At 35.1% G+C, this 68,064-nt stretch overlaps 4 protein-coding genes and 3 long non-coding RNA genes across 8 annotated transcripts; 4 read left to right on the top strand and 3 right to left on the bottom strand.

The window, feature by feature from the left end:
• The first annotated feature begins 10,495 nt into the window (after nucleotides 1–10,495).
• LOC141591381 (uncharacterized) lies at nucleotides 10,496–13,352 on the top strand. The gene is made up of 5 exons (XR_012520829.1): nucleotides 10,496–10,999; nucleotides 11,093–11,247; nucleotides 12,329–12,377; nucleotides 12,541–12,624; nucleotides 13,262–13,352. It is a non-coding gene; the product is annotated as an uncharacterized LOC141591381 (long non-coding RNA).
• Nucleotides 13,353–20,688: 7,336 nt separating this feature from the next.
• On the top strand, nucleotides 20,689–21,107 carry LOC141591379 (uncharacterized). Its single transcript, XR_012520828.1, has 3 exons — nucleotides 20,689–20,736; nucleotides 20,870–20,932; nucleotides 21,057–21,107. It is a non-coding gene; the product is annotated as an uncharacterized LOC141591379 (long non-coding RNA).
• A 1,987-nt stretch (nucleotides 21,108–23,094) lies between these two features.
• On the top strand, nucleotides 23,095–29,060 carry LOC141593099 (uncharacterized). Of its 2 annotated transcripts, XM_074414051.1 has the most exons (16): nucleotides 23,095–23,382; nucleotides 23,636–23,748; nucleotides 24,726–24,816; nucleotides 24,979–25,105; nucleotides 25,200–25,371; nucleotides 25,788–25,932; nucleotides 26,011–26,101; nucleotides 26,611–26,669; nucleotides 26,785–26,862; nucleotides 27,120–27,203; nucleotides 27,276–27,466; nucleotides 27,832–27,960; nucleotides 28,159–28,231; nucleotides 28,383–28,468; nucleotides 28,561–28,645; nucleotides 28,760–29,060. In XM_074414051.1, the coding sequence occupies exons 1-15, from the start codon at nucleotides 23,287–23,289 to the stop codon at nucleotides 28,634–28,636; spliced, it is 1,611 nt and encodes a 536-aa protein (XP_074270152.1). In that variant the 5' UTR covers nucleotides 23,095–23,286; the 3' UTR covers nucleotides 28,637–28,645; nucleotides 28,760–29,060. The 2 variants fall into 2 exon arrangements, 1 of the variants encoding a protein (XP_074270152.1); XR_012521284.1 differs by lacking the exon at nucleotides 28,760–29,060 and having other exon boundaries at nucleotides 28,159–28,293.
• A 3,766-nt stretch (nucleotides 29,061–32,826) lies between these two features.
• Nucleotides 32,827–35,019, bottom strand: LOC141591378 (uncharacterized). Its single transcript, XR_012520827.1, has 3 exons — nucleotides 34,886–35,019; nucleotides 34,702–34,774; nucleotides 32,827–32,911 (listed from the first exon to the last, which is right to left on the bottom strand). It is a non-coding gene; the product is annotated as an uncharacterized LOC141591378 (long non-coding RNA).
• Nucleotides 35,020–36,646: 1,627 nt separating this feature from the next.
• Nucleotides 36,647–36,958, bottom strand: LOC141590801 (vacuolar iron transporter 1-like). Its single transcript, XM_074411359.1, has one exon. It carries the CDS (start codon nucleotides 36,956–36,958, stop codon nucleotides 36,647–36,649), a length of 312 nt encoding a protein of 103 aa, XP_074267460.1.
• A 1,440-nt stretch (nucleotides 36,959–38,398) lies between these two features.
• LOC141593098 (vacuolar iron transporter 1-like) lies at nucleotides 38,399–40,538 on the bottom strand. Its single transcript, XM_074414050.1, has 3 exons — nucleotides 40,153–40,538; nucleotides 39,758–39,843; nucleotides 38,399–38,668 (listed from the first exon to the last, which is right to left on the bottom strand). Exons 1-3 carry the CDS (start codon nucleotides 40,398–40,400, stop codon nucleotides 38,460–38,462), a joined length of 543 nt encoding a protein of 180 aa, XP_074270151.1. The 5' UTR covers nucleotides 40,401–40,538; the 3' UTR covers nucleotides 38,399–38,459.
• A 5,678-nt stretch (nucleotides 40,539–46,216) lies between these two features.
• LOC141593097 (lysine-specific demethylase JMJ26-like) lies at nucleotides 46,217–54,508 on the top strand. Its single transcript, XM_074414049.1, has 12 exons — nucleotides 46,217–46,329; nucleotides 46,838–47,334; nucleotides 47,792–47,907; nucleotides 48,031–48,130; nucleotides 48,227–48,359; nucleotides 48,452–48,515; nucleotides 48,628–49,258; nucleotides 52,525–52,854; nucleotides 53,071–53,355; nucleotides 53,602–53,760; nucleotides 54,095–54,214; nucleotides 54,314–54,508. The coding sequence occupies exons 2-12, from the start codon at nucleotides 46,843–46,845 to the stop codon at nucleotides 54,392–54,394; spliced, it is 2,511 nt and encodes an 836-aa protein (XP_074270150.1). The 5' UTR covers nucleotides 46,217–46,329; nucleotides 46,838–46,842; the 3' UTR covers nucleotides 54,395–54,508.
• Nucleotides 54,509–68,064: the final 13,556 nt, after the last annotated feature.

Raw genomic sequence — 68,064 nt, 5'->3', positions numbered from 1 at the left:
TCAAGATAAATTATGTTAGGAATCGCCGCATTTCATTTTTATGAAGAATGACAAATGATATTAAAAATATACTTTTCTAAAATGGGAATTTAGAGAAGGATGTGTTTGGAACACAAAACCTTAGATAAATATCTAAGAATCCTAACATCTTATGCGTAGCTTTCTTAAGTGATCCTAGAATGGTCTTAAACAAGCATTAAAGGATTATACTTTTCGTTCATGTGATAATAGTGAATTGTTTCATTCATATAATTGAAGAATCATGATTATACATGAAGTTAAGTGGGAGCCAGAATCATTTTCCCATGTCTTATATGATTGATAACATATTACTTATTGAGAATAATGTACCAATGCTTTCTTCTGTGAAAGAGTAATTAGAGACTTGGAAAGGGATGCAAAATATTCTAGATTTTTGAATCTATGAGAGAGAATATTGGCATAGAGTTGAGAGTCTTATGAGGATAAGATCTTTCATATATGTTGTACATCAACAAGGTTGAATAGGCTATTCATGTTGATGGAAGTGAAATTACTATGATGGAGTCATAGTCATTCACTGAACCTATTAAGTTGTTGATCACATGAAATCGATTACTAATGTTTCCGCCATTAGAACGATCATGTATGCCAACAGATGTACATGCTATGATGTGACATATGCCTAGAGCATGATAAGTCAATAACAAGATAATTCCCATGATATGGCTTGTGAAAGCCTTAAAGAACATCCTTAAGATTCTTGAGAAGAATTAAGGATTTGTTCATATGTTTGGATGATAAACTAAGTTACGTGTTGAAGGGTTGCACAAACTTTATTTTCCAAACTGAAAGGGATTTGTTGAAATCCTAGGATTTCTTATTGAATTAGGAGTAAGAGACTAGAAAAGTGTTTTAGTTTCGCGCATTGCAAATACTACAAAATGAATCTAAGTAAATTGTGATAAAATAGTCAACGTAAGGATTAAGGGTGAATCCCTCTACAAATTACATTATCACAAGTTATGCGATAACAGTGGGAGCATCTTTCAAATTAAAGAGTCCAAGTCTATTAAGAAGACTAGACAAATATTTAGAGATAAATTCAAGTTATTAGAAATAACATTGAATTGAAGGAAATAACAATTGACAAAGTTGGAATATATGGATATAGGGTATATCCACTTGCCAAGCTTATATTGCATTTTAACTAGTGTTAATAATACACTAAATAGTATAAGATATTAAGTAGTAATAGTGTATTGAGTATTCATATGTGATAATCGCATTTATCGTTTGAGTTTCTTTAAACTCACCCGTTACCTTATCGTATCTGAATGGGTTGTAGAGACAACTTGAACCCCATTAAAGTGAACTGAATTGACATAGTATTCGCCCCTAGTTAATTATATGAGGTGACGTCTCGAAGTGACTAGAGTGTGATGCGATTGATGACAAGTTCAAGTGACATAGAGTCATACGGGATGACTAGTCGATCACATAGGCAGACTGTATGGGACACTATGTCGGGCAGTGACCGCTTATAGAGTTCTGGTAATTCATAAAGCCTGGTCGTGGCAAGAGCCGCTATAGTATTCTTATGAGTCAATTCTTTTGACTAGAGACTATTCGCCCAAGTTGGCACAAATTTCTGATTAGCTTTGATTTATACTTTACGACTGTCGTAAATGAGGTTAAATGGGTACATTTTGGGTTATGATGAACTGTAGCTAAACAAAGGGAATAGTGCGATAGGAATTGTCCACCCCTTGTCAGGGTTGTTTGAAATCTCAAGGCCACTCGAGGAGTAGTTAACTGGAAATGCGTGGCCACGCTCGGAAGGTATCTATGATAGATAATTCCGGTCAGACAGTTACTCTCCAGATCGAGGAAACCACTCAAGATATGATCAAGTGTAAGTACGACCTGCAAGACACATTGTATTGAGTGGAAGATTGTAATAGGACAAGAGAATTGGTGACGCACACTTGTCTCGGACAAGTGGGAGATTGTTGGAATATGTGTCCTCAACAATAGTGCGATCACATGATTTAATATCATAATTAAATCTCATAATAAGAATACGTAAGGGATGATTCATTTTTATAGTCAACTGATCAACATTAATCGGTAACGATTGGCTTGCTAGAGTTTAACGTTACTGTCTTGGGACGGTGGTGGTCAGTTGGTCCCTTAAGGTCACACCTAAAGGATAATGCCCTTATCAGTAAAGTTAATTAATTGTATGTCGATACAAGTTGATTAATTCCTTAAATATGAACAATTTATATTTATGAGAGAAAATATGTATCTCATTGTAATGTGATTAAATAAGATCCTATTTAGTGGATTAATATGTTAATTCACTAAATTATGTTGAGGTTTTATAAATGTTTCGAGGTAGAAGTAATTAGTTATTTACATTTACAAGAGGTTGTAAATTTAACTAACTAGCTATTATGGGACCCATTATATGTTGATATAATGGTAAAATATTACTCAAAAGGTTGAGTGAATATATGATTATTAATTTGTCACATAATTGTTGTATGATCAAATTAATATTTAATTATGTATGATAATTAAACATAAGACTTATAAGCATTTGTGGGACAAATATTATAAGACAAAAATGGACCATAAGAGCTCATGTGTGTTGTCCAAATGGGTGTGGATGCTTGAATTTTTGGTTTTGTCATTTAGTTGTTGGAAAGATACTCCAACAACTTATGACATAGTTTAAAGCTAGTCTACACCTACACACTAAAAAGCATCTTGCATGAGACAAAACTGAAAAGACCAAAAATGCTCCATATAGAGCATTTTGGACGGGTGGAATAGGAAGAGAGGGAAGTTGTTCTTCTCATTTTTCCTACACTACTTTTCTCTAAAAAGATTCACATGCAAAACCTCTTACATGATTATTTTTCCTTCACCAAAACTTGAGAAGTTTAATCTAAATTGTTCAAATGAGATTACTAATATTATTAGTAATCAATTTTAAGGTAGGCTATTAAACAAATATCTAGCACATATTATTTAGTAGTGATAAGGGTTAAATATTGGGTGCAATCAAGAGGAGAATCTCTACTTTGGGATTTTGGAGGATCATCCAACATATTAAGCTCAAGAACAAGTGAAGGAAGGTGACCTTACTTGTGCCCATATTTTCGGACCTATATACAATGTAAGGGACATTGTTTTTCCTCAGAAATATCTTATTTTGTTATGCATGCACTAGATCTAATGAACATAAATTAAAAAGTTAATTAGTTCACTATTAGAAGAGTCTAATAATAGGTACATAAACTTAACAGAAATTAGCTTAAAATATTATTAAAAGCATTTTTTTTTCTTTTTATGGTACTGTTAATTGCTTATTGTTTTTCATTATATGATGAATAGGAGAACAGTGAAAGTTTTTTAAAGAGGGATCTAGTTTAACGTTTGATTTTGTTATATATTTCTTTTAAAATGTGGCGTTGGATTAGACCAGTTGTATAATGCTAATATACAACCCGTTGTAGGATAATTTTTGTGCACATGATGGGGTGAGGAAGTTATTGAATTTCTTTTTTCCTTATTATGTCTTCCACTAATTTAATGGAAAACGGTATCTCATGAGACATACTGTTACTAAATAAGGAACTTAATAGTTATAATGTATTTATTCATCTAATATTTTTTATTAAATTATATAATTTTCACTAAACACTAAACTATAATATTTTAATTAAAATATAAATAATACAAAAGAGAAAATTGTTGATTACAGCCTTATAAAAATCACTTTTTGAAAATTACAGTCTTATATATTTTTTTTTGAAAATTACATCCATAATATTACTTCTAATCATAAATTACAACCAAAACATTAACTCCGGCGGGAAATTGATGCCATTTTGAATTTTTTTGACTTAAGTTCATTTTTTAAGACCAAAATACCCTTACCCTCAACCTTTCTAAACCCTTATGTTCATGAGTTCATCCCCAAAATCAGATTTCATAAATCATCTTCTCTATAATTCTTCATTTCTTCAACAATATCACATAATCTAATTCACCCTTTTTATTCAAATTCTACCCTACTTAATTTAATTTAATTGAATTCTAATTCTATTATTTCAATTTTCTCTTAAAATTAATTAGTGTTCTTTATCATCAATTTTCCCAAATTGAAAATAATTAGGGTTCATCATCAATTTTCTCCAAACTAATTTTAGACATAAACCCTAAAATTCGATTCAATCAATTAAAAAACAACAAATTGCGGCGCATTGTTGCGGAGCTCCACTTAAAGGCCTGAAAAAATGCAATAAAACAACAATAAGAGAGTGAAATAGAAAAGGGTGAAAAGCGAGGAGGGGTTCTGGGAAAACCAGCAGCGAAGGAGGACTTGGACATTAACGCCTTTCTCCTTTTCATGGCGATTCGACATTGTAAGTTAGTATTAGTGAAGCGAAGAGAAAAAATGAAGAATTGAGAATGGAAAATGGAAAGAGACTAGAAGAATGTTTGTTGTGAGAGAGGTAAATGATAGGATAAGTGTAAAGATCTGGGTAAGTAGGCAAACAAATAAGCAAAGGGTATATCAGTCGCTTTTTGATAAAATTTACCAGAAACGTCATCGTGGTGCAATTTTCAAAGAAAAGTGATATTATGGATGTAATTTTCAAAAAAAATTATATAAAGCTGTAATTTTCAAAAAATGATTTTTATAAGGCTGTAATCAACAATTTTCTCTATACAAAATTATAAAATATTAAATCTTTTATTGATACTATTATTTGAGAATGACTTGACTCATACAATGTATAAACAAAATTATAAATCGTTTTGATTACTTTCATGATAAAAAAAATTGAAAGAATTTATAAATTGAAATCATTTGTTTTGCGGTACAAAAAAAAAATATATTTCAGCACATTACTCAATTCTCTTAGATTAATTTTCAATTTTAATTTTTTTTTTTCTCAAAACAAAATACGATAACGAGAAAAATGAACAACTACGTTAATGAGATACCGGTTTATTTTACAATTCAATTTTACTCAATTTTTCTTGAATAATTTTGCAATTCAATTTTTTTTTCTCTTTTCAAAATATAATGACGTAAAATATGAAAAATTAATGAGGTGTTAATTTAGCATGATTAAGTAATACAAAAATAAAAACTCTATAAATACCGCGAATTCATTGCGCATTTGCGCGTGATCTAAACCAGTAATAATTATCAATATATTAATATTATAAAAACTATTAAATTTTAAGATGGGTATAACTTAAATGAGCTGAAATGTGGATTAAATGAAACTGAGATAAGCTGAACTAAATTGAATTTAATGAAGCCGAACTTAACTGAACTAAACTTAATGAAGTTAAATTAACTGAACTGAACTGAACTAAGCTAAACTTAACCCAGGAAGAACATAGCCCAAGAGAGAATAAATAGGTAGAGTTTAGTTTTGATAATTGATTTTAAACATATCATTCGAAGTCTATTTTGGTCCACTAAAATTATGTTTTGTTAGGTCATTACTCATTTTTGGGTTGCTGATTTCAGACGGGTCATATCGGGTCAGGTTAGTTATATGTCAATAAAGCTTGGGTCATCTTCAGGTCGAGTCAATTCGAATTTCAGGTCACATTCCGTCATTCCGGTGTTGTAGTTAAGGTCAAGTTTTTAGTTTAGGGTCAAATTGATTTTGCCAGATTTAGATAAGGGTAGACATGTCGAACGTGCGAGTTACAGTTCGGAATTCGGGAAAAATACGGGTAAGTCTATACGATTTTTGGGCCAGGTTTGGATAATAAAAAAACGAGTCGATCAACGAATTTTTCGCGGTATTTTTAAAAAGTTTATTATAGCATAATTTATATTACTTCCAATTTTTTTTATCGATAATCATTACGATATAAAATTATATATATATATATATATATATATATATATATATATATATATAGTATAAACTTATTTAAATTCCGTACTGATATGAAGTTTAACCTAATACTAATATTTATTTTATGGTATAAATTATTGAATAAAAAAAATGAATGAAGAAAAAATTGTGAAATACGAAAAGCAATCTTATCTTTATTAATTCAGAAGACAATGCTGAATGAAGAATGCGCCACGTCATTTGCACAACCTTTTTTTTTCTTTTTTTGGAAATTCAGGTTATGGTGGATCCCGTTGGTGTGCAAATAATTTATTTCTTCAAATCGTCTGTCAATACAACCATGCGACAATTCCAGTCTTAAAAAAAATTATGAAATAATTACATACACTCGGAATAAATGAAATTAATTGCATATAATCGGAATGAATTATAAATCGGAATAAATAAAATAAATTACATATAATCGGAATGAATTACATAATTAGTAATAAAATTACATAATTACGAGAATAAATTACATTTAATTACGAGAATAAATTACATTTAATTACGGGATTGAATTACATATAATGGGAATATATTACAGAAATTATTGAAATTAATTATTACAAACAATGCGAATTAATTAAATAACTTAAATAATTTTTAAAACTAGATAGTATGATGTTGTTGAGCGCTTAGTGAGAGATCTATGTACCAAATATGGTGAAACTCTTAATGATGTTAATCCGTCTGTAAGTGGTTTTAACACATCCTATTTACCGGAGAATGTTCATTTCCAGTTAGATCACTGATCTACATTGAACATGTACATCTCTAATATAGAGCTATAGATAATTACAATAGAAATGTAAAAATAAAATATTCATCAAAAAACATTCATACCGTCCTAAATACAAACCCGTGCAATTTTGCACGGGTTTAAAACTAGTAATAATAATAATAACTTAAATTGTGATAATAATAATAGTAATAATAATAATAACTTAATTTTATAACTTAAATTAAAACCATACTTAATTTAAGTATATAATTAATTTTCAACAAATCTAAATAACCGGATCTAACCTAGTAATAATAATAATAAAATATGAAATTGTGATAAAGTTAGTGTTGGTTGACATATAAAATGTCTACGGAACGGAAACCCAATGTTGGTATATAATACACACACTAGGTTTGTGACCCGTGAAATTCACGGGTTTATCTGTTATAGTTTTGTTATTTTTATCGTATTGTTTCTATTTGTCTGAGCAATTAGTTGATCCATCTCAAAAATATATTCTTGAAATACATAAAAGTTAGTTGGTTAATGCCTTTTTTTTTGACAACTTTGGTTTATTTTCAAAACCATATATTGTACTTTAATTGTTATTTTGATCAATATACTAATAACATGTGATTTTACAAAAATTACCTTCAATGAGCCCAGTCAGTCATGACATCCATGTTAAAAAAATTTAAATGCTTAAGGTTGTCTTTTAATTAGATTGTATAGATTTTGTACTAAATTTTCTATGTGAAAGCTTGAACATCTCTTTGTGATCTAGGCAAATAAAGTTAGTAAGTGCAAAAGAAAAGGCAAATTAATGCAAAATTTTGAATTATTTATTCTTCTTTTTTAGAATAAAAAATCTCACAATGTAAGGAGCTTAAAATATATAGAATTATAGGGCTTTTTATCTTCTCGATATTTTAATTCTCATAAACCATATTTTTTTTATAGTAGCATAGTTATGAAGTTTAATAAATGCTAATTTTAGTATATCATCCATATCAATTTGCCAAATATCCTCAGGTTTTAATTTTTGCATAAATGATAAAATGAGTTAAATAGTAGCCTACTACAAATCCCATTACAATCTCATCATGTGTTATAAGACATATGCATTAGATAATATGAAATGTACGCATAAATATTAGATAATAATTTACATTTAACCATTATCCATGTCAATATGATTTTTTTGTCCAGCTTGTTAATAAGATTGAGATCCTCGCAACTCCAATTTCATTATATGAGAGCTATTTTTCAAAGGAAAAATGATGAATAAAAAAAAATAAAACATACCCAAATAAAACATACATTTTCAAGATTTGATAGTATATCATTATAGAGAGATTAGTAATCAATTAAAGTTAGGTGGGATTAATAATTTTTAGACAATGGATGAAGTATGAAACTTCAAAACTCAAAATTATTTAAATCAATCCCAACATTTTACTTGATTGGTTTTTAATTTGTACTTCATAATGACTTACTGATACTTTCTAATTACGAAAATGGGAACATCATGAGTCCATTATTGAGTCGAGATTAATTGTTGTTCACGAATTTAACAATTTCTACAAGTTTAATCACAATTTTCACGAAAGGAACACTGGTAAAATGATTGAAATCACAGGATTTCAAGTTAAAAGCCTCAACAAATCTTAGTAAGAAAGGTGCGAGGAACAAACCCTAACAGATCAATGTAAAAATGAAGATTAACACAATCAAAAAGGCAAAAACATGAAAATTAAGATATAAAAGAAATTAATTTTAGTATACAACCTTCTCCAACAAAAAGATCATTTTTAGTGTTCCTTTTCAAATATTGAGCCTGCATCGTCCTCTTGGCCGGCAAACTAATCAAATTGATAATAATTAGTAAACTATCGTATAAAAGCATGGTCAAATTAATGAACTCTAAAACCAAATACATATAAAAACAATTTTCAATAAGTAATCAAAAAATATATAAAATATGCTCCATATATGATATCAATATCGTACGAATTTACAAATAACATTACATAAAATTTTAAAAAAATACTCATATAACAACACATAAGCTAAGTTACACTCTTATTGATGGTAAGGAAACATCGACATAAGCTATTATCGTGAAATATTTTCTTGACAAACTCAAAAAGGGGATTTGGAGAGCAAATGTTTACTACGGGAAATATATATGGGGTTTAAATAATATGAGAAATGAAGTGAAGAGGAAAAGTTGGAAAATAAAAGAAGAGTTTAATTACAGACATTAAAGAGGATAATGAAGTGAACAATAATGGCTTTGAGTAATTATTTTGTGGCAATTCAAGCGTCTCCTTTTATTTTATTTTTTTATTCACAATGGCTTTTTACTATGCACCAATTCAGTATCCAATATTCTTGTATAATATTGACGTGGTTTTTTTTTTTTTTTTTTTTTTTGACAATGTGGCATTTAGTAGCTCTATGTGGCATTTAGCCATGCTTATGTGGCTTTTAATTGGGGATTTTGTTTACCTTTTTAATAATATTTATAGATTTGACGCTCCTTCAAACAAAAAAAACAAGGAATAACAAAAAGCAAAATAAACCAAAAAAACTCCAACGGCTATATTCTTCTCTTCATCTTCTTCTTTCCTCGGTTCTTACCAATTAAGAAGAATGGTTTCTGAAACAAAAGTACTATCAGAAACTGATGTTAAAGGGTATGTTCGCCTCAGCCCCAAAATATGGAAAAACATAATCGTTCCCAATGTTGATGAAAACCTTCTGAAATTGAAACGAGTTGATCTGAACGTTCACAATTTGGATACTGGATCGGTAAAAGCATGCTACATACTGATCTCACCTGATAGACAATGGGAAAAAAAGAATCTTAAACTGCAATGACTTTACGCGTTACCGTAAAGATGATACAATCACCTTCACTTGGAAGGATGAAGCACTATGTTTTCAGTCTTGGTCGGTTGACGAGATGATGTGCAGTGATGGTCTCCTACTACTCTCTGAAGGAGCCTATGTAATTTTCTATTATTTTTTTAATTTTTTGTTTTCCTTTTATTTAGGGTTTGTAATTGGGTTTTGTTAATTGTTGATTTCTACTGTGTTGATAGATTTGAAAGGGAAGAGGAACAGGAAGAGACAAGAAGAGCTGCCAACTTGGGGAGCTGCCAACTTGGGGAAGTAAGAAGACAAGGACTTGATGATATCCAAGATTGATGAAGAAAGATTGATGATGAAAGATTGATGATTGTGCATAAGATAGTTGATAATACTCTAGTAGTAGTAGTTGTTGATTTCGAATCGAAATGGATTCTTTTAAGTGCGTATAAGATAGAGGAGTAGTAGTAGTAGTAGTAGTAGTAGTAGTGGTTGTTAATTTGGAATTTTAGTTGGTTAATTTGGTAATTCAACAGTATGTTGAATCTTGTGTCCAAGTATGTGTCTTCTTATGTAAGTACTGCAGGCCATGTACGGCTTTGTGAATTGTGGTCGATATCTGCTATACGGATCTTTCCTCTTCCTCTTCGACAAAGCAATTCACTTATCAAATTGACAATAATGGCGATCACAAATTGAATCAGTCTGATATGAAGAGTACTTAGTAAGTTGCCCTGTTCATTCTTGTGATTTTCTTCTTATATATATGTTAACTATCATTGATTGTGAGTTATATTAAATAATTTAGGGTTTAAATTGATTGCATGCAATAATTTGGGGCTTTTTTTAGGTTTAAATTGATTGCATGCAATAATTTCGAAATTTTTTAATTTCTGGGCTATTTTGGTTCTTTGCATCTTTGGTATGTGTTAAGACAGATAGAATGGTGAATCATATTCATCTTAAACGTCAATATGATATCAGTCATAAACTCACATGAGCCGTGTTTTTTTGTTTGATTGTCTTTATCTTTACTTTTTAAATTATTCGTTATACATGTTGTAGACGTTAGTGCTAATTCGTTATCGGTTGTCGCGAATAAAGTGAGACGGATTCTGGGTGGATTTTTTGCCGCTTTTCTTCCTCTTTTATTTTTATTTTTATTTTTATCAGATCTTTAGTGTTAAGATTGTTATCAATGGTCTTAAACATAAACTAGACAGAACCTGGAAATCTTAATGTTCTGTTTTTTCATGTTTGTACACTGGTAGAAATGGAGACTGTCAGCTTTTGCAGTTCATCTAAGGGGAATCGGAAGAGGGATATGGAGAGGCTAACAGAAGCCTTTGCTTACTCTTTGTTTTTGCTTACTCCCAGGCAGGCTTGAATGTCGAGATGGCTGGTGTGATTCTTTATGAATTACAAGAGAGTACTTCAGTAGTGTCTAAAGAACCAAATGATGGACTGCATGAAGTTGGTATGTTATTGTCGGACCTGTCGTTTGAAGGCGATAATTCTGTTTTCCTTGGTTTTGTTAATGTTGCATATATTTATTCACGAACATTTTCAGGGGTTGCGATGAATCTTTACGAACTGCGTCAAGTAGATTATTAGGGAGTGTCAATGTGAAAGACAATGATATGCATGAGGACATTGGAGCATTCCTATTTCAAATGCTTGGGGATGGGTTTCAACTTGACATGGAAATTATCAATGAAGTTCTCGGTGAGTTGCCTTCACTATGGAGCCACATTGTTATTCGCATGTTACTGTTGTTGAACTTTGATTACAGTGTATCTTGCATTCTTGCTTCATATGTTTATCTTTGTAATTAGGGTGATAGTCGAATACACTCTCTCTCCCATTTATATAGTCCCTATTTGACTTTGTTGTCCGTAATGTCTACTCCAACCGATATTTTCTCAAAGTACACAATAGCTACAACTTTCATAAACCTATATCCAAAAAGTTTGGCTGCATCAACTATGACAAACTTTACATTGTGTCTTGGCAAATATCCGGAGAAACATCGATTGACAACCAAAGTCAAATAGGGATGATAAATTGGGATGGATGCGGTATATGTCATATTAGCGAATTTTACTGCGGCTTTTTTTAACACCACTGAACAACCATCATAAAATGTTCTTTAACCCTCCTTAGAAATCTCTCTTTGTTGCAGTAATGTCTTTAAACCACTGTGTATCTTGGGAAGCACATTTTTCTTTTTGTAGATTTAGGATGCCAAATGTACACTTACAGAAGTAAGTTCTTTATTTACATTTTAAAGTCGGGACACTTAGGAATTATAGGAGCCTCGATCCTCCTTCAAAGAAAACGAATTTAGTTAAAGCAAAATTTGATTGCGTTCCCAGTCAAAGTGTCATCTTTAAGTTGAAATGAGTTTCTCTGTGATGTACTATATGGACCGACTAATGCTATAGTTTGAGATACATTCGAGATAATACACATTCTTTACATCTTGAGCCAAATAATTAGTAGAGATTTGTAGTACAAACTTATGTTTTAAACAGGCTTTCCTTATTAAGCATATGACTTTGAGAATAACTTGGTAGCTTTCCCCATCCGTTTATCGTTTTTATAGTTTCTGAGAATGCTAAGGTTATGAATCTCACGTAAGAAAGTTTCAGTATTTTTTTTTCTATAGAACTGTCATTGCCGCAGTTTGAGTTTTTTATTTGTATGTTGCTTGACTTAACTCAAAGTAGGAATGTGCTCATTGCTGTTTCACTTTTCTATATGATATATAATAGTATATAACGCAGAATGTGCGCTAAACTTGCAGGCACCTGTGGATATGATCTGGAGAATATAGGGCTTACATTAATTTGAAGGTCGAAGATATTGCTTTGAATTCTAACCTTATTTGATATTTTAACCCGTGGGATATGGCTTTTTTACATGGTGGATTGATTCGAGTTCCTTATTTATCTTGCTTGACTTTGAACTTATAATCTGTTTCTGATTTGATGTTCCATTCAATTTTCTTAAAAATAGAGTATGGAAACACTTGTTGATATATCAGCTTCGAACCTAGAGAAACGTGATGATGTTATTTGCAACTCTGCCTCTATTGAAAGCGTAAGTTCCAGCCTCTAAAAAACCTTGCTAATAATTAAATCACCAAGAAGTAGAAGTGTAGAACAAAACGGGAAAACAATAATGTTTCAAATGGTGATTATAGTGTCGGGGTTTGAAAATGAATTTACAAGAAGCTCTTGGGAATTATGTTTCAAAGAATGAGAATTGGTATAAAGGTTATTTTTGGAGATATGATGTCAGAAAAGTTTAGTTGTGAATTGAGTTTAATTTTAACCTAATTGTATGGTTAAAGTTGTGAAGCAATTTGATTAATTTAATGTTTATTCAACTTTTGTGTTATTTTGGAGTATAAATTGCTTTTAGCTTATATCTTTTACTTCTAACTTTAATTATGGCAATTTTCAAGTTTAAGTAGATTCACAAATCAAACAGTCATCCAGATTCATGTGGCGATTTTTATGACTTGATCGTTTCTATCTTGTGTAGAATTATGCTCTTTCTGCCCATGGTTCTGAATTCACTATAGGTTATGGGCGGTCAGTGCTTAAGAGAGCCATCAGTTACTAAAATGTTAAACCCCAGCTATTCCAGCATTAGATTTTCCTTTTTTTGAGTCGGTTGTGCATTTCTGCAGACTTTGACGTTGGCTTAAGATTTTCTCTCTTTTTTTCGATAGTTTTGTAGGTAGATTCAGAGTACATGTGTCCGCATCTGGAGAAAGACTATATGAGGGACTACACTGATTCTCAAACAACATTGCTACCAAGGTATTTTTTTCTTCGGTTTGAAAACCCATTTCTGCAACTGACGTTAAACTAACAGATATTTAGATAGTCAGTTATTGAATAAGGTGCAACTACAATGCCTTAGTTTTAGAAGGTGTGAGGCATTCCACGGGCAAAAAGGTGGACGAGGTGCAACCGCAATGCCTCATGTACACATATTCCCATACCATGGGCATGCATTATTAAATTATTTTTGGAGGGGCAATTACGGTTAGGTAACACTCACCACCTTACATAATTATTTATGTTTTCAATTTTGGTTCTCCCACATTAATTGTTTACAATCTATACTTGCTCAATTCAAATGACGATTTGGAGTAGATCAGGTGGGTACAATGAAAAAGAGGGTGATTGGATTAAGTTGTGCAATTTCTGGAGGCTAAGCTATAGCTTACAACTCAATCTGACTTTGATGTTATTTATGTTGTCTTAGGGCCGTTTTTTTGATGTTTATATTAGTGGGATTGTGCCAAAGTTGGTTCCTTTATGTGGTTTCGGGTACCTTTACGTGTTTTCTTATTATTGTTTGCCGTAGTTAATCTTCAAATATTGCTTTCTGTTGTTCAACAAATGACCATGTTTTTTTTTTGAAAAGATTATTAAGTAGTTAGGGTTTTTGAATATGAATTATGATACCAAATGTTCACTTATATTGTTTGTGTTACTCCGTATTTAATAAATTTAGACGCACTTATTTGATATAGGTAGCTTTTAGTGAACAAAAAAGTTGATAAATTTCATGCACCATAATAATTTGAATCAAAGTAGCGGTACTTCTTTGTTGATTGCTGCTATTTATTCGTGTGTAGGTTTATTCGTTCGATGCATGACAGGGTGGATCGATTCCTTGGCTGCCACATTCATGAAGGTCTTGTGTAGGAAGATATTTATAGATAATATGAAGTTAAGAACCTAGCTCGAAACATTCAATATAATAGTAACGTATCTTCTGCTGTTCATAATCACTTTTTAACATAGATATGCTTTGATAAAAACGACTTTAGATTCTCCTGAATGGGGGTAGCCGTGATTGTATTTCTTACTCTTTTCATGAGGTTTGTTTGTTTTATTGTGAAATTTGGTAGGTCATAGATTTTTCTTATATGGTTATTCGAAAATTCGAAAACAATATGGTTATATGAAAAATGAGCCATATATTCTTATGGTGTGTTGGGCCTTGACGTTCAGTGGTGTGTCATTTAATAGCTATATTGTCTTATTGCTGACAACCTATATGGTGCATAAAGGGAATGTGAAGGGGTTGGGGAAGGGAGGAGGAGGACCTTTTTAGCCAATTTTCATTGATTTATTTAGTGGGACTTTGAACACTACGTTTTGTTATTTTAGACAGATTCTTAGTATTGTGATGATCTTTACGTTATGAGTCCCCTTGCATGATGCCTAGACGACTAATGCTATAAACGTTACAAACATAAACTCAACTAACGCCTTACTTAAGACAGAGGGAACCCCACTGCTCTCTTAGGTAAGTTTCACACCTGAAATCAGAAACCCTAATTCGACAGGGAAAGTAAATTCTGATCAGGAAAGTAAATTGAATGGACGGGATACTTGAAATATGCAAAAAAGATAGACCAGTTTGCCTTTCTAGATCCCTACTGTTCATTATTACTTGTTCTTTCTTAATTTAATTTGTGTCTACTGTGTGTGCCTTCTGGTCTGCAAAAAGGCTCTGTCACATTTGTTATTATAGTCTTTCAAGCTTAGTTTTAAAACCATTGCACTTCCCCATGTTTATTCTTATGTTTTATTGTCCTAAATTATTCTTTTTTTACTTTTGGACTCTGATATACCCTTGTTCTCGGTGTTAGCGCAGGAACACTATACACGGGCTATTTAAAGGGCGAAGGAGTATAATAAAAAGCCCGGAAGATAGCTTGTCAAAGATGGTGTTCATGAACTTTATAGTTAGTTCACAGCGTTGGATATTTGCTTGGGTAACCTCTCATTACGATTAGTTGGAACACATGTAGTTTGAACATACTCCCTTTGCCCTCTCATCTTAAGACCTTAGCTAATTTTTTTTCTTTCGTGTAGTTTGAACCTGTGAGTCAGAGATATGTGCATAGGGCTTCACACGAGCAACTGCTGTCATCCCAGCAACCTCAGCACAACAAACTCCATTTATCATTGAAGATATTTTCCATAGAAGCCTCTAGAAGATGTCATAACAAACTTGTAACAACTTGTAACTGATTTGACTTTCTCTAACAAACTTTGACTATAGCTGACTAGGACATGACTAGGATTAGTTAGTTAGCTCCACTTGTATATATAGATGCTCATGTACTCATATCAAATTAAGTTAATACAATCACAAATTCTATTTACATTTGTTGTTCATATCAAATACTTCAATTTTACTTGAAAGCTTGAGTTAGCTTCAATGGCGTCCATCTATGTTGCTGATGATTCACATCATCTGACACCATTTCACATGGTATCAGAGCAGGAGTAACTTCCTGTTTCTGCATATCAGATTCTTATTTCTTCCTCAAGTACTCTGTGTTTCTTTCTGCTTCATTTTTCTTTTCTCAATTGTTTACATTTTGCTTTACACAAAAACTCACAAAAAAATATCATAATTTCACAACAAAATGACGAATTCTGAACAAATTCCTACAGCTGATGCTTCCTATAGCAATCCGTATGATGATCCTCTTTTTTTGTCAAATTCAAATCATGCTAGCTTGATTCTGACAACTACTCTTTTCAATGGTGTTAATTTCATCTCTTGGAGCAAAGGTGTTGCAATGGCACTCAATTCGAAGAATAAGCTTGGATTTCTTACTGGAGTAATTGCAAATCCTGGTTTAACTTCACCAAAATATCCTCAATGGTTTAGATGTGATAATATGGTTCGATGTTGGCTTCTGAACTCAATTTCTTCTGGTATTAAGGACGGATTTGTCTCTTGCAAATCTACGAAGTTGTTGTGGACTGATATCTCTGAGAGATATGGACAGTCAAATGCTCCATTATTGTATCAATTGAAGAAGGAATTGAAGAACATTTCACAAGAGAACTCTTCTGTTGTTGAATATTTCAACAAGCTCAAAAGACATTGGGATGATATTGAGGAGCTTGAAGAAATTCCAGAATGCACTTGTGGAGCTATGGATAAATGTACTTGTCTTTTGTATAAGAAGTTGCTTGAGATTTCTTCTCGTGAGAAAGTGATTAATTTTCTAATGGGATTAAGTGACACCTATGAGGTTTTGCGTACAAATATCCTTATCCTCCAATTAACAAAGCATATTCCATAGTGCAGCAAGTTGAAAGTCAGAAAATGATCACTAATGTGCTTAATTCTAGTCAAGACACCAGTGCTATGAATTCCTACAGATCTAGCGCAGCTCGTAAGCAACCTTGGAATGTTTGGAAAAGAGATGCTCCTAAGAAGTTCAAGATTGATGAGCGTTGATGTCCTCACTGCAACAAGAGAGGTCATACTCTCGAGACTTGTTTTATCAAAAATCAAGCTCTCAGAGAAAAGTTTATGGCTCGTTTTTCTGGTAATGTTGCACAGCCACCTGAAGATTCAGTGGCTCAGGCACCAGCACAGTTTGCAGCTTCTACCTCACAGGGTCCTCCTATAGTTCCTGGATACAATTCTGGTTTTAATTCAGGATATACTCCATCAGCTGCTGTTCCTGTTCAGTTTAATCCAGAATTGTTGAGTTCCTTTTATAATCACATGATGCATATGGCTCAGAATCAGCAGGTTCATAATACTCAGCAGGATAATCCTCTTGATGCTTCAGATGTATCTGTGAATTTCGCAGGTACAACTACAATTCATTCTTTTGCACCTGTTCATTCATCTTTTGATTGGATCATAGACTCAGGTGCCACAGATCATATGAGTGGCAATTCTACTTTGTTTGCTTGTCTCAAAAAGCTTCAAACACCTATTAAAATAGGTCTTTCTGATGGTTCTATACAAATGGTGACACACTCTGGAAATATACACTTAAATAATGACATTACTCTGCATAATGCATTATATGTGCCAGCATTCAAGCACAATTTGTTGTCTGTTGGTAAATTGCTTGCTTCTACTGGATTAATGATTCACTTTTTTGTTCATCATTACATTATACAGGACCCTGTTTCTAGCTGTCCAGTGGCAGTTGGATTACAAGAAAAGGGCCTGTACAAGTTGAAGTCTTCCATTAAACAGTCTGTTAAGTCTTCTATGAAACAATATGCTAGTCTTAATGACTCTTGTTCCTAATAATGTTGTAAATAAGACTGCTCAGTATACAGCAGAATGTTGTAATAGCTCTAGTGCTCTTAAGTGTAAGAAACATGCTCATGTGGAGCTTTTTCATGCTAGGCTAGGGCATACATCTTTAGCAAAAATGCAGTGTATTGATGATACTGATTGTAAGGATTTAAAATCTTATGTCTGTGATACTTGTTTTAAAGCAAAGATGCATAGGTCACAGTTTCACAGAAGTGACAGTAGAGCTGTTAAATGTTTTGATCTTATTCATGTTGATCTATGGGGCCCATACAAAACTCCTTCCATCACTGATGCTTATTATTTTTTTCACCATAGTTGATGATCATTCTAGGGTTACTTGGACATTCTTGCTCAAATACAAAACCCAAGTAACCACCATATTTGAAGGATTCTTAGCTCAAGTGGTTAATCTTTATCATTCTACTGTCAAAACTGTCAGAAGTGACAATGGTACTGAAATTGTACAAGAATATTGTTTACAACTAATGCTTAAAAATGGCATTGTCCATTAAAAGAGTGTACCAGACACACCCCAACAGAATGGTAGGGTGGAAAGAAAGCATAGGCATCTAGTTGAGACTGCTAGAGCACTCTTATTACATGCTAATTTGCCCAAATCTTTTTTGGAGGAAAGCTTGTTGACTGCTACTCATATTATTAACAAATTACCTACTGCTATTCTTGGATGGAAATCACCATATGAGATTCTGATGGGAAGAAGTCCTGAGTACAATGAATTGAGAGTTTTTGGATCTCAATGTTATGCTTTGAAATACACACCTCACAAGGATAAGTTTGCATCAAAGGGTAGGAGATGTTTGTTTATAGGCTATCCTTATGGACAAAAGACCTATAAACTGTATGACCTTGACACTTATCAAATTTTTGTTAGTCGTGATGTGATTTTCCAAGAAAATATTTTCCCTTACAAAACACAGTCACTAAATACTCCTCATTCTACCACAGCACCACCCAGTTTCCATTTTTCTCTCCTTTTTCACCTGTTGCTGACACAGATGATGAGGGTATTTTGCCTTCTTCTTCTGTGCTTCCTAATACCTTGCAATCCCAAAGTTCTGATAGCACTACTTTAAATAATGATATCCCTACTGTCTTCTTTCCTGATACCTCTCCTACTCCAACACAAACTCTTACTGATGATGTTATTCTTCCCCACTCTTCCCCTCTCACCACCACTTCTCCTACTCATTCCCAGCATCTCATTCCTCTTAACAACATCCCTCCTTGCTCCAGATGTTCTACTAGACATAGACAGATATCTTCCAAACTCAAGGATTTTGTTGTCCCTTCTAAAATTCAAACCTTACTTCCTCCTGCTTCACCTGCTTCTAATACTGAATCTCCTTCAGTTGTCAATCCTGCTACACACTCTCCTAGTTACTCAGTTTCTTTGAATGCTATGCTTCATACTCCTGAGCTATCTACCTATAAGCAAGCACAGAATGACCCTAACTGGGTAACAGTTATGGATAAGGAACTTCAAGCCCTAGAGTCCAATGGAACTTGGGAGTTGATGCACCTACCTGATGGTTTTAAAGCCATAGGGTCTAAGTGGGTGTACAAGGTTAAATTTAAACCTGATGGTTCAGTAGAAAGGTATAAGGCCAGGCTTGTAGCCAAAGGTTATAGTCAAGTGGAAGGGAAAGATTACAAGCATACTTTCTCACCTGTAGCCAAATTTGTGACAGTGAGGATATTACTTGCAGTTGCAGCATCAAGACAATGGCTTATCCATCAACTTTACATCAACAATGCCTTCTTACATGGCTTCCTTGATGAAGTTGTTTATATGCAACCCCCATAAGGCTATACCAAGGCTCAACCAGGACAAGTGTGCAAATTAAAAAGGTCCTTGTATGGTTTAAAGCAAGCTTCTCGGTAATGGAACAAAGAGCTCGCTAAGCTTCTCATTTCTCATGGTTTTGTTCAGACCAAGAGTGATTATTCACTTTTTGTTAGGACAGCGGATAACCTCACTACAATTGTCTTGGTGTATGTGGATGACTTATTAATGACAATCACACTACTTTCATTCCCTTCTTAAAGCAAGTCTTGGATAAGGCATTTACAATTAAAGATCTTGGTCTCATTAAATACTTCTTAGGCTTGGAAGTGATGCAGTCTGCTGCAGGTATCTTTGTTAATCAAAGAAAGTATGTGGTGGACATACTTAAAGACACAGGAATGGAAGAGTGTAAAGCTGCACCATTTCCTTTACCCAGGGGTCTCCATTTATCCACAGAACATGGCACCCCACTCCCTGATCCTGAAATTTACAGACGGCTCATTGGAAGGTTACTATATTTGAACTTAACCAGGCCAGACCTTTCCTATGCAGTCCAACACTTAAGTCTCAGTTACTTTGCCTATTGCATTACATTGTGACAACAAGGCTGCACAACACATTGCTGCTAACCCTGTCTTCCATGAGCGCACTAAACACATTAATGTTGATTGTCATCATATCAGGGAAAGACTTGAAGAAGGGTTCTTGTCTACAGTCCATGTTAAATCTCATCTTCAGCTAGCAGACTTGATGACCAAGCCCTTAGGACAGCAACAACATCATTTCTTATCTGCCAAGTTGGGCTTGCATCTTTCTTATTCTTCTGCAGCTCCAACTTGAGGAAGGGGGGTGAGTCATAGATATGTGCACATGGCTTCACACGAGCAGCTGCTGTCATCCCAACAACCTCAGCACCGCAAACTCCATTTATCATTGAAGATATTTTCCATAGAAGCCTCTAGAAGATGTCATAACAAACTTGTAACAACTTGTAACTGATTTGACTTTCTCTAACAAACTTTGACGGTAGCTGACTAGGACATGACTAGGATTAGTTAGTTAGCTCCACTTGTATATATAGATGCTCATGTACTTATATTAGATTAAGTTAATACAATCACAAATTCTATTTACATTTGTTGTTCATATCAAATACTTCAATTTTACTTGAAAGCTTGAGTTAGCTTCAATGGCGTCCATCTATGTTGCTGAAGATTCACATCATCTGACACCATTTCACAGAACCAGAGAGGATGAGCACTCAGATTATTGCCTGCATCTTGGTCAAGGTCTTCCTTTGTTCTGTTTTGTTAGTTCAATTTGCTATTTGAAAGAGGCAGATAATTCTGGTTGATTCCGATGATTGCTAAGTGTGTGCTTCTTTTCTCTTGATGACCCTCTTTTATTCTTCCTATTATGCAGGCTTTGATGGCTATGCCTGCTTCTGACTTCAGCCTTTGTCTCTTTTTGATTCCGGAATGAGTGGTATTCACATATATTCTTCCCTTCACTTGCATTTAATTCTCGCATGTGTGGTGTTGCCTATGCCTTGTTGTTTAACTACTATTGATTAACTCTCTTCTCTGCCTTTTTGTTTGTCATTCATCAGCAAATGGAAGGGCAATTCAAGACACTAATTGTTCTTTCTCACTATTTGAAGGTATACTTTATGTGTTTTCCATGATCATGCTTTTATATGCAGTTTTCTTTTACGAATGGCATGAAATGTGCTGATACAGTTGTGTTATTTTCATACTGCGAGATTTCGGCAGTTTTGGGAAAAAGCAGTGAAAAGCCGCCATATTTTTGAAGTTGCTCCAGGTAAATGCTTTTTGAAGAGTTTTCAGTGATTTATGGGTGCAGACTGCAGATAGGAGAGAATTGTTCCCAATCCCAGTGACACTTTAATGATATATTGTCTACAGTAGCATGCGCTTGACTATAAAGTTTGTTAAAATAGTTCTGGCACCTAAATGTTAGAGCAGTCCGTCTCATTGAAGACGGCCACTATCCGTCATAAACTGAAAATGGATAGTGGCCCTCTCAGAAAATGCAAGTGGGAGGGTAAGTGAGGGACAGTGTCCGACTTCTATAAAAATTTGTGATGTTAGAGAGAACATAGTAGAAATATATTGTGGCGGATAGTGGCCCTCCCCATTTGACATATCAATTCAGGCAGTCCAGTAAAAATAGACAAACTGAGGCATAAAAGCGCTCCTCATCGTCCTGGACGAGAGGCTGGCAACAGCAGCATCCTTGGTGGGAAGTAATGAAAGTATTTGACATATCAATTCATCCGATAAACAACTCAACCGATCTTCTCTATTACATTTTCCGAATCTCAAAGTCTTACTTTTTTTGAATGTGGAATCCATAGATGTTTTATCCCTGAATCAGATAAATGAAAAAACAAATATCATTCTGATGATTCCTAACAAATTTTAATGGAAACGTTTCAAAAATCACAAATTCTCATTTGTAACAGTACTATTCCGTCACAAGCTTGTGACCTCTCACAAGAAGCAACAATGGGAAGGCATCCGTGAGAGGTCAAAAACTTGTGACCGTCACAAGCAAGACTGTCTGAAATGAAATAACACAAACATGCAGTAAACTTGACAAACTAAGCTAAATTACTTCTTCCGTCTCAATCATATATTTGCCTTTGATTAAAATAATATAAAAGGTAAACAAATGAGTGAGACGGACGGAGTGAGTGTATTTGACAAGTAATGCAGGCAGAAACTGAGCTAAATAAGCTAAATTAGTTTTATACTGTACTATATAGTAAATACTTCTTCCGTCTCAATCATATATATTTACCTTTGAAAGACGGGTTACAAGAAATATGGTATAGGTCAAGTTATCGACATCAGATATATCGACAAGCCCAATTACAATGAAGCCCAAACTCTCACACACTCTTATTTGCGACAAACAAAACCGATCACCTAGACCACCATTCACCACGAACAACGACCCTAACTAGAGGTCGCAATCGGGTTCGGGTCATATCGGGTCAGCATACCCTTTCGGGTCGAGTCGGGTCGTTATCGGGTCGGGTCGGGTTTGAGTCGGGTCATTATCGGGTCCTGTAACGTAATCGCATTACTATAATTTTTTACCATTAAATTTAGTTTTTAACCTATTATTTGGTTTAATTAATCCATTACTAAGTCAAACATATCAATCTAAACACAAAATCACTTTCATTTTGATCAAAATTAAGCTTAAAATTTGTCGGGTCATCAATTTAATCGGGTCGGGTCGGGTTCAGGTCACTGATAATCCGGTCGTGTCGGGTTACGGGTCGTCATCGGGTCGGGTCAGGTCGGTTTCGGGTCACAATATTTTCGGGTTCGGGTCAAGTCGGGTTTGCTCGGGTTCGGGTCGAGTCAGACTTGCCAGCTCTGACCCTAACCATGCTTACCCTTCGGCCTCCCCATCGATATTCCTCTCAAAGTCGTGAGTTTTTAACTTAATATAAAACACTAAAAAGGCCTAATTTAAATACTTGCAAATCTTAATAACTCGAGCCTAAGGTGGTAACTCAACCTACATCCGACGGAGCAACCTCATTATAGACAAATACAATACGAGTATTTTACCTTCCATTGTAAAACCGTCTTACAAACGACTAATTTGATATCACCATTAAAATTAGGGACATCTTCTGGTCAGTCAACATGAATAGTTTCCCAAAAGAAAGCTTTGTTTTTTAATTGGCTATTCTCTCCAAAGATTTCCACCCAGCAATTCAATTGTTAATTGAAAGCGATACACAAACAATCAGATATCTTTTTCACCAAATTTAGCTTTAAAAAATTCCTAAATGAACGATGAACAAAAAAGGTTTAGCAATTTTAATGCGCACTCGAATGAAGAAACCTTCAATTATTCCCGATTCTACAAAACTCTCCCATAATCCTGTTAATGTAAGCTCCTTTAATTTCCAATCCTACCTTAAGTCTAAATTTCAAAGCTTTTAACAATTTATTTAAATATCACTTGTTTGGTATTATGCTAAATTCCGTTATAATTCTCGTATAAGACGGTCTTATAAAAGAATTTGCCATTTCCTTAATTGGTTATTAGTTTGTTTTCCAAAAGTTCAGAACTTTATTAATTTGATTAAATTTAATTGATGGGTGATTAACATTACTGAATCTAAGATTTTTGATCATGCAGAAGGAGGTTAGCAGAATGTTAGTAAATACTGAGGAAAATAAGAATTCTGAAGAACCCAGAAAGCATAATAATAATTATATTAATAATTTCAGCTCTTCAGAAAATCCTCAAAGGTTTGATCTTTTGTTGCTCAAATTTGAATAAAGTTTGAATCTTTTTTGTATATGTTGTTGCAGCTAGGAGAAGAGTTTGATTTTACAATTTAGTTTAGTTTTGAGTAACTTGATTGGCTCAATCAAGCGAATTGTGAATCAGTTTGAGCGTATTCTGTTATCGTGCTTGTTATAATTCTATATGTTAGGCACTCCATTAAGACTGTGTTGCTTATCGGATGTAAGGTTTGTCAGGGTGCAAACCCATGTCCCGTATGGGTAGAATAAAAGGTGGAATATCATCTTTATAAGTATTTACTAAATATAATAGCAGAGGCCTTTTGGGGAAGGAGCCCAAGAGTAAATCCGTGAGGGTTTGGCCTAAAGCGGACAATATGGTACTATTATAGACAGTGGACACCGACGCAGCAGGACCCATCACGAGATATTCACGCTTCTGCACAACAAGGTTATTATGGAATCGTGATTAATGAAAGCTAATAAAACCTTGTGACGTCCTATGGGAATGGAGTACAAATTTAGATATAGTTTGGATGTCCCGTTCCCACGGCATTGCTCTTTATAGACTATAGTGTTGTCAAATGGAAACGCTGTCATCTCTGAGGGCATATGCGCTTGTTGCCGTTTATGATGAGGTACTAGGTACTACGCAAACTTTCCCCAGGGTACGACATTGTGACGAATACATTACCATAGTATCTCTAGGGCCCTTGAAAATGACTGCGTAAGGCTGCGTGTGGTATGAAGTAGGTAATCGTCTCCCTTTGAGGCTGTTTTAAGATTACCTATAATAATGAATGTTACATAGCAGTTGCATCAGTTAAGTAATACTTTACAATATAAAAAGTGCATCTAGTTTAGTAAAGCTATTTTACTGATTCTATAACTATCTAGTACTAAAGAATAGTGAGAATTCGACTTCTTAGGAAGGGGAAGCTGACATTGTGGCTAAAGGCTATTAAATCCTTCAAATGCAGGGTAATGGAGCATGTAAGAGAATCGATGCATTCAGCTATAACAATGAACAAAAGTGAAGTTTTGGATGCAGTTTTGAATGAATTCTCAAAGGTGCATCATATATCCCCTTTTATTATATTTGTTGGCAAGTTATTGAATTGATGACGTTAATCATCTGTCTCAGTCTGATGAGCATCTAGCACAGGAAGCCATCGCCTATTTTTTGCATGTCATTCTATTTAGTTTGATAATGTTCCTTTTTATTTGGACCAGGGCTATTATGATCTTTCTATTGAAAACAGACGGAGATTGCTAATGGTACTTGCCAAAGACTATGACCTCAACCGGAACCATGTTCGTGAGCTTATAAAGCAGTATCTTGGTCTGCAGCTTCCTTCTGGTTGGTTTGTTGACTTATTGAGTATAAATTTCTGAATTTTTTTTTATGTTGTTCTTGCGGTTTTGACTCCTCGATACTTTGGTGGATGATAAAGGTGAAATTAGTGCTCAGGATGAAGGGTTGCTGTCCACATTTTATAGGACTGAGCGAAACTTGAGACAAGCTCTTCAACCAACTTATGAAGTTCTTTTTGAAAGACTGAACACACATCCTGGAGGATTGAAGTTCTTATGTTCACTTCGTGCCGATATTCTTTCTATTCTTGAGTAAGGACACTAGTTTATTGCATTACATAATCATTCTGCAGCTGTTTGCCTGAAGGGGTCCCACTAATGATGGGGTAAACGGTGGTTGGATCACTTGGATGTATGTATGTAGCCTTAACCCTTCGTTAAAATCACAGATTGTAAATACGAGATAAAAAAAAATCTCTTTGTTCAATGCAATTAGTACTAGAACATTTTTCTGTAAATTCTGCAGAATTAGTTAACAGATATACAACAATCCACTAAGCGACGTTATTAAAATATAGGGTGTAGCCTGTAGGACACAAGGACTGAGTAATCTGTAACACTGATTTTGATATTTTTCTGAGATGTTCTATCCAATGAATTCTCCCCGTTTAACTTGCGTGAAGCATCACGCATCAGAATTAAACAATTCAAGACTTTTCACATTTCAGGGAACATAACATTCCATCTTTACGTGCACTGGATTCATACTTGAAAGAGAAGCTTATCACGTGGCTCAGTCCAGCTGCTTTGGAGCTCCACCAAATAACTTGGGATGATCCCGCTTCTTTGTTGGAAAAGATTGTGGCATATGAGGTTTTATTCTATTACTTGGTGTATTTTTAATGGTAATGAATTGCTCTGCCTGCAAACTTATGAAGATTTGGTGAAAAGGCTGTTCATCCTATTAGTAGCCTAATTGACCTTAAGAGGAGACTTGGAGTTGGACGACGCTGTTTTGGGTACTTGCATCCTGCAATTCCGGGTAAGACCCTTCTCCAGTGTGAACTACTCGTTCCTTTGTCCCACGCTTGTGCACAACTTGCAAGTCTTCCGTTCTGACTAAAACATCCCAAACTAAGAACTAGCTTCCCTCGTTTTAAAAATCAAATTATCATGCAGCAGGCCTCCGCTTCTTTTTACTTCTGCATAGTTTCACTCCTTCAGGTGTTTTTCTTCTCAGTTGGGATTTTAAAAAGTTTGGCCGAAGTCCCAACGCTCTCATGTCAACAGTCTACGAGTATCAGTGTACAACACTATCCGGCATTCAAAATTTTAGTAAACCACCATAGGAAGGAATATCATATATAATGTACTAAAAATCTGAAAACCTATGTGAATTACGTGGGATGTGTATAAAATAGTCAATTTACACACCCTCAACAAATATGCAATTTTTACGCTTTAGTTTCGTGGGCATATTTAAGCTTTGTACTGTATATCGTATAAGATTATTGGTTCAAGCTGACCTTGGGAGGTCTGATCCATTTTCAGGTGAACCCCTTATCTTTATTGAAGTAGCACTGCTCAAAAATGTTGCACAGACAATACAGGTATTGCTATTTGCTAGTCATATCCTTCACTGAAAAAAAAAGAGAGAGAGAACTATTTTTTTCTGTATCCACAATATATAAGTGTCGTAATTTTATTTTTTCTTAAACTTCTCAGGAAGTCTTGTGGGATGATCCGCCAACGTCCGAATGTGATGCTACATGTGCATTGTTTTACTCAATATCATCAACTCAGGTAAAAATATTTACTGGGAGTTATTCACGGAGTCGTGCACTCATGTCACGTGTGTTGTTATTGGGCCCAAAGCCCATAAATTTATTATCTTCCATGTGCATTGTTCTCTCCTGCTTTGATTCAAGTGTGCATAAGAAACCCGTTTGTCATTTTTTATCGTCCATGTCTATTAATTATAATCCTTTCTCTTGTTGTTTGAACTTTGAACCCATTAACCCTGTTTATCTTGATTTGAATATTTTTCTCAAAATTGACAGCCAGGACTGGCAGGGGTTAATCTGGGAAAATTTCTTATCAAACGTGTGATTGAATTGGTTAAGAAGGGTATGCCACAAATCAACGTAAGTACGAGTGCACTTTTTCTACCCCAGTAAGGCAGTAAAGCATCTGAACTTTCTTCCTTATATGTCCAGACATTTGCAACACTTAGCCCAATTCCAGGGTTCATGAAGTGGCTCTTATCTAAGTTGGCATCTCAATCCAAGCTTGCCGAAGCAGTCACTTCAGACTTGTCATGCTCTTCCCAGGAGGAACCTGCTGGGTCTGCATTCCGAGAAAATGTACTGACCACGGACGAAGAAAAGGAACTTTTAGATGCAGTGAGGTGAATTTTGTTCATTATTCTGCCATGGAAGAAAAGTCCTCTATTCCCGTTCAAACTAGATTATGTGACCTAGAAGAAACACAACTTAACAACGTGAGGCAACTTACAATAGAGGAATACACAAGTTTTCACATCCGATTGTTTTATTTATTATAGCTCGTTTCATGGTTAAATTTTTATATTCAAATGAAAATGATAAATCTGATTTATTACTGAGAATCTGTCGAGAGTTAATAGGTAGAGGAAGAGGAAATAGTACAAAAGCTAGCTTATCCTTTTTTCCCTTGAATCTTGAAAGAGTCGAAGGATAATCTCGAAGTTTAGTCTCGTATTAAAACAAGGCATCCTGACTTTATGAGTTGCAGGCAGACTATTCCTGGGAGAAATGGCATGGAAGTCATGTTGAACTTGCTGCAATCTCCAAATCACGAGTGGAGCAAATCTGATCAAATTTTGGCGGTGCTCAAACGTATTTTGATGAGACTTTGTGCCAGGTACTGTATTCAGTAGAGGTATTTGGAAAGTAAGCAATAATGTGATGTTAGAAAACTTGGGATTTAAGGAGCATCCTTGCCTTTGCTAATTCACACAAGATACGAGACAGTCTTACATCTGAGCTTTTAAGCCAATTATCAAACGAGGAATACATACAGTACAATTTATGGTGGTCTCACATGTTTTTGGTTACGTAGGTATCTTCTTCAAGAAAAGAAGAGAGGAAAAGCTCTGGATCCTGTTGCAAACTTTCACTTGCAGAATGGAGCTGTATGTTCTGAGCCACGAGCTTTCTTCAGTGGAAGTATCATGCTAAAAATATTTGTGAATGTGTAAATGTTTACTAGTAAACTCAAAATTTCATTTGCTCAAAATTTTACCATGTTCTCATTATTTGTTGTATCATGACATTGTGAAACAGATGGTTGAACGGTTAAACTGGATGGCAGACAAATCAGAGAAGGGACTCTCTCAAAGTGGCGGTATTATGGTAAACTACATCTACAGGTAAACAGGAAATCTAAAACAGTGAAAAACATGGGGAAATATTCGTATTCTGGTCTTTAACAACTAAATTTCTGAAACTGATGATACTGCAGGTTGGACGACATAGAAGAAAATGCACACTCGTATTTTAGTGATGGACATATAAATGCTGCATTAGATCTCCGGTGACTTCTTGAGGTAACTTAATACCAATGTTTTGATAATTACACGATGACACCTCTGATTGATATACCCTGAACTCTTTGCATAGCTTTACCTACACGAATTTCCTTCCTTTTCCGTTTCCACCAGACCTGATCTAACAAACAAAGGCAAGCTTTAGTTGTACGACTGCGTTCAACTTTGTTGGAAAAGTGTGCACTCATACATCGGGTTGGAGCAGATGTGTTCTCAAATACCTCATCCTGAAGGCTCGGGAAGCGCACATTCCAGCTGAAATTTATGGGATACTCAACCAGGTCTTTGGTTCGATACTTGAACCAGAAGGTCTTGTTTAAGGCATGCCTTTGTCACGGATCTTGTGATGTTAATATAATTACAGCATAATAAACATCTTTTTCATTTGAATAAATGTTATACTTTGTACTACTCTCTTGCACTCTCTCGTGAGCTTTGTGCTTGATTCATGCACCTTTTGTCAACATTATTTTAAGGGTTTGTTCAATCAAAAATCTATACGGAAGTACGAAGTACAATATAATCAATAGGTCTTGGTATAGACGGGTGGGGCGAACAGACGGGTAAAGACCTCTAATAAAATGGGTAGGGGGACAAGGTGGGGCACCCCCCATGTGCTTCCCACTTTATGGCAATTGGGTATTTTGTGAGGGGAAATGGTCCGTCTATAATGAGAATTTGTGCAATATAATACATAGAAAAAGGCTACATTGAGTAGTTTTAAAAGTCAACTCAAATAAACTAAAACCGTAACTATATGAGTGATAAATAAAATACACATGCCATTATTTTACTTAATAGTAAATTAAAATATTAGGAATTTAACACAATGTATTTATGTACAAATGAGAATCAAACATACATGGATTACACAAATTATTTTAATTTATTAATATTGACCATTAATAAATAAATGATTATTTCCTGTAAAAGTTGCAAAAGATATTAAGAAATCAGAGTTATGATGTACTCCCTCCATGAATTTTTAAAAATCACATAAACTTAATTCAAATAACTTTTAAGGGCCAAATAGAGTTTTACAACATATCTGATTAGCCAACGAGCACAAATGGAAGATTGTTTGGTTGTTGTGAATATAGGAGGAAAGACTTGAAAAGAAGAAGAAAAATTGGATAGGGAGTTGAAATATAAAGGGTAAAAGGGTAAATTATGTACATGATTCATATACCCTACTTTCTCCATTCAACTCCACTCTACCACTTTCTTTTATCACGTTTGTCAACGCGTGTTTTACGCGGTAAATATCGTTAGCTACGTATTTGCAAAAATTATAAAAGTTAGATATTTTTAATGTCCTCGTAAAGACGAATTAAACAAAATCCCACACCAATATATTTTCACTTTCTGTATTGAGAGAAAATGGAAATTGAATGTTTATTTGTGAATAGTGTAGAAAATTGAAAGTGGTAGAGTGGAGTTGAATGGAGGAAGTATAAGAATTCAACTCCGTACGCACAACAACAATAAAAAAAAGCAAAAAAACAAAAAAAAAGGAGGGAGTAACGGCTATATTTCCGCAGGCGTAGGAACTGGAGAAACACCAACAGAAACTCAAGAAACACCAACAACCACCATGGCTTCTGTAATCTACGAGAGTAAAGAATTAACCCTAGTGACATAAACCAATTCCGAGTATCTGCAGATATTTGGAATTTCGTTATGGAACCTAATCTTGTTGTTGACCAACTCAACTTCACTCCCTAATTCTCTGTGTATTTTCGTAACAATGGCGTGTGCGACTAAAATTCTGAACTCGTCTGATGTAAGAGAATCACTCATTCTCTCTAATGACATGTGGGAAGATGTTATTCTGCCTAACATTGATCTGCAGCTATTGAATAAAGAAAGGTTCAACATCGATGTTGAAGATCTAGACATCGGAACTTGGTATGCAACATTCATCATTAACACAACCAATAAGGGGCACAATCAATTCCACGCCTTGGATTGGAAAAGTTTTTGTCATTACCTTGAGGGTGATCTTCTAACCTTGAGTTGGAAGACCACTCTCTGCATTCAATCGTGGTCAGCCGATGAAATTATTTGCACTGAATTAATGATTCTTCTCTCAGAAGGACCTGAAGCCGGTAATTTTCTGCTCTTTTATTCATCTTCTTCCCCACGCTGTTCAGTAGGAAGCGAGCATGCTGTTCAGTAGGAAGCGAGTAGATTTGATTTTAAAGATAATTATAGTATATTAGTAGTACAGTAGTAGATGAGTAGTCATACCGTAATTCTTGTAATTCATCAATTCTTTACAATTTTTTTCCCTTTAATTCGTTAATCAACTAGGGTTGATTTGAGTGAAAATTTTGAGATTTGTTAATAATTATTCTTGTCAACTAGATCACTTGCATCACGAATTAGGCTATAGCTGTGGCCAATAATCGTTCTTGCCAACTATGTTACACCCGCGGTGAAATTATATTTAGCCACGAATTATTCCGTGACAATTTTTTTTGTTTTAGCCACGACCTAGGTCTTGTCCGTGGCAACATATATAGATATGTTTATGTTAAGAGTGAATTTCACGGGTTTAAACCTAATTTAGCTAATTAACACGAACTCTCAATGATACATTTTTTTAAAACAATTATTTCAGTACACACAGCTTATATAACTTAATTTGTTGACAGGCATTAGTGTTTAATCATTTACCTAATATAACACGAATTCTCAATAATGCATTTTGCAAAGAAAAACATTTCAGTACACATAAGAGTACATAATAATTCATAATTCAAATATTCAATCATCTGCCCAACTAACACGAACTCTAAAGAACACAAATCCCAGGAAAAAATTTTCGGCTCAAAAAGATTACAAGATTACATAATTTAATTATGTAGTGTTTGATATATAATTATTTCGTTCGCTTAGTTTATTTATGTATAAATAATTGAATAATTTGTTGAAGTGTCCAAAAATTAAGTGAGATTTTTTCCCAATTTCATTGTTTTCTTACAAAAGGCATTTGTAAAGCAAATGAAAAACTGAAAAAATCAGAGGTGCAAAAGGGCTTCTTGAAGTTTAATTACTTAAAGCCGGCAATTTATTGTGTAAGCCACCATACACACAAATTTATTGTGTAAGCCACAATACACACAAATTTGTACTTAGAAAAATACAATACGCTTCCTATTAATACCGGCTCTCTAGAAATAGTATAAATAGACAGAGATTTGAAAACAAAACTTGGAAATATAACGGCTATTTTATTTCTCAAGAAAAAATGACCAGCCAGAAACTCGGCGACTATGATGTACACCATCAATTTCGTATCAATACTGAAATTTAGGAAGATGTAATTTTACCACATCAGGGTAATCAACATGAAAATGAGGGACATTGACACCGGGATATTACACGATTTCGAGATCATAATTACGAAGGACAAGATCAAATTTGATAGGCATACAATTAAGTGAAAAAATTTCGCTAACGAGAGGGGTTACAAGGAGGGTGATTACCTGACTTTCTTCTGGAACGGAACTCTATAATTCGAACATTGCTCGCTGAAGACATGGCTTGCGGTAAAAGTCTTCTTCTGCTTTCAAGAAGACCGCCCGATATTTTTTTTTCTTTTTCTTTTTCTGAATTTATATTATTTTTATGTAATTGAATTTTTTAGGGTTTATTTGATTTATTTGTTAGGGTGGGAAGGGAAGAAGAGGAAGAGAGAAGCGGAGGCTAGTAGGGGAATGAATGAAGCGGAGGAGATCGACAAGGATTGCAGTATAAGATTGATGAAGATGTGCTAATTTTGATGAACATAAAAGATGATTGTTGCTGATGATGAATGAGGATGGTGTTAAAAATAAATAAATAAAACATTATTTTATTGTTTAATTTTTTCTCTAGTAGTAGTAATGGTAGCACAAGTGTTTATTTAGTTTAGTGTTTCATCGATTCAACAATATGCCGAATATGTGGGTATTCGGTATTCCACTGTTATTGTGACACCCCTCGATGAAGCATCAAAAGAACAATTAAATCTAAGCGGAAAATACGAGATTTTTAAAACCTTTAAAAGTTTAAAGTGCGAAATCCACCATAAGTGATCAAACGAAAATGAAAAGAAAGATAATTAAATTTTACAATTAAAAACGAAGTGCGTTGGGGAAAAAATATCTCATGAATAAGCACAAGTCTAAAGATAGGTGAGTCTAAGAAAACGATAACTAAAGTCCAAGGGTCAACGTTCTCGCTAGCTCACATGTCTTCCCCATAATCTGCATCACAAACCTGTCATTCATGTAAACAGCCACAGTCAGTGGGGAGTAACTCAGGGTTCTCCCAACCACAATATGTCAAAATACACATAAGCAAGAACTTAAATAAACATATTGATCATACATCATACTTGAATAATAATGAGCAAGGGAATATAACGATAATCATAACGAGATAGGCATACTACATTCTTAATGAGATAGGCATGATACATTATATTAAACATGCATTCAAGGAAACAAAACATGGATATGAGATTAGGCATCGAATCATATGAAGAAGGTAAACAACGAATCAATTAAATAGAAAATACATGGATGGACACCATAGCCATTACTTTGAAAACTTCTTAACAACCATAGCACGGGACGTGGCTACTAATGTCGCATTCATACTTATGGCTTTCATCTCACCATAAGAACGGATGAGAACATCGATCCCGGCGATCATATCGCAACTAGGGGCTTGCATCTCACCACTAGTGTCCGATAGGACCAAGACTCTCACAAACAATCATATAAGACGTGAACTCTCGTATATAAGGACACGCCAATGACCATAGTCAAGCAAGACATTTACGTAGTATGAACTCAAACAAGACAAACACCTAGACTCCAACCTCTTGGTAGGACGACGATAATAATACGGTCCTAGTCTAAACCTGGATCCAGACTCTCGGGATGGGTGACACCCGATTCGACAAACGATACCCAATCGTATCCAAGACTCGAAATATGGCACGCACTCGTATCCAAAGGTCGAGTAACCTCTAATCGGAGACATGGCACGCTCCCGTAACCCAAGGTCCGAAGAAAGGCGGAAGGATATCCTAGTTCGGAAACATGGCTCACACTCGTGACCAAAGGTCCGAAAGGGGAAAGATAACCCAATCCGGAAACATGGCTCACACTCGTGACCAAAGATCCGAAAGAGGTAAAAAGGAATGTAAAGTAGTCACACCATGTAAATCGTCACACTTGGGTCACAAATACGAGTAAAAATGATTATATAAACATAACGTAAACAATTCATTTGGAGCATGTATAAGTACGAGAGTATAACAAATATCAGGTTCTCCCATGATAAAAGAGTGTCAATACACCATACACAAGCATTAGAAACAAGTTTAAGATGCATACCCAATAAGAAACATAAAACCCAATCTATAACAACAAGTTTAGTACTCGACTACAATAAGGGTCAACTTCAAACGGTCATAACTTGAGTTCTATATATGATAATGAGGTGAAACCAGTTGAAGGTGATAGCTTATCCTCCTAACGGTAGGTCATAAGTCTCAAACAAACAAGTAACGAAGAAGTTATGGCCATTTTACAAAAACTGGTCCAGGCTGTGGCGCAGCCTGCGCAAATCACTGATTTGCACGACACAACAAATTCATCTCCATCCCCAAATCATTTTTTTATCATGTCATTACCATCCCAATTGCACCATATATTACCCAAGTAACTTTATACAAGTATTAAGGGTGAAATCAAAGCATAAAAGAGGGGTTAAAACACAAGGTTCGATTCAAATTCAAACAATTCCAAACTAACAACTTCATGACATAATTAAGCACAATTATTAAGCATGAATAAGACGGATTCCTTACTAATAAATCTATGTATACAAAAGACTAGAAACTTCTTCAAACCACCAAGAGAGATTCCACACAAAATTCATTCAACAAGAAACAAGTAAAAACATGTAAAAAATCTAACTTTAACACACATGTGAACAAACTATAACATATATAAACACCCAAATTGACATAATGTCGAGTAACCCATCACCGTTACCTTTTTGCACTTAAATCCACAACAGACTCGTCTACCTTTCAAGAATCCACTTCCGGGTTAACTAATCTTTCTCCTAAACATAAGAAAACACAAATTAAGACTAAGAATCGAAATTAGAGAAAAGGTACCATGTATAAAATGGTTCGACAGCCCTATATAAGGAGGAAAGTCGGATCCTTCTTACCTAGAAAGATGGAGGGCGGTGAGAGGAAGAGATAGACGCGAAAATCACTTGATTCGGATAAGAATTGAGCAAGTTATGGAGTTTTTGAAGTTTGTAAGAGAAAGGTGTAACGATGGTGGTGGTTGTTGAAGATGAGTGCTGAGAAATTGAGGAGGGAGGTGTGGTTAGGGTTCCCTTCATGATTTTTATGAGGAAAGAGCAGTATGTGAGCCCAATTGTCATACTAGGCCCAACATGCAAAATTGAGTCGATATACACTAAAAATTTACGTCTCAAGCCCACTACAACTCATGATGGAAAATATTATTATTATTATTATCATTATCCGACCAAAATATTTATTTTTGTATAAGCTAAGCTTTAAAAATATAATATTTATAAAAATCATGTTTAAAAATGAAATTAATCAAATTAAATAATTTAATATCTAAATAAGACAGTAAAATGGTTGATTAAATTATAAATGTCAAAATGGAAAATCCGCGGCTGTTACAGTTATCTTGCTAATTACTCGAATGGTTTCGTTATACGGCTAGTTGTGGAAAGAAGCGGACAAGATCGAAGAGGATTGCAATACAAACTAAAAGATGAAGATGTGTGATCATATCACCTTCAGTTGGAATAGAATCCTCTATTTTCAATCTTGGTCATACAAGGAGATGATTTGCACATATCATATTCTACTTCTGACACAAGATTCACTGCACCTAGGCCCGGTCTGAGCCTAAGCCTGTGCATCGACCTTGGTCTGGACTTGCTATGTAATTGTATTTTTGTTTGCTCAGGGTTTGTGATTTTTTTATTAATAGTTAATTTTTTTTGTGTTAAATAGACCGGGAAGGAAAAAGAAAGAGAAAGAGATCCTGAATTGGGGAAAAATAAGAGCAGATCGTGATGGTGATCTTTGATAAAGATTGATGAACATTGATGATGATTGCAAATTCTTTAATTGTTTGATACTGATTCTTTAATTGTACATAAGATAGTAGTAATAGTTTGGTAGCACTACAATAAAATGACATTTGCGCGATAATTATGTCACGGAATTTATAATTCATGGGTAGTTTTGCTTACCCACAATAAAACTTTCAATCACTAACTTAGGAAAAAAAATTATGCCATGGAACAACTTTTTTCTTGGCAAAAGATCACTTGCATCATGGATTAGGCTACCGCCGTGGCCAATAATCATTCTTGTCAACTTAGATCTTGTGCGTGGCAACATATATAGATATGTTTATGTTAAGGGTGAATTTCACGGGTTTAAACCTAGTTTAGCTAATTAACACGGACTCTCAATGATACATTTTTTAAAGCAATTATTTCAATACACACAGCATAGATAACTTAATTTGTTATCACACATTAGAGTTTTAATCATTTACCTAATGTAACACGAATTACCTAATATAACACGAATTCTCAATGATGCATTTTGCAAAGAAAATATTTTGTTACTCATCAGAGTACATAATAATTCATAATTCAAATATTCAATCATCTGGCTAACTAACACGAACTCTACAGGACGCAAATCCAGGAAAACTATTTGGGCTCAAAAAGATTAGAAGAGTACGTAATTAATCATATAAGTATGTAGCTAACATAAAATCATTAAACAAAAAAACATTCCATAGGAAAAAAAACACAAAAAAAACAAGAGTAGGTTGTCTGGGAGAGATGGTCGAATGGTTCAAGGCGTAGCATTTGAAACACTATGTAGGCTTCTGATTAGACAGGATTCGAATCAATATCTTTTGGTCATCCTTGAACAAGCTTGGCCATACCAAATGCAGCTGCGGAAGCAATGGCTCCAATCAAAGCAGTTTGCAATGCACTTCTAAAGGGTTTACTGCCTGTGAAGTAACCCTTTGCATAACCAAAGATCAACAGTGCAATTAAGGTAATTACGACTGATGCTATCACAGCTTCTCCCGCTTCTTTGATAAACATGTAAGGAAAGAGGGGAACTATACCGCCTATTATGTAGGCGATGGCGATTGTGAATGCACTCTCTAATGCTCTTCTTGGATCTGGCTTCTCTAGCCTCAAACAAACCTCGTCATTTTTCATCACCTATAACGGTTAGCTTGGTCTTATAAAAAACTATTTTACATAAATATTGTGTAAAACGGATATAAATCAAGCAATCATGACTATACACAAGTATTGGTGTTGATAGACTATTGCTACTTTCAATTCCAAATTCAAAGAATAACTAGATTTTAACTCAAATGAAAATTGGAGAAAATTGGAGGATACACTTAAAAAGTACCCCGTAGTAGAAGTCGCCAAAGAATAAAGATGCACTCAGGCACGTATTAAGACGCAAACCATTTGTTAACCACCAATCTTGTTTAAGGCAATTTTAACTTACGACGATTCATATAATTGATTAAAATAGGTTTATATAATTGATTAAAATAAAGGAGAAAATGAAAGGAGATTATAAGAGGTCTTAATTTCAAGAGGATTATCTTTTGTTAACCAAGGTCAAAGTGGCATCTATATCTTAGAATTGCAAGGTTGCAAGGAAAGTGATAGGTTGACTAATTGCAAGAAGAGTTCAATTAGCTATGTTTTTCTTGTTTAAAATAACGTATACGAATAAATAATTGTCGACACATTAGTTATCTAAATACTCCCTAATATGCGAGGTACTACGACACAAGAATATGACATATCACTCCGACTTTAATATTATATATCTCACGTATCCGTTTCCGACATTTGATACTCATTGGATAAAGATATGACACATGGACACCTTATTAAATCCAAAATTTAAGAGTAACCGAGTATGACACTCGAATACACGCCTTAATACTTGTGTCCGATACTTCTAAACGAGTCTGAGTAATATAGGTTGTCTTTACCCGTAAAAGAAGTAAGGAACTTTTACAACTTTTCAAAGATGTTAAAGTACATGTAAGAAGATATCAATGATAACCACAATGAAAGTGCAATGTCACTAATAGAGCACAAAATCTCCCTTATGACGGAGGGTATCTATCGCAAACTTGCGACGGATACCATATCGTCTCACAAAAAACCCATAAGGGTGAGAGACAAAACACATGGGGTGGGTGTCCACCTTGTCCCCTCTACCCATTTCCACTCACATATTACCCGTCGCAATATCTGACCCGTCGCAAGGGAGACCTACTGCTAATAGAGTGGAATCCTTTATAATTGCCTTTAGCAATAGATTTGGACCCATCTTCTTGGACGACATTGTCCATGTAAATTGGTCACTTACTCCACTTATTATGAACTACGGAGTATAAAGTAGTATAAAGATTCTTTATCATAAAGTTATGTTTATAATAGACATGAACATGATATAGCTAACCCGAAGATTGGCACATTTGTACTCGAATTTACGAATATTTTTAGCATATGTCTTCTTCACATGTGATTTCAAACAACTTTTTTAGATCTACATATACATCTTTACATATACTATAACAAAAAAACGTGTAGTATACATCGTAGGCAGAAGATTGAGTAAGATTTTGTATAATTAGTTAATTACTCTATATACTCGGTTTAAAAGTTAATTCCTCCGTTTCAATCAGTAAGTTCTATTGTTTAATATTATCCTCCGATTTATTGACGGAAATGGATGCAATAAGAAGAAAAGGTAAAGAGAGAAAGAGGAGACTAACTTCATCATAAAATCAAGCCAAGCTTGAGGCTTTCTTCTAAGAGCATTTACCACAGGAGTATACTCATGTGGCTCTATGCCATACTCCGCTAATATATCTGCCACTTCCGCTGCCTCTGCATTTGTATCAATCAACAACAAAGTTACTTTTTCCGTCCCAATCATTTATCTCCAGTTACGAAATGTGCATGAAATATAAAGCCATATTTCAATTATTACATCTATGTTAATGGAACTAATTTCATAAACTCAAGTATTGTCATTATAACATGAACAAATTTTAGTAAGACAAATTCTAAGACTTTTGGGCACTATGCAAAATATGCAATCACACCTTATTTAAATGCAAAGGTTAATTAAAGCATATAGTATTATGTCATCCCAATAAGTGACACTATCACCAAAATACCTTTACATACACTTTATTTTCCTTTTCACACACTTGTATCGGATACTCGAAACATTGTTATAGGCTCAAGACATGCAAATTTCAACAACAATTGATACATTTATTTAATCACTTATGCAAATGTAGGAAGTTAAAGATCTTGTATCAAGTCATCCCAACAAGTGAAACAATCTAAATTACTTGTAACACTTCATTCTCCTTTATACCCTTAAATTAGATATTAGATATTCCACGGGTTTCAGATACTCGAAACATTGTTATAAGTTGCTATAACTAATAAGCAAATACGACCTGACACGTTTATTATAGGCTCAAAACACGCAAATTCCAACCCAATTGGATCCATTCAACACTCAAAACATTAACCAAGTCTATGTAATCATTTATTCTTTTAAAAGTAATCCATTGTATGACTGTATGTACAACTCATGTTTCCATATTATGAGGTATATGGTAATGTACATAATTAAGTCTTGAAAACAAAGCATACAAAATTGACTAAGTTCATTTTGTAATTAACTCCAAATTTGTTGTGTATATCTAACCAAGAAAGTTCACATGTCATCAAGATTGGATTGATACCCTTTGTTGTGGAATTTTATTCAATAGTCCACAGAAAGTGACAACCACAATACTCGCATTTCTAAACAAAGAAAAGATAACAACAAAGATAAAAAAGCTGACATTTACTTTTCAAATTAAATACATTCTTCGTCTCAATCATTTATTTACCTTTATGTGACGTATTTTAATTAAAGGTAAATAAATGAGTTGGACATAATTAAAAAAAAAAAACCTGTTTCAGGAACTGCAACAATTTCATCTTGTTCCCTCTTCAATTCTCTTGCATAATGATCTGCTTCACTCTTTGCTGCTAAATACCTTTTACATAAATCCCAAAATTATAAACAACATTAACATATAAGTACTAAATCATCATGCTGACGAACAAGTAATACAATAAGATAAACTCGGGAAAAATTCATGCAAGCGTATAATTTCTTAATTATGTAAATGAATCCAAAGTTAATTGAAATTTTGAATAAAGTGAAAATTATAAGAATTTATAATATCAATATAAATAAATTAATTAAAACATGTTACACCATCTCATATAAGAATTTATAGAGATCAGAATTACGTGAAACCGTCTCATATAAGAATTTATAATATAATTAGAATAGGACGTACCCGCCAAGGCCCATGGAAATAGCGCCGGCAGCGACTTCAGCGATACCGGCAGTGAGAATAATAGAAGAAGAAGCATTAGCGCCAGACAATCCCGCCGCGAGAGCGAAAGGAACGGTGAGGCCATCGGAAACACCAATGATGATGTCACGGACTACTTCTCCGGCAGTGAAGTGTTTTTCTTTGTGGTGTTTTAAAAGTAATGCGTCCGTCTTTTCTCCGCTTTCCGGGATCGATATCGTCGCCGCCATTGAATTTGATCTCTCTTGTTTCCTTGGTCTTTGTTGAGAGTGAAAGAATTTGGAGATGGTTTGGAGAATGAATGGAGTGGAGTGGAGGGGATTTAAAGAGGGTTTTAAGGAAAATTACTATAGGAGAGATTTGTTTGTATTTGGCTTGTTATTGATGTGGACTTTTGGAGTATCGCTAAAATTTACAGAAAGACCGTCTCTTAAAATATCTTCTAAATACGGAATTTGTAGGTTATGCCTTTTGTACTTAATTTCAGTTTAGTTTAATTCAATTCAGCTTTATTCAGTTCAATTCAGTTTAGCTCTTTTCTTCACAAATTAACTTCTTACTTCAGTTCAGTTCAGTTCAGTTCAAACAGTTGCAATTCAAATGAACAGAGTCGTAGTATTAATTATCGATTGTCATTTTTATAAGTGGTAGGTAATCATGCGCTGCCTTCACTAATTATATAGTGTCATTTTGCTGATTTGATAGTAACTTATCATGTTTGATTGTATTCAATCTAAACATTTTAGATTAATGTATTAAATGGGTAAAGTATCTACTTTTGTTTGATTCCATATCAATGTTACTAATATTTTATATTTTTACGATATCTTTTTTTATTATAATTATGTATTTATCTTTAATCAAAATATAAATAACTAATAAGAGGATAGCGATTTTTTCATGCTCAAATAATCACGACCACTATAAATTACGCTACATAAAATAGTGGACCGGGTACATAGATGCAAAGCCGGTAAGAGTAATCAAAAAGACGAAAACATCAATGGAACTAATTGAGTAATCAACTATTTTTAATGTTTCCTTTTACAGTTTTGTGATAAATATATGCAGTTTTTTTTATAATCACTAATTATTTATTATTAAATTTTCTTAAAAATATCCTTTACAATAATAGAAAAGGTACTCGTGAGTTGTAACCAATAATTGAGACCGAGGGAATATACTCATGTCTTTCGATTTTAACTCGACAGGGATGAAAAGAGTGCAACCTTTAACGGAGTTGGGCCATTATCTTACTCACTACAATGAGTAAGAGAAATAAAAGCCCAAACATATATACAAGGCCCAAAGATCAGAATCTTTAGCTCTTGTTCTTTCAACATCAGTTTTATAGTTTGTGGGCTGCATAAATACAGACCCACAGATTAATCTCAAACAATTGTTTTTTTTTGGTCTAACAAATCATGCGCTTAATCGTATTATAATAAGAAGAAATTAGAACCTGACACCTATTTTCTACAAATCTACAATACATATGTCTTATCCATCACAAACAATTGTGCCATTTTATTAGTAAGACTAGTATAGATCCCGCGCAAATACGCGGCTTTTTAGATAATAATGTAGAAAGATACTAAATATTATATATTCTAGTAAATGTTTAAGCGGTATAATAAGGGAGAATATTTGATAATTTTAACACCAAATAAGATTGATATTTTAACTGAACCTAATTATATACATTAGGGAGTATATTATTATATGATTACATGAATGAGCAACTACGATTATTAATGCAATGACACGTGTATAAGAAAATAAAAAAAAATCAAAATATCTCATTAATGTGTGTTTACAAATTAAAATGTGTAGTACTATCTCCTATTTATGGTATATAATTAGTATGATATAATTATGATATATTGTGAGAGGTGAGGACCAATCATAGAGCATTTCAATTGAGCGGGAAAATTTTAGAGAACTTTTATTCTCTTAGTAGTAGGGGGATAACGGGATTAACACATTTACAAATAGTCAAAACTTAAAACATGCATTTTTTTTCTTTAATTGATATATTAAATTTCTTCCTATTCTTTGAAATCATATCACTCGATAAGTATATTATGTACTCCCTCCGTACCAATTCAAAGGTAACATGGTAAAAATGGGGGAAACCAAAAAAAGAGGGTAAAAGTGGGGGCAAAAGAGGAAAGCAAACTTGTATTATTGGGTTGGTGTGTGGGGCACAAGTTGGTATTTATGTAAATATAAGGAGGAAATAAGGGTACTTTTGTCAATTTACAATCCATTTATATTATGTTACCTTTGGATTGGTACGGACAATTTAGACAAGTGTTACCTTTGAATTGGTAAGGAGGGAGTATGTGAGTAGTATTTTATTCAAATGGTATGGATTCAATGAAGGGAAGGGAGTAACGGTTAAAAACTTAAGTTAAGAAATTTAAACTATCAGGTGAGATTATCTAACAAGAGGTTATTATGAGATTGTCTCATATTACATGATACTCGATAACTTATTATTTGCTGGTTTTGCTTTTAAGAGGTCAATATAAATATAGGTCATGATTGTAAATAAATTGGATTGATCGATCACATCTTCTAGTATTACTAATAGCAAAAAAATTCTAGTCACCACAAAAAAAATTTAGGAGAAATTTTAAGATCCACCCATTATACAACATCACTACTATCTCGCAAAGATTTCATTTTATATTTGTTGTGTAAAACACATAAGAATTTTTCATCAATAGCAAATGACTTACACACAAAAATATTAACTCAGAATTATCGTCTTAAAATAATCTTAAATTTACTCAATTATGTACCTTTTTTGTATTAAGAAACACTAAATAAAGGTTGGGATCATCTATTCCACTTTTATATCTCATCTCACACTACCTTAATCATATGACACATGACACTCCAAATAATAATATGACGCAAAATGGGACAACAATTTGCATGGACATCGAGAGTACAAAACAATTTGTGTTTCTCGTAAGATGCTTTTCTTTCCCGTTGGGAACATGTAACATGTGACTATGGAAGAAAGCAACAACCTTAAATGGCTGAAAAGGGCAACTATACTTGGACTGCATAAAACCAGAGGAGTGTGAGAACACATGCATATGTGCATAACACCAATACAAGTAATCTGCTAAAAGTTGACTGGTATGAATGAGGCTTCCATTTCATAAACAAGTAATTATGGATTCGATTTCTAACTCTTACGAATGAAAAAAGCCAAATTTAAAAGGAATAAATCCATTAAATTGCCTTCAGTACTCCGAATAAGATTGCACCAACGGTCGGTATGGGTCTAGGGGATACTCCTGATCAACAAAAAAAAAACACAAGTAAACTAAACTAATTCGGGGCTTCGCCACTCTTGCGTACCAAAAAAAAGTAAACTAAATTAAAACACCTTCGGGTGACCGAGAAGCCACGAGCTAGGGAGAGAAGTGTTCGAACCTCAAATCTATTTGTCCATTAACTCGGTATATCCCAACATGAATTATTAAACTTAAACATCATTAAAATTTATTATATCAGGATATATAGTGAATGATTTTTCATATAGGCGATCTCTTTTAAGACAAATATTCGTCTTAAGATCGAATCAGGTAAAATAACAATCCATTAGAATAGGCGGAAATAGCGATTAGCCACCTATAAAGTTCAAGGTAAATTAACAACCTACTAAAATAAACGGTAATTGTTAAGCCCCCATTTATGCAAGTGAGCCGAGACAAACATTCAAATGATAATAGAAAAAAATATACAAAATATTTTTCGTTAATTTGTGTTTTATTTTTTCTTTAAAAACAAATGAAAACCGACATGACCTGCAATAACATGTTAAAAGATTGATAAACGACAATAAGTATAGTGATATATATTCTTGAGTGGCAATAACAAAAAAAAAAAAAAAAAAAATTACAATCGCAAATTTAGAAAAAAATCAAGTTTTATAATGCCAGTATAAATGATTTTATCTAACTTGAATTTTTTTTGATCTAATCTCTCTCTAAAAAAACCTCCCAGCTCTCTAAAAAACAAAGAAGAAAACCCTAAAACTTGCTTTTGATCCAGTAAGAGGATTATACATCTGATGTACTACCTCTAATTCTATAGTTTCTGAGCATTATAATAAAGTTTTTGAGTTTTGTTTTAAAGTTTCTGAGTTTCAATATGAAGTTTCTGAGCTTATTCACTTAAACATTAATCTCTAAAAAATTACAATAAAACTCAAAAACATTACATATAAGTTTAGTTAAATTTGAGTTTTGACATAAAAAAATATTAAAATCTAACTTATAAACTTTATTATGCTCAAAAAAATACACAGATGCTCAAAAATAAATAAAGTTTGAGGTAATAAGCTCAAAAAAAAAATACATATATGCTCAAAAAACAAAAAAATTGGGTGTAGTACATCCGATGTATGTTCCTTTTTCTCCTTTTGATCCGCCGCCTCTCCTTACCAAACACTTCCCTTCCTTCTCCCCCTACCCATCCCCGGTGATTGAACACGTTTCCTCTCTGTTGTGGTCCTCTATGGCCTGATCTCGCTCCCTTCTTTTATCGGATCTTATTTCCGTCCTGATCATCCGGTGGGCTAGGCTGGTGTTTTCGTGTGGTCGATCTGAGGTCGTTTCGTTCCGTCGTTCCCTTGTCCTGTCATCGAAAGTGTTACATGCAACCCAGGGATGTTTCTCCTCTCCCTCGCCCCTTTCCCCACCCCTGGTAAGGTCATGTGTCCTTGAAAGGTCGTTGGTCTGGTCGATGAGTATAGCTCATCTTGGTGGCGGTTTTCTGTTTGTGGTGGTGGTTTTGGGACGATCTGGTGTTTCTTCTCCCCCTCGCCCCCACCAGATCGGTCCCACTTTCGATTTTTAATGTCGGTCTGTTGTGTTTTTGGTTGGTAGTTTTGCATGTCTGCCGATGGTCCTGGGGGTCCGGTTGGAATTTGGAGTCTTAGTGTTATGGTGTTTGTTGGGTATGTCGTGTCTTTCGTGGATGGCTTGTCGAGTCCGTCTGCTTCTTGGTTGGAGTGAGGTCATGGTTGGTGGGGTCCGTTCCTGTTTGTTTGAGGCGTGTTGGGTAGGGAGGATTTGGGGTTTCGATGGTGGCGTTGGTTGGGGTTGGTGGCGATGGTCTTCTCGTATTTTGAATGGTTTATCTTTTTATTTTTCTGTCTTGCTTTTATCTTCTAATAATCTCCTTCTTTAGGAGTCTTTGTCGTCTCTTTAGTGGTAAGCCAAGTCGCATTAATGGTGTTGGTGATGTGGTGCTTGTGTCTCAGGGGGTTCGTGTTACACATTGCATGTTGGATTTCTCGGTCCGTTTGTCCTATGATCAATGGGTGCGATCTCTAAGGTGTAGGAGATTTATCTCCGTCGATTGTAGACTTCGTCTTGCTTTTCATCTTACGCTCTTTTCGCAAGAGCGTAAGTACACCTTGTTATTGTCACTCCGTCGTTTGTATGTATCGACGATATTTGGAGGTCTTCCGTGTTAATGAAGATAATATCAACGTTCGTGGCCAAGCTGCCGTCTTTAGCCATTCTACCATCGTTAATCTTGCTTATCTTAATGTTGTAACTTTACTTTTAAATAATAGTTATGTAATGTCTATATATGACTTTGTAGTGCTAGATCTAATTGTCGAGTGTCTCGTACTATCTAGTCGAGTAACTTGCTTTGTATTAGTTACAATAATGTAAGTTATTCACCTTCTGTATAAAAAAAAAAAATTATTACGAATATACACCTTCATATTTATGGGAGGGGACTACGCCCATAATTTGCTTTCAGCCCTTCAGTATTATCCGTATATTTATGGTACATGACTACTTATGGCAAAATATAATATAAATATAAATATAAATATAAATCAATTAAGGAAAAATACTAGTCTAAAACCTACCAAATCTAGGGAAGTGGAAAATTACTACTCCGTCCGTATACGACTACTTGGCGGCAAAGTTCCTCTACTCCTACAACCTACCAAATACCTTATAATATAATATACAAAATATACAATTCCTCTAAAGATATAAAAAGGATCTAGATTTCTTTAAATTAATATATTCCGTATTTATTGACATTATTATACGATAATTTCATATCCAGATTTTCAATCAAATCTCCTCACTCTCTCTCTAAATCAATACGGTAAGTTTCTTATATCTATTTACTATTTATATTTACCTTTATTTATTGATGATCGTATGTTATTTTCATTGAAAACGAATTAGGGCGTTGATTTGCAAAATTCAGGTTTTTAATCATAGTTTTATTTGCATGAATCCTTTGTTTATTTGTTAATCACTTTTAATTATGTTATTGTGTTTTTGATTTTGATTATCCCCACAATTTGCGTGAGCCACGTTGATGTATTATTGTCGTTGTCAGTGGCGGAGCCGGGATTCAAGTTTTTAAGTTTAGGGGGCGGAATGGTAATGATATAAGGTACACTCGAAAAAATTTCGGAAATTTTAATTAAAAATTCCGAAAATTTAATCCCCCTAGCTCCACCACTGGTCGCTGTTGATGATCAAGTCATAGAAACTGTTTATAGTGAAAAAAATTATGTGTATAATGTTTAAAGCATAAATAATGGGTAAAATGCGCAGAATTTGGTTTCCGATAATGATTTTGGTTATGTATTTCGATATTTCAGTGATAATGTCGATTGCTGTTGCGAGGAGAAGCCAATTATACAATTACAGGCGAAAATTAGGAATTTTTGATTGTGAAATAGAGCACAACAGGGGAAATAACCTTGAAGTTCCGTCTAAGAAACGACAGCGTATCTACAGAAAGAATGTAGATGTTTGTTATCGCACAGTAGAGATAGAGGACGATAGTAGTGAAGAAGAATTGGAATTAGATGATGATACAGAAGATGAAGATTACCAGGTTTCAAGGCATGTGATGGTAACAACTGCGAGAGCGAGAGCTAAAGCTAAAGCTGCTGTGATAAAAGAGAGAAGCGAGGGAAGATCTAGGCATTCTGTGTGTATGAACTCGACAAGTTCAAAGTCCATGTCTTCATCAGATTCTGATTCCCGGGATTCTGATTCTTCTTTGACATCTTGCTCTCCTGCCTCAATTCATTCTAATTCAACTGCTAGCTGTGATGGCAATAGTACTGCAATGTCGACAAAAACTGCACCTGTAAGGACTTCCCATAGATAATTATTCATTGATTTTGCAAGTTTTATGTAAGCTGTCTTTTGTGTTTTGATGCTGTCTACCTAGTACCACGCTACTCAAATAATTAGGAAGTTTTTTTTAGTGAATTGGGTATATGTTCGGGAAATAAGGCTTAAAATCATGCAGACCTCCCCTTTTTAGGCCTGTTGATGCTGTCTACCTAGCGCCACGCTACTCAAATAGTTAGGAAGTTTTTTTTTAGTGAATTGGGTATATGTTCGGGAAATAAGGCTTAAAATCGTGCAGACCTCCCTTTTTGGGTCTGGAACAAACGAAAAACCCATATCCTTGAGTGTCGTGAGGGACACAGTAGGGTTTGTAAGCAAAGAGTCGAAGCAGCATAGCCTAAACGTTCATTTATTCCCTTACTGATATTGGGCTAATCCTGTTATTAAGACATTTTTTTTTTCTTGAACAGGAGAAAGGGAAGAAGCATTTCACATGCCATCAATGTAAGAAAAATGATAGACCAGCTGTTGTCAAATGTCTGAAGTGCAATGACAAACTGTACTGTCTGAGATGTATCAGACAATGGTACACTACTATCCCTCGACCTAAATACTTTTGTATTCTCCGTTTAATTATACTGCTATTGTCCCCTATTAGTTTTTGTGTGACTTTCCTCATACTTGACTGGCGCTTTTTTGTTTCGTTTAGGTATCCTGAATGTTCTGAAGTGGATATTGCTAAAGCATGTCCTTTTTGCCAAAGAATATGCAATTGTAGTGTGTGCTTGCACACAAGCGGCGTTATAAAGGTAAGCTGGCTGGTAAAAAAATTCATTACTTCACTTCATATGCCAGAATTTCGTATTTTCTATCATCTGGTATTGAGTATTTGTTTTACTGATCAGACATCAAAGAGAGACATCCCTCAACAAGAAAAGATTGCAGACCTCAAGTATCTAGTGGCCTCATTGTTTCCTTATGTAAGGCAAATTCGCCACGAACAAGCTCACGAAATAAACATTGAGGCAAACATTCAAGGTATACTTCACTTTGTTCTACTGATTTTTCAGCCTGAAAGTCAATTTTCTTTGTTATGTGCCTCACCGTTCGGGTTTTCTGACTTACTGTAGGTATTTCACTGGAAGAAAGTGACATTCCTGAGACCTCTTGCTTTGATGATGAGCGAATTTTCTGGTATGTCTTTCATTTAAGAAAAACAAGAGAAAATAGAAATTGGCTTTTTCATGCTTTTTGTGTCTTTCATTTTGTTTTCTGTACTAAATCGTTTTTCTTTTGTCTTTGTCAGCAATCAGTGTGCAACTTCTATTTTCGACATTCACAGAAGTTGTCAAAGCTGTGGCTATGAACTTTGCTTGGGTTGTTCTCAAGAAATCCGGGAAGGGAATCTCGTAGGAGGCCCTGAAGGCAGTTTACTCACGTACTCATTCAAGGGATATGATTACCTCCATGGTGACGATCCTTTACCTAGTTGCTCTTCCGTTGTAAAATCACATAATGTCCATTCATACACTAAATGGGTAAGTAATAGTGATGGTGTTATTCCATGCCCCTCAAAGGACAGAGGAGGTTGTGGTAATGGGACATTGGACCTTCGGAGAATCCTTCCCAAAGGCTGGTGGAGTAGTTTAGAAATAAAAGCCGCATCACTGTCAAAAGATACAGATATCAGACAAACGACCACCTCACAAGGAAACTCATTCCACAATAACCTGTATAGCCCTTCTTCTAGCGATCTACTTGGACACGAGGCAATGACCCATTTCCGACAGCATTGGGCCAATGGTGAACCTATTATTGTGCGAGATTGTCTAGAACAAGCACCTGGATTGAGTTGGGAACCAATGGTCATGTGGCGAGCACTATGTGAAAATGCGGACTCCCAAATTAAAGCCGTTGATTGCCTAGCCAGTTGCGAGGTAACCATTTCCCTTTCATGCTGCAAAACTGTTTTTTGTTATTTTGTTCCATATTTTCTGTTTGATGCTTTTTACTCTGTATCAGTTAGAACACATGAAGCATGCAATTTGGATGTCAAACTTATGGAGATAGCCCTATTGGTATATACTTAGTTAAGTATAACTCAGAGCCTTAGACATATTAGTCGCTAGGTTCGAGAACTTTGCCCTTATAGAGTACCGAACACAATCCCTCTGTAAACAGCCTTTCACTTTGATCATGTCCAACTTTTTAAGGATCCGACTTCTTTTCAGCTTCTTCTTCCCTTTTCCCGAGTAACATTCCTTTTACACTTTCAAGGTTATGGATCCATCATTTTATCCATCAGTTGCTCATCGTCGTGACACAATGTTTGATGTAGGAACAATAGATTGTGGTTGGAGGAATATTAGATGTTTTTCGGGCAGTTTCAAGAGACTCACCATTCTAGGTTAAGCTCCTATGTTCAAGCTAACCACGTTTTTTCTTCTAACGTTTTGCAGAAGCCAGTTGTAAGTATCACATTCCAGTATCCTTGCCCCATAACCTTGTTGGTCCATGAATCACTTAGGGTAAAGGTAAGAATGAAAGGGTTGAGCGCCATGATTATGGACGAATAATAAGATCTCTCATATGAGACCTCTTATTATAAGTTTACGGATATACCTAGGAGGTTTTGACATAAAACGAGTGTTTTAGGTCGTATGATCATCATCGACATTGAAACCTCACCCTTTTATCGTAAAACTCCATAGTCTTGGCCATAATCTTATGGATATATGTCCACCCCTCAAGGTAAGAGTGAGACGAACATAACGGTGATATTTGGCGGCTAGATTTATGGTACAACAATTGTGGAGGTAATTGTGATCACATTGTGGAGGTAATTGTGATCACATTTTGAGGCGGATGGATTTATGGTACAACATTAAATGTCACATGAACGCGGAGATGCACATGAGAATCATCCAAGAATGTTGCCTAACACGATAGCAAGTCTTGCCTAAGACGGGGTATCCGTCTTAAATCTTAAAACGAGTCAAATACTACCACATGACATTTTCTAAGCATTTTCCCATGCGATTTGGTATGTATTTGACTCGTCTTAAGGTTTAAGACGAATACCTCCGTCTTAAACAAGAATTTGTGCAAGAAGATAAGGAAGTGGCAAACAAATGAGGGCTTAAGCTGGTCAATTTTTGGCAAATGGAGTGACCTCGACCTCAAGGACAAGCGGATTAGCGGATTGGAAGACAAAAATTTGTCGAAAAAGACCAACAAACTTGGACCCGGCCTTAGAACATGCACACATAGATGGGTAAAGATCTACCACTAATAAATAACACGAATCAAGATGATACTTCTTCCGTCCCGATCATTTTTTTACACTTTTGACTAAGACACCTAAAAAAAACTTGAAAAACAATAACTCCCTCCATCCCGACCACTTGTTTACCTTTGGTTTTGGCACAAAGACCAAGAGGAGGAGGAGACCATTTGTGAGTGTTGTTAATGGATAACAAATGGACAATTGTGCAATTGGATGATCAGTTTACTCATAAAAAGCATCCTCGTTATAGAAAGGTAAACAAATGAATAAGACACCCTTATATGGATTAGGTAAACAAATGATAGTGACGGTATTTTGGGTTAGTACTTCCAAAGTACGGGTGTTGTCTGAATTTCGACGTTGTCGGCATACTGCTTAGCGACTTCAACGACAACTTCATCCCAAATAGTGATGCTTGTCAAGGCAGTAGTACCATTGACGAGGAATTGGTTCCAAAGAGGAAGGGAAAATCCTGGTAAAGGCAGTAGTACCATTGACGAGGAATTGGTTCCAAAGAGGAAGGGAAAATCCTGGTAAAGAGTTCTTGCTTGACCCCCTTAATCGACATATAATCTTTGAAGGCTCTGATATGGCTAAGCGGATCTTCGACCCCTTTGAACTTGGACACTTCGGTCAAAGTGAAGTTATGAGTTCATTTGTCCGCAAATACTCTATTTCTTAATTATTTTCAAAATTGTAAGATTTAAAGACATACTGAAAACACTTATTTCAGAGTGATGTAGATGTTATGTTACGACCCTATTCTTTTGGACTTCTAAAAACTGAACTTGAGCTAACTGAAATTTGATCTTTTGGACTTCTAAAAGCTGAACTGAAATTTGACTTTGAACTTTGAGCCGAATTGAACTTATTTATAGGAGTTGAACTAAACAATTTTCTGAGCTGAACTTTTATAAGAGCTGAACTGAACTTAAAAGCTAAACTGAACTTAAAGGGAGTGACTTTAAGTCTAATGAACAGGACCGTACGAGAATGAGGGCCATTTATGTACTACTAGAAAGTATTGTTTAAAACAAGTACAGAGTGAAAAACGAGGACAAAAGGAGTATACTTAAAACAATAAAAATACATAAATAGACAAGTGATAAAAGTAATACTCCCTCCCATCAAGACCAAATGTTACATTGATTTTTTGACACTATTTATGGTTGTAGAGAATCTTTGGTATTATTTGTAATATACAAGAGAAAATATAGTCGTGTGAGATCTTGTTTGATTTATCGTAATGATTGCTATAAAAATATCAACTTTTTATAATTTTTAATAATGTGTAACTAAAGATATACACGTTGCAAAATGCGTCTCGACAAGTGTGATAAAGTCAATGTAACCTTTGGTGTGGATGAGAGGGAGTGTGAAAAAGTTTCTGTCAGTTGGCCTCCATTTAGACTAGAGGTGATCAAATGCAGGCTTGGACCAGACGCTAGCCCAGCTAACGAGAATATTTGGGCTACGGGCATGGGGATGACCGGGTGTGAGTTTTGGACACGTTTATGGCCTTGTTTTGTGAATTTTGGAAAATACATTATCCAAGCCTACTTTCTAGATGGGCCAGGTTTAATGGGTCATCCCATCCATTTTGGACCAACTCCACTCCATTTCCATTTTTCTTCACCAAAAATCACCACGATTGATTTCAACAAAGTTTCACTTAGTTTCTCGTCCCGAGTCGAGCCACATCGTCCTTGTTTTAATACCAGATCCATATCCAATCCAAATCCTTATATTCGGATCCAAAGCTATTCATTTCATTTTCATACGTTCTCGCATATATCCGTGAAATTTGTACAGTTTGATTGAAAAAACAGGTGAGCCATATAAATGTCACTTTGATTGCTTGTATCACATGTAATAAATTTCTACAGTTGCTAAAACAATGTCTGTCACTTCATGCAGGTTGAAGTAAGTACTCGGGAATTCTTCAAAGGATACAAAGACGGTCGAAGTTACCCAAATTTATGGCCGGAGATGCTCAAGTTGAAAGATTGGCCTCCATCCGACACCTTTGAAAATCTTCTGCCAAGACATTGTGACGAGTATATCAGTGCACTGCCGTTTCAGGAGTACACAGACCCGAGGCATGGAATTCTGAACCTCGGTACTATGCTGCCTTCTACCTTCCTCAAACCTGACTTGGGTCCGAAGACATACATTGCCTATGGAGTTAGGCAGGAGCTTGGTCGAGGAGATTCCGTCACGAAGCTTCACTGTGACATGTCTGATGCTGTATGTCGTCTTCTTATCTTTTGCTACTGTGTTATAGTCATTTTTCTGATACAAAAAACCAACCTAAAAAAATCCAAACTTTGGAAACAAATTCTTAGTAAGCATGACTCGGAAATATTGCAAATAACCTAATCCGTAACACCCTTTACCTAAAAGTGATACGAATCAACCCAAATTTATCAGTTGTTAATTTCTCGGTCTTTTTTATTAATTCAGGTAAATATCTTGATGCATACTGGTGATGTTTCCTTGAGCAATGATCAGAACTCAGCAATTGCCACGCTTAAAAGGAAACACAAAGCTCAAGATCGAAGGGAACTGCACTGCCAACATATCAACAATGATGTGGAGTGTAATGATCGCGATCAAGATTCTGGTGCTTCGACAGAGGGTGCTGCGCTCTGGGACATTTTCCGGCGAGAAGATATACCAAAGTTAGAGGCTTATCTTCGAAAACACTCGAAGGAGTTCAGAAACACTTATTGTTGCCCGGTTGAGCAGGTAGCTTTGACTTCGACCCAGGAGACGCAATTCTCTTCAATCTTGAACTTTGTGTTTTCTTTTTTGGTACAACCACATAATTTGATCACTTGCTAACGACAGTACGACACCATCAACAATGCTCTCAAGTTTCTAGCTGCGTTATTTGGACATTCACACGTATCGAGTAGTTCTGAACACGACTGAGTAACATACCTCGCAAATATTTACTTGGTGTTAACATTTCTGCTTTGTTCAATGGCCCAGGTCGTTCATCCCATCCATGATCAATCCTTTTACCTGACTCGAGAGCACAAGCAAAAGCTTAAGAAAGAATTTGGTGTTGAACCATGGAGCTTTGAGCAGAAGCTGGGGGAGGCAGTTTTTATACCAGCTGGCTGTCCGCACCAAGTTCGCAATCTTAAGGTAAAACCATCTTATAAGATCTCATTTATATCGTACAAGTGTACAACAACCAATGATAGCACACTCTGCAATTGCGATCGAATTTATGATTCCACATTATGCACATTGATCATCAATGACTGATCTAACCCATGATCAGTTAGATCAACTGGCAAGGGGTTGTTCTAGCTTAACCAGAGGTCTCGTGTTCGAGCCATGGGAATGCAGTAGTGTTAAAACTCATGAGGGAGCTTTACCGCCTTAGTGGTCCTACCCGGCTCGTATCCGGATTAAACCGGATGGTTTACACCAAAAAATCAATGACTGATCTAATGATTATACATTTTGCATGCAGTCTTGTACGAAGGTGGCCGTGGATTTTGTTTCCCCCGAAAACATCAAAGAATGCCTTCGATTGACAGAGGAGTTCCGAAGACTTCCAAAGTTCCACAAAGCTCGAGAAGACAAACTCGAGGTATGAATCGAAAATAATCCCTCTTTTGCATTTCTAACCTACCTCATTAATACCGTTTTCAAGTAGCAAAGCATAACAACCTTTATATATATTCACCAGATTAAGAAGATGATTATACATGGAATCAGCCAGGCGATCAAACAACTGGACGAGCTAATGTCGAATGAAGAACTTGGATGATTCTTTCTAACCTCATTAATAATGGTTGTAACTCGTATAACAAATAAACATCAATTGTACATAGAAACCTTCACGGTGAATATCAAATTAATGAAGCAATTTTTTCTGTCACAACTCAGTCACAAGTACTCTTTTGACGTTATTTGCTTAGTTTTGTCGACGATTTCTCTTCAACTCTTACTTTTTTACGTCAGAGATTTCCCGATAAGCTTATCATGAGACCGCCACATATAAAGATTAGTGCAATTATACAAGTCCCTTACTAGATGACTTGATAATAAAATGTGGCCTTAACAAAATTATAGTTATAGTTCCAAGGGGCTGGGTAATGCAGTTTTATGCAATTTATTTTGCACAAATTCTCATTTAAGACGGGTATCCATTCGTCTTAATCTTAAGACGGGTTAAATATCACACATAAGACAAAAACAAAATGTACTCAGATTAGCAAAAGGTTTGTCTCATGGTCTCCCAACAATTACATGGCCCACGTATTTTTTTTTTCTCTTTACGCTTAATTTTTCCATTTTTTCTTAAATATTTTATTTTTCTCTATGTTACCTTTGATCTGGGTTAGAGATGCTAAAAAATGTGATGTGAAAAATTAAGCTAGTAGGATTGTTATTTAACATTAGAGATGCTCTAATAAAATTGGGATGGAGGAAAAACAAAATACCAGGATGCATAAATATTGGAATGTGTCCTTGTAACTTTCATTATTCTTAATGACTTGCATAAATGGAGAGAATGATTCCTTCCTCACCTCCCATTCTACCCTCCACAACCACCACTATCCACCAATTTTCTTTTATTTCTTTTTTCAAGCGAGTTCAAAAGTGTTTTTTTGAAAGAGAATAGAGTTTTGAACCTAGTTGTAAGCGAGTATAAGATTTTTGGGGGTTGAATTGAAGTTATAATTCATCGCAAAGTATTAGACTAACACAAAATCTCATTTAAGATGGAAGAATTTGTCTTAAGTTTAAGACGGGTCAAATACTAACCACAAATAACACTATACTTCCAGTGGTACAATAGCATCATACAACCAAGTTATATCTTATCGAGCTTATGGGTAGTTTTTTTGAACTTTCCTAAAGTTGATTTTTTTTATGTTTAAGTGAGTGCGTTTAGAAATTTTATGGTATAGCTCGATTTCTTTAAAACAAAACTCGAAAATTTTATTATATAGCCCGGGTTCTAGAGCATACAACTGGGTACAACTGGTTGTAAGATCTATTAACTGAATAGTAACCCACTTGTATAGATAAGACAAATATCTTGTTATTTCCTAGGCATATCATTTTTGTCTTATTTAAAGTATTTGATCCGTTTTAACTTAAGCCTAATATATCCGTTTTAAAAGAGACAATTTGCCTCATTGAAGACGGACATTATGCGTCCCAAACTTAAGACGGATAATGCCCTCTCATAATATCACAAGTGGGAGGGTAATTAAGTTGGGTGATTCATTTAATTCTCACTTGATTTGCCACTTGCATATTGTGAGAGGGATACTATCCGTCTTCAGCATATGACGGATAATGTCCGTAGTCAATGAGAATTTGTGTAAAAGAGAATAGTTGATGAATTAAGCATGAGATATTCTACATAATACCCCTATGTTTTTTGATTTTCTAAGGAGTACCCCTAATTTTCCAATAAAAAACTTTGACCGCCTATAATTCATAGTCAGGAGTTCAGAACGCGCCGATTTTTTTTATTTCAAATTTATCGTCTTTTCAAGAGCTTCGATTTGAAAAAAATATTGCCACTTTTTGAACTTGTAGCAAGAGTTATGGTCGGTCAAACGCTTTTAACAAAATAAACTTTGACCGACTATATCTCGTGCTTACGAGTTCATAATGTAACGATTTTTTTTTCAAATTGATCGTCTTTACGAGATCTTTAGTTTGAGAAAAACAAATTGCCGTCTTCAAAGTTCATAGCCCAGAATTATAGACGATTAAAAACTTTTAACTAAAAAAGAAAGATACACCATAGAATATGGAAAAATATAAGAGTACCATGCATCAAATCCATTCAATCAATTACAGGTGACCCAACCAAAACCTCATAGAAATTCAATCAACTTCTAATATATGCCAACTCATATGAGCAATTACTCCGCCTGTCCCCATCAATTGTTATCTATTTAATTTTTTTTTAGGATTTCAAACAAAACACTATTGATTAGGATGGATGGAGAAAATATCTAGATAATCAGTAGCAGAATCAGGATTTGATATGATCAAATTAAATAAATTGAGTTAATAACTCAATAATATAACAAAGTTACTTGAAAAAGTTAAAATTTTTAACTTACATGTAATCTTCATTGTTAAGGAGGGCGGCCATCCCTACTAACCTCTCGTTCCACCACTACATAGACAATAAAAGAGAGCACTTGAGAACATTGTGTATTGATTGACTTGAATAATTACAATGATATAGAAGGGTTATTTATACTAATACAAGACTCTAGTTTCCTAATCTTAGATTAATCTAATACAATTATTCATAATAAGAATACAATTATTCACAATAGGAATAAAAAAGTATTATAGACATAAGAAAAGTCTATTAACAACGAAACTAGGAAATAGTCTTTGAGGCGATTCATGAAATACTTTCAATAGAACTACATGAGAAAGAAAAATTCAAACTAATATCCATCATATCATATAATCCCTCCTATTCAACAAGTTCTTTACATTTTTATTATTTTGTGAGAAGTATTTGTTATACATAAAGTATGACTAGTAGCGAAATAACATAACATGTCTCGGAGAAATTAGCTTATGTATAATATAATTGTAATTACGATAAATAGTTATGAAATAGTAAAAGGAGAGAGCTTATCTAGATAAGAAGGAGGTTGTGACGTGACTTGAGGTCACTGTCCTAAAGTCCTCTGTCTGCTACACACGGCCTCAATGGCATTCGAGGCCCAGGATTAACACAACCGCTGCGACTTTGGTGTAGGCAAAGACGCAGATGAGAACAGCCAAGATCGTTGCCAAAACCTCAAAGAATATTTCTTAAGAATGTATGGAAGAAGAATAATTTTTGTTGTGTCTCAAACTGAAGGAGAAAGCTTGTTTATATAGGCTTAAAAGACTTAAGAATTAACGAAATCATATTTTGGAAAAAAGAAGGCATGGTAAACCGGACAATCGGTTTGATGACCACAACAATCAATTCCGAGATCGCGCCAATCGTCCTCTGAAATTGACCTTTGAAAACATTAAAAAATGTTCCAAAAAACAACTTAACTAGTATTTTTCCAATATGAGACAAAAAGACTATTAGAGCTATTATTTCAACAGTATTTTCATGAAACGTAAAGAATGTTGAATAAGAGGAGTGTGAAACAAAATCAACAACAATTAAGTCTCAATATCAACATAAAACGCGATTGATTAACATGAATCATCATTCGAGTTCGTTTAATATAAATTAAAATTAAAATTAAAAACAAAATTTCACCTAAACTTTGGAGAAAAAAATTACCAAGCATCAAAGTTTCTTGAAAACATGTGTTTACTAAAATTGAATAGATCTAATTGTTTGTAATTAAGTATTTGAGAGAAAAGGGAGGCTAACAAACTTTCTTTTTCCCCTTCAATGTCTCATCACCTTATATACTTCCAAGAAGAGGTTAGGGTTATTATTCTCTTAAATAAAAGACAAAAACACCCTTATAAGTAATGACGTGGCTTAATAAACGTGTGTAACCTAGTTGTACTTTTGGTCTTCTTCCCATGATGTAAAAGTCGGTTACGCAAGGAATAAATTAGGGGCATATATATCGTTTATCAAAGGAAAGGAATCTTGACCAAATCGCAAACGAGTTAAATATATACCACTTCTATATTGTGTATAAATATAAGAATGCATATAGATTAGAATTTCGAAAAAATAATATATTTACCTTATATATATATATATATATATATATCGGATTTTCTAACAATTAGGGAAGGTTTGATGAGAATATATCATGACAAATTAGAGATAAAACTCATATTTACCATAATTAGTGATATAATGTTGAAAATCTTTCCATACTTAACTTATTATCATGTGCCCTTTAGAAAAACTCATATATATATGGTTTTAAACTTACCATATATGGGTTTAATGAAAATATGTTGTTAAACTTACCATATATGGGTTATTAATGTGTGTCTTTATGACACACGTTAGAAAAACCCATTATATATGTAATTAGTATGATATTTAACCAGTTTTATATTTGAAGAATAGTGCCCTTATAAATGGGAATTTGTGAAAGAAGATTGCACATCTCTTGGTATCTTGACTTCTTGTGATAGAGTCGTGTCAACCATGGAAGCATGCTCTTAGACTTGCTAATGTACCGATTTTGATCATGTTAACACAAAATTGAGGATGGTTCGCAAATGCTATAGATGAGGCAAGATTCCATCTTGAAACACAATCGACGATTCAAAGTTTAAATTTCAAGGTAATAAATTCTCTCTCATCTCTTCCATTAAAGTTATACTTGTAGAATACGGTAAATTGGACACGAGAATCATATCAACGACATCAACAAGACTAACACCAACCAATCGAAACATTTGTGTTATTGAGCGACGAGAGCAAGATGCATTATTTAAAGGTGTTTTTGCACACTCTTAAGTCCGAATTCAATTGCAAGTATATTAATTAATGAAATTAACATACTAAATAAGATGAATCACATACCTCTTAGCGCAGCGAAATAATAACTATATAATAAGAAGTATATGTTGTTGTAGAAATCCAAAACCTAAACGAATAATTAGCATCTAAGATGTGATGCCTTTACTGGAATCCATACAGGAGCCTCGTTATAATAATGAGAGACACAAGGTTATTTCCTTAACCCTAACCTAAGCGAAGGTGATTAGGTGAGTCTAATTAGTATTAGAGCTCGATTAGTATATAATTGTAAGTTTGACTTATAATTACACTAATTCCGTATCTTTAGTATGTGACTCAATAGACTCACTTAAAGTTATCATTTAAGTGTCGAATCTACATTAATCTCTACCGAGGCATATCGAGTCATAGACTCAAACGAGATAATTCTTAAAGAACCGTGGATATAACTCTTTCAACACTTCCAACACAATATTTTTTTTACAACAATGAACTTTCACAAATAAAACAAGACTACAGAATATCTGATTACATAGGAACCAGTTACAAGACAAACGCTATTCAATTAGTTTATATCTTCTTTGACAGTTTTAAAATGTGTCATAAATTTCAGGTGCTTACATTGACTAGAAATATGCGCTTACAAGTCGGAAGTGCACACACTAATAATGTAGATGAGATAAGGAGATTCTTTAAGTGGATTCTTGAAATTGTAGACGGGTTGGCCGGGGGTCCAAATGATGGTGATGGTGAGGTTGACATAGAGTTCCCCGGCGATTTATTACTTATTCAGTACGTGGCAGATACCATTGCCTCCTTAGTAGCTATCACTTATCCCGCTCTTCAAAACCGGTTGTGGGACCCAAATTATCTTCAAGAAAGGGCGATTCTTGCACCCACTCACGAAATAGTTGAAGATGTAAATGATTCTGTGTTATCTCTTACTAGTATAGATCCCGCGCTAATGCGCGATTTTTAGATAAAATATTAAAGAAAATAACAATTATACAACTGATATTTAACTCAATTTAAAATTCAATTGTAAAATTTCTTATTATTAATGTTTTGTATTAATCGGTGGAAAAGGAAAAGTTCAGTATAATGAAAGCCCAATTAAAAATATGATATAATAAAAGTTCAATTATAGCCAAATTCATTTAGACGGAAAATTTTTGGAGATCTCTTATTCTTTTAATATAAGGGGGATTGATGAGCAAGCGAGAATTTACTTAAGCTCTGATGAGGTCAGTAGAGATGACCCAACTATAGGTGAGCCTGACCTACTCCACAGAATTCTTGAGCATTATTAAATGTTTTGGCCTCCCTAACCATGACTTAAGATTGAAAGTCGTATCTATGGTTATGCTGCTTAGAAATATTGATCAATTGTGTGGGTTATGCAATGGTACCAGATTAATATATAGTTGCAGATTAAGGGAGACACGTAATTAGCTGTACAATTTTTACTGGTAGACATAAAGGCGATAGAGTGTGTCAAGATACAGCTCACCCATGATAAAGGCACATGTGAGTATCCCACATTGGAAAAAGAGGAGAGAGTTGTCTATCATATAAACCAAGGAGTTACTCCACCCATTGCCAATTGGTTTTGGGATGGAACCTCCTTGGACTTATAAGTCGGACTCTCTCTCATTCATGCGGGTGCGGTCCAGGCCCGATAACGGAACTTATCATGGTATCAGAGCCCATGGTCGAAAAAACTAAAACCAAAGAACTGGGCATGAAAAATAGAAAAAAGAAAAAGTTAGGCCAGAAAAATTGCAGTTGGACAAAAGACTTTAAAAAATCCAATCTGTCTGAACAGGGACCTCACATGTGAGGGGGAGTGTCAAGATACAGCTCACCCATGATAAAGGCACATGTGAGTATCCCACATTGGAAAAAGAGGAGAGAGTTGTCTATCATATAAACCAAGGAGTTACTCCACCCATTGCCAATTGGTTTTGGGATGGAACCTCCTTGGACTTATAAGTCGGACTCTCTCTCATTCATGCGGGTGCGGTCCAGGCCCGATAACGGAACTTATCAGAGTGCACATTGCCCACATTACACTTACACCTTCAGATTCCAGTAAATTTCCAGTCTGCTTCAGTAGAAGGCAATTTTCCATTGTTGTTTGTTTTGCGATGATAATAAACAAAGCCAGGGCGAGTCCTTATCTCAAGTGAGCATTTATCTTCCAAGACCGGTCTCCAGTCATGGACAACTTTAATTTATGTCGCGATTTCCAGGGTTACAAGCAAACAAGGCCAAAGCTATTAATTTGCAACAGTAACAAGCGTACACCGAATATTACAACCAGCATATAGTTTACGATGAAATTTTTGAGTATTTGTAAAGTTTAGATTACTTATACATTTGTTGGATAATTTGCATCGTATAGTAGTGTTTAGCAACTTAAATTATATGTATGTCGAATATTCAATTGTGGACTTTTATGTATTGTCACGGGATTGCAAAATTAATCACGCTCATTTATATGCTTCCGTATCTAATGATAGCGATTGTTATTACGACCCCTGCATTTTTAGCACGGGTTTAACACTAGTATGTATTGTTTCCGAGTTTCATTATAAATTTTAAGCTCAATATTTATATAAAGAGGCTAAAAAAACTTTACAATAAAACTGATAAACAATACACTTATTCTCAAAACTCTATTATACATAAAGTCGGAAGTATATACCACTAATAGTTGTAATACAATTGGTGGTATAATCCACCTACTGTTAACTTTGAGTCATGAGCCAAAGGGTACATATGCCTCTGATCGAACAATAAATCTATGAGCCTTGGGGACCGATGTAAGGGGTGAATGACCCACACAATCTACGATTTTATATACCTCTGTCTTAACCATAATTAAAGTTCTTCCATCTAAACATTAGTTTATTACCAACTTTTTTTTTTTAACGTGTAATCTAAGAGTACACATTGATATAAGCTAGAATTAAGAAAGACGGTTAAGAATATATTCTACGAGTAAAAAATTGATGTACAAACTCATATTTACCTTAATTAGTGATATATTTTCGTAGGTATACTTTGTGTATCATAAAAGAATTGTTCACATTTTAACACGAACTCCGCAACAATGACTTGTATAAAAATGGAACACTTCTCATCAATGAACGATCAAGTTTATTCATATATCATGCTACTATAACAAATACAAAAGTATATGAATTTAATTTTGCAATCCATATATATCATAAGATTACAACAATTATGTTCTCAAATTAAATAAATACAAAGAAGTATACTTTGTTATATGCAATAAAATAACAATTTAATCAAATTATGGTCTTTATGGACCGTCGTATATGAATATGATCATATTTGCGATTGGACGATGATAGGGTGCCACCAATTGCCTAAGCATAGCTACACATGCCATTGTAGCAAAGACTCCCACTTTTGCATTTGTTATGACAACTTCCACAATTCTTCTTATCATGCAAAAGATTAATACATTTCCCATTGCAACAAATTTCAGGATACCTACATTTTAATCCACACATTCCACAATTAAGATTGTCACTCTTCACATTGACACATTTCTTCTTGCAACAATCTTGACCCGGGCTACCTTTAACATGGCATACCCTAGGAAACTTGTCACATGTCAATTGCCCTCGTGGCGGCCCGGCCTTGAACGGGTTTCGACCATATGGGAAGTGTTTCTTAGGACCTAAGAAAGGACTCGACCCTGTATACCAGGGACTGGCTCGAGTTTCTCGAGATTCATTAGGGTTAGGGTTAGGGTTAGGGACATTGTCTTGTTTGGCTTGGGTTGAGGAATGTGCCACTAAGAAAGCAATGGCGACCGCGAAAACAAATGTAAATGTAAGAGTATTCATATTGTAACTTGTAATAAGTTTTATGATATGTATTTGTGGTTTAGTTTGAAACGGTTGATTGTAGAAGAAAGGATTGTAAATGTATATATAGGCAAGAAATATTGAGTATTTGTGATTGTGAATGTCTAGATTGTATGTTAAGAGGATAGATTTCAAAGGGTTTAGGCGGGTTGAGCATAGTGGGATGGTCTACGGCAAGTTGCCTTAGTAAACCAAACTTAAATTAGGCTATGTTTGGTTTGCAAGAAAACGTTCTTTGAAAAAAAAAATCTATATGGAGAATTGTTCGATTTAGGTAGAGGAACAATAATATTGAAAAAATGTGTGCATAAAATGTTTTTCACTACTAGACTTATTTTCCCAATCCAACAGACGAAATTTCAATTTCTCGATGGCCGGAAAATAAGATAAGGTTATATTGAGAATTTAAAGCCATGTTTTTCGTCCAAATTAGCTGAAGTGAAATGAACGAAGTTGAGTTGAACCTAGACTACTGGTCTCGTTCTTTTCTGCTAAAAAGAGATGAATTGAACTAAATTGAAGTGAAGGAAATGTTAATTTATGAAAAGACGAGCTGAACTGAATGAAACCGAACTTAACTTAACTGAATAGAGCTGGATTGAACTAAAATGAACTGAAATTAGGTCAAAAGAACATGTCTAATATAATTGAGCTGAGTTGAACTGAACTAAAGTAAAATGAAATTAAGTTAGAAAGAACGACAAGGTTTGAACTTTCCTATATCGCGTCTTACTTCTTACTCTAATATGCAATAGTTTTTTTTTTTCCTTAGTACACATGATCAATTTTTTTTTTTTAATTACATATAAAGGATAATATCGAAATTCATACATATACTATAAGCTAAATCTCGTCCATTCTATTATTAACTTTAAATACATGTAAAGGATAATATCGAAATATATGTCACGATCCGACTAAAGTGATGGCCAAGTTGGATAATGTATGTCAATTATACTTTACAAAGTATGATGAAAATATGATATGACTAAAAAGAAATCCAATTAAATTAAAGCAAAAGCACGAGTTGTATAATGTCAACGAATTAGGATAATATTTTCCCGTACGCAAATGTACAAGGTCAAACATACGTGGAGCTATGTAGGTACCTTCTTCATAGATGGTACAATGGCAAAATACCTAACTAAGATATTTAATCTTTCATCGTCTTCGTACTTCATATTATAGTTATAGAAGCACTCACTAGTTTCAAGTTTGAAGGCTGAATTAATATGAATGTATGATTAGTCTATTATCATGCCATACTTTTCATTTAATGACCACCAATTAACTTACGTAAGTCTTCAAATTTCCTAAGTATGTATTATTGCTTTTTCGTTCGATTATTCGATGATAAGTGGATAAAATTAGTGTGGAGGAACAAATTGTCCTATCAAAAGCATTTCTAAAATAAAAAGGTAAACAATTGATTGAGACACTCTAAAATGTAATATGTAAACAACTGACTAAGTGACAAGGACAGAGGGGAGTACTTTTCATGAGAGAAAAAAAATAACCATTTAAAACAAATGTGTGAGAATGAAATGACGGATACAATTAAAGATGGAAGTGGACACGAGGGCCATTGGGTTAGCATTCCCCGGCAGCACGACACCTCAACATACGCAAAAATAAGGTTAAAATGATGGGTTTGCATGGGCACGCCCAATCACGACACGGAACGACGCGGCACGCCATGAGCCGTGCATGGGCCGCCATTTCCATTTCACATGCACGACACGACGCGAAACCCTCCTAATCGTGCATGAGTCGTGCCATTTTCTTCTCCTAGCAAAGTGGGCTGGCACAAGACACGACACGACACGAAACCCTCCTAATCGTGCATGAGTCGTGCCGTTTTCTTCTCATAGCACGGTGAGCTACCACGACCCACTTCCATCTTTAGATACAGTGTAGTTCTTTTGCTATGCTTATTTAACCGAGTATGACACTTTTTCAAACACGGTTTTCCGGGATTCCAGGGTCCCGGAACAATATTCTCCAGAAATCACACAGAAAGTTCTTCGAATCGATATGTAGGCCACGCAAAATTTGAGTAGCAAATGAGAAGACATTTGGGGGTGCCAGATGCTACAAACCAACATTCGTCGAAACTCGGATAATCGTAAAAAATGTATTAATACTCGTTATCCGATGCTGAAATCGATTAGGTTAACTTCTAAAATGACCTCTGACGCGATTGAAAAACCGGGAGAAAAAGAAACAGGGTCCGTTACGACCTCCCGAACGGCTGAAATTGAAGTGTATAATACACGGTTTTTCGGGATTCCAGGGTCCCGGAACAAAATTCTCCGAAAATCACACAAAAAGATCCTCGGGTCCGATAAAGCGGCCACGTAAAATTTGAGTAGCAACGGAAGACATTTGGGGGTGCCGGTATGCCATAAACCAACATTCGTCGAAACTTGAATAATCATAAAAAATGTATTAATACTCGATATCCAAGGCTGAAATCGAATAGGTTAACTTCTTAAATGACCTTGGACGCGTGATAGCAAAACCGGGAGAAAAAGAAACAGGGTCCGTTACGACCTCCCGAACGGCTGAAATTGAAGTGTATAATACACGGTTTTTCGGGATTCCAGGGTCCCGGAACAAAATTCTCCGAAATCACACAGAAAGTTCCCCGGATCAGATAAAGCGGCCACGCAAAATTTGAGTAGCAACGGAAGACATTTGGGGGTGCCTGTATGCCATAAAGCAGCATTCGTCGAAACTCGGATAATCGTAAAAAACATATTAATGCTCGTTATACGAGGCTGAAATCGAATAGGTTAACTCCTGAAATGACCTCGGACGCGTGGTAGAAAAACCGGGAGAAAAATAAACACGGTCTGGTACGACCTCCCGAACGGCTGAAATTGAAGTGTATAATACACGGTTTTTCGGGATTCTAGGGTCCTAGAACAAAATTCTCTGGAAATCACACAAAAAGTTCCTCAGGTCAGATAAAGCGGCCACGCAAAATTTGAGTAGCAACGGAACATAATTGGGGGTGCTGGTATGCCATAAACCATCACTCGTCGAAACTCGGATAATCGTAAAAAATGTGTTCATACTCGTTATCCGAGGCTGAAATCGAATAGGTTAACTTCTGAAATGACCTCGGACGCGTGATAGCGAAACCGGGAGAAAAAGATACAGGGTCCGTTACGACCTCCCGAACGGCTGAAATTGAAGTGTAAATTAGACCTGTCAAACGGGTCGGGCGGGTCGGGTCATACGGGTCGGGTCATACTGTGTAATACACGGTTTTTCGGGATTCCAGGGTCACGGAACAAAATTCTCCGAAAATCACACAGAAAGTTCCTCGGGTCAGATAAAGAGGCTACGCAAAATTTGAGTAGCAACGGAAGATATTTGGAGGTGCCGGTATGCCATAAACCAGCATTCGTCGAAACTCGGATAATCGAAAATAATATATTAATACTCGTTATCCGAAGCTGAAATCGAATAGGTTAACTTCTGAAATGACCTCGGACGCGTGATAGAAAAATCGAGAGAAAAAGAAACAGAGTCTGGTACGACCTCCCGAACGGCTGAAATTGAAGTGTATAATAGACGGTTTTTTGGGATTCCAGGGTCCTGGAACAAAATTCTCCGGAAATCACACAGAAAGATCCTCGGGTCAGATAAAGCGGCCACCCAAAATTTGAGTAGCAACGGAAGACATTTTGGGGTGCTGGTATGCCATAAATCAGCATTCGTCGAAACTCGGATAATCGTAAAAAATGTATTAATACTCGTTGTCCGAGGCTGAAATTGAATAGGTTAACTTCTGAAATGACCTCGGACGCGTGATAGAAAAATCGGGAGAAAAAGAAACAGGGTCTGGTACGACCTCCCGAACGGCTGAAATTGAAGTGTATAATACACGGTTTTTCGGAATTCCAGGGTCCCGGAAGAAAATTCTCCGGAAATCACAGAGAAAGTTCCTCGGGTCAGATAAAGCGGCCACGCAAAATTAAAGTAGCAACGGAAGACATATGGGGGTGCCGGTATGCCATAAACCAACATTCGTCGAAACTCGGATAATCGTAAAAAATGTATTAATACTCGTTATCCGAGGTTGAAATCGAATAGGTTAACTTCTGAAATGACCTCGGACGGGTGATAGAAAAACCGGGAGAAAAAAAAAACAGGTCTGCGGTACGACCTCCCGAACTAGTGAAATTGAAGTGTATAATACATGGTTTTTCGGGACTCCAGGGTCCTCGAACAAAATTCTCCTGAAATCACACAGAAAGTTCCTAGGGTAAGATAAAGCGGGCACGCAAAATTTGAGTAGCAACGGAAGACATTTGGGGGTGCCGGTATGCCATAAACCAACATACGTCGAAACTCGGATAATCGTAAAAAATGTATTAATACTCGTCATCCGAGGTTGAAATCGAATAGGTTAACTTCTGAAATGACCTCGGACGGGTGATAGAAAAACCGGGAGAAAAAGAAACAGGGTCCGTTACGTCCTCCTGAACGGCTGAAATTGAAGTGTATAAATACACGGTTTTTCGAAATTCCAGGGTCCCGGAACAAAATTCTCCGGAAATCACACAGAAATTTCCTCGGGTCAGATAAAGCGGCCACGCAAAATTTGAGTAGCAACGGAAGATATTTGGGGGTGCCGGTATGCCATAAACCAGCATTCGTCGAAACTCGGATAATCGTAAAAAATGTATTAATACTCGTTATATGAGGCTGAAATCGAATAGGTTAACTTCTAAAATGACCTCGGACGCGTGATAGAGAAACCGGGAGAAAAAAAAAACAGGGTCTGGTACGACCTCCCGAACGGCTGAAATTGAAGTGTATAATACACGGTTTTTCGGGACTCCAGGGTCCTGGAACAAAATTCTCCGGAAATCACACAGAAAGTTCCTAGGGTAAGATAAAGCGGGCACGCAAAATTTGAGTAGCAACGGAAGACATTTGGCGGTGCCGGTATGCCATAAACCAGCATACGTCGAAACTCGGATAATCGTAAAAAATGTATTAATACTCGTTATCCGAGGTTGAAATCGAATAGGTTAACTTCCGAAATGACCTCGGACGGGTGATAGAAAAACCGGGAGAAAAAGAAAC

Source organism: Silene latifolia, chromosome 7 (genome assembly GCF_048544455.1).
Source record: "Silene latifolia isolate original U9 population chromosome 7, ASM4854445v1, whole genome shotgun sequence".
NCBI lineage: Eukaryota > Viridiplantae > Streptophyta > Magnoliopsida > Caryophyllales > Caryophyllaceae > Silene > Silene latifolia.
Note: the sequence above shows the minus strand (reverse complement) of the source record. Positions and strands in the feature narration are given on the sequence as shown.

Bases quoted from the DNA above. Each gene is read 5' to 3' on its own strand.
- LOC141590801 (XM_074411359.1), bottom strand. From the start codon at position 36,958: ATGAAAAATGACGAGGTTTGTTTGAGGCTAGAGAAGCCAGATCCAAGA.
- LOC141593098 (XM_074414050.1), bottom strand. From the start codon at position 40,400: ATGGCGGCGACGATATCGATCCCGGAAAGCGGAGAAAAGACGGACGCA. The intron at 39,844-40,152 runs GTACGTCCTATT...TTTATGTAAAAG, and splicing joins ATTTCCATGGGCCTTGGCGG to GTATTTAGCAGCAAAGAGTG. The intron at 38,669-39,757 runs GTTTTTTTTTTT...ATACAAATGCAG, and splicing joins TGTTGCAGTTCCTGAAACAG to AGGCAGCGGAAGTGGCAGAT.
- LOC141593097 (XM_074414049.1), top strand. From the start codon at position 46,843: ATGTCGATTGCTGTTGCGAGGAGAAGCCAATTATACAATTACAGGCGA. The intron at 49,259-52,524 runs GTAACCATTTCC...CACTTCATGCAG, and splicing joins ATTGCCTAGCCAGTTGCGAG to GTTGAAGTAAGTACTCGGGA. The intron at 52,855-53,070 runs GTATGTCGTCTT...TTATTAATTCAG, and splicing joins ACTGTGACATGTCTGATGCT to GTAAATATCTTGATGCATAC.
- LOC141593099 (XM_074414051.1), top strand. From the start codon at position 23,287: ATGAACAAAAAAGGTTTAGCAATTTTAATGCGCACTCGAATGAAGAAA. The intron at 25,372-25,787 runs GTAAGGACACTA...TTCACATTTCAG, and splicing joins GATATTCTTTCTATTCTTGA to GGAACATAACATTCCATCTT. The intron at 26,102-26,610 runs GTAAGACCCTTC...ATCCATTTTCAG, and splicing joins CTTGCATCCTGCAATTCCGG to GTGAACCCCTTATCTTTATT.